The 60,948-nt window shown below is 43.5% G+C and overlaps 1 protein-coding gene across 1 annotated transcript; it reads left to right on the top strand.

Annotated features, from left to right (window-relative positions):
- Window positions 1–4,107: 4,107 nt before the first annotated feature.
- Window positions 4,108–41,433, top strand: fam135b (family with sequence similarity 135 member B). Its single transcript, XM_041955601.1, has 19 exons — window positions 4,108–4,184; window positions 9,365–9,444; window positions 19,108–19,247; window positions 22,230–22,300; window positions 23,724–23,897; window positions 24,876–25,002; window positions 28,049–28,208; window positions 28,998–29,047; window positions 29,866–30,021; window positions 31,074–31,147; window positions 31,235–31,389; window positions 32,144–34,139; window positions 34,914–35,080; window positions 35,403–35,494; window positions 35,619–35,716; window positions 36,654–36,805; window positions 36,931–37,041; window positions 37,609–37,722; window positions 41,228–41,433. Exons 1-19 carry the CDS (start codon window positions 4,108–4,110, stop codon window positions 41,431–41,433), a joined length of 4,200 nt encoding a protein of 1,399 aa, XP_041811535.1.
- Window positions 41,434–60,948: the final 19,515 nt, after the last annotated feature.

Genomic DNA, 60,948 nt, shown 5'->3' with positions numbered 1-60,948 from the left:
TAGTTTCTTAAGAGTCTCTGAAATGTTTTAATGATTTGGATTTGGATTCAGTTCTATTTTCTGCAAGATTTATTATAACTGGAGATGTTATTTCAAGGAAGCTTCTTGAGAAATCTTTGCTTCTGTCTGCTGTCCTGTCCAGAAAAAAAATCCTGGACAATTATTAGGACGTGATCAGTAAAGTACAGACATGCAATGTAAAGTGTTACCACTTTTTTATTTCCCAGCGTGAAGGACTAAATTCTGTTTCAAAGGCCTGTAAAATCCTGGTGGGAAAATACTGGATCCTGGTTGAAATAATCTAAAAATAGGCCTACTTGAGGTTCTGTTTGTAAGACGCTGGATAAGGATGAGTCTGCCAATATTCCGTATTTTCGTTTTCTCTCAACAAATCCACTGAAAAGACCAAAACCAACCAAGAATTTATCCCACTAACAAGCTATGTCTGAGTAGCCCCCGGCCTTAAAAAAGAACAAGACATGTGGGATTCATTTTTAAAATAAAATATTTGCTTTAGTAGGCAAGAATTAGCTGAAGGCTGAGTGTCACAGGCAGGCCTTTGAAGTCTGGAAATCTGGAGACAAACAAACAGATCGCTAGTTCTGGTCTTTTAATGGGATTTGTTGACAATTGGAAAGTAAGAGTAACCCCTCGTCGCCCTTTGAAGGCACTGCCTTATGCTACAGCTGAGGAGCTGTGTCATCATCATCATCATCATCACGGTCGTCATTGTCATGGTCATCAAAGGAAACACAGTGTTTCCTACGTGGATGAATGACAGCTGTACGCCTTTGAAGTTCTCGGCGTGGGTCTGTGCCTCGCTGATTTGATTAACTTATTGATGAATTTTCAGCAGAGGCTGATGATCCCTGTGTGTGGCCTGTGTGCTCCGGCCATGTACCGCTTGTTTTGGTAGAAGAGGAAGCATGTTGAGTCCCCGGACTGTGAGCCTCCAGTTAATCAAGCACACTGTGTTCATTCCCTCCCTGACTGCCTACCTAACTCATTTCTGGAGAAGTGAGCAGCTCCTTCTCTTGAATCTCTTGACAGCAGATAACAGATAACTAGGACATCAGCTTGAATTCGGGAAGCAGTGGAGCAGCTTCGGTCGGCTTAATCGGCGCTGAGGAAAACGCAGGCCGTGCGTACTGTAGTGTCTCACAGTCTCGCACCGAACGACCCATAATTGGCTCATGACATTGTGTCGGCCGCCGTCATCCGTGGTCATCCTGACACACACAAGGCTGAGTGTGCCAAAGTGACATGACGTGCACAGTCAGCAAGAAGAGGCCAAACCATTGCGTCGGTTCTTGCCTCTTTAGGCCATTTGCAGCTCTAATGCGCTGCATTAGAAGAGGTTGGTCTGTTTCTCTGGACTGTCCACTGTACGGCTGGTTTTTATGGTTATATGCTTTAACATGGACACAGCCTCATTTTATTCTCCTCTAGACTGCAGGTTTTGGAAGGCAGAAGGTGAGGTTTTATTCGAGATTTACTGGCCCTTCTTTCTCTCCACTTGGCAAGATTCTTATAATACATCTTATCAGCATAAGTGAGGTGGAGAAGGTTTCCCTGCCAACCGAAAAAACACCTTAGACTCACTCTGTTTGCAGTAATGAAAGTCTGGTGTTGGGAAAGGACACTGGGATAGATTTCTCTGCTCATAGGAGGTGACAAATAAAAAAGGACTCTTGGCATCATGAGCACAATTTTTACATAACGGGGAGCAAATCCTTAAAAAATTAGGTGTGGTTTAATGTCTATTTAGCATTGTAGACTGCAACTGAACAGAACCGCTTCTCTGAACAGCAGTGTGCATGGGAGTATAGCGAGAGGGGTACTTGGCTTTTAGGGATTTTTGGAGGATGGCGTATCTTTTTAGCTAAAGCGGTGGTAGTATGATAGTATCTTAGCAGTTAGCATTGGCATCTAGCAGTTAACATTAACAGTATAGGTGAATCTAGCTGTATTGTCTTCTTCTGTTCTTCTTAGCAGTTAGCATTTAGCATTAGCACTAGCATTAGCTAAATGGTAGTATTGGAACTGCATTGTCTTCTTCTGTTCTTCTTAGCAGTTAGCAGTTAGCGGTTAGCATTAGCTAAATGGTAGCATCGGTACTGGCCACTACCTGGAGCATCTTGTAAACAGGCCTGGGTCAGTTGAACGTGGCAGTGCTGTTTGGATTGTGTAGGAGCAGTGTAAACTGGCACTGGGGGGGGTGACTCCTCTTTTTGAGCACAAGTATCTTGTGTTTAAATTAACTTAGGCTTCCCAAAGCCAAACACACAACAGCGAAAGTGTAGGAAATAGATTAAACACTGTTTATCTACTCTAACGTCAGACATAATTGTAGCATACCTACCTCATGGCCTACAGGAGAAACCAAGCGCTACTTCCAAGACCAGGGGGCTCAGGTTATGTCAAAAAACCCTGTTCACTGTAGTCAACCACTGTGTGTCCTGTGTAGTTTTACCCCAGTGGCCAATTCTTGATGTGATCAGATTTTTGAGGCTTTATCTCTCCTGATTAGGCCAGACACTCCAGCAACTTCAGCAATGTTATCCAAGGTAGCATTAAGTTTGCCAAACATGTCGGTCAGTATTCATCCGCAGACTTTCCTCCTCTAAAGTTAAAGGAGGTTGTACGTTAAGCAGTTGCAATAGAACAAAGTAAGGCTGCTGACTTTTTGCTTTGGACATCTTCAGTTTTTTAGCACAATATCACATGTAGCCATCAACCATAATAAAGACTTCCCTCAGCTGAAAATATGAAAAAGTTGGACGTGTTTTCAACCAATTAATGGAGCTCATGTTAGCTTAATTAGCTTGTTAGCGACAGCTGATCAAATCTGCCAGCAACAGCTGTCATTACTTTACTGCTGAATGAGTTAAAATGGTAAATGTAAACCTTTATCACTATGAACTGCGTGTGCCATGCAAGCACTGATAGCTTGACAGGCATGGCAACAGCAGCAAGTGGAGCTGGGATAGCAAACAGTCAACTGCTAATAAATCAACATAAAGTTCAAGGCTGTCACTGTTTGCAGGCCATGGTAGGAAGATCGGTGGTATTCACAGGATAAATGCAAGCTGGAGTTAACTGAAATTAACAGGAACTTTTTGCATGGTCCCACAGTACCCCAGTGTCTACGCTCTGGAGTGATAAAACTAGCCTGTCGAGATAAATCTTCACCGCTTAAAGAAAGTGGACCGAAACAGTATTATGCTTTTAAGCCAGCTAAGCTAAGGACCGGTCGTAATGCACAAGTGAAGCTGCACTTCATGAAGGTGTTTCACAGCAGCGACTCTGTTGCTGTTGTTACATTTACGGGAACACTAACCAAATACTGCACACATGCAAAGATTATATTCCAGAGCAGTTAATGAGAGGTTATGTGATACACTTCACTGTAAACACTGTCAGTGTGTCGTCTGCGTTCGGTTGGTGGCAGCTCAGTTTTTACTGAGCTCAGCTTCTGCAGCACTTCCTCTGAGGGCTGCAGAGTATAAAGTCCATGTCGGTGTGTTCCTCTAATGGTTTCAGAAACTGAGGATTTAAAGTTAGATGCTTGTTAGATTTTTGGACGTACTGGGGGAACACTGAGCTTTAATTGCTGCAAATGGGAAACACTCCTCGTATGGGTATAACTGAGCTTCAGTGAGTCTGGGATGTGTTGATCACAGGTTCATCTAGAGACTTCAATGGTCTGATGCATTTAGACACACTGGGTATTTCCTTGTGTTTGTCTCAATGAACTGAGTCTATGACTTGGGCCCTGAAGATAATAGCCAGTTTACTCATTGCAATATGCCATAAAACACGGAGTTCAACCTAATCTTAAGGGCTAGTATGAACTGAATGCGGACATTTCAGCAGTTTATTTTGGATGTAGGTAACTGTATATGTTCAGACCACAATGTCTGTTTTGGACTGTATGATTAACATCACATCAGCAAAAAACAAATAAGTGTGAGCTGGTTTTAGAAATGTCACAATTTGTCTTCATCCTTCACTTCGGATTCACTGAGTCGTCCTATTATTATCTGTCTGATATGTCGTATTTACTGGGTGTCTTCTCTTTTGACAGGTGATGAGTGGGATTATATCATGTCTGAAGTACAGGGAACACTGGAGTTTTCTGTAGAGCTGCACAAGTTTCACAATGTGGATCTCTTTCAAAGGGGGTAAGCAGTTTTTCTCTGAAGGTCCAGAGTCATGATATTTGTGTATATTGACTGGCCTCACAGCTGGCACCTCTGCAAACTCACAGAGCATATTCAGGGTGATTGCTGCTTTTGTGTTCTTTTGACTTTTTCTGCAAAAATGTACTTCAATTGAATATGAACTGAATTTAAAACTTAAATTTGTAAGCTACACGACATAGTTCAGTAGAAATAATTTCAAACAGACTGTTTATTGTATGAGAATTCAGTTTCTTGTATTCAGCATTTCAGTATGAGCATGGCAACATACCCCTGCATTTCAGATCACCTTTGCCAATTGCTAATTGCAAGTTAAAGACAAATTACTTCGACCTTTGCACGAAATACATCATCCCCTCTTTAAAACATTGTTAATGTGGTTAATACCTGTGTGTGCACTGCGATATGAAAATGTTGAAACAGATGGGTGAATACTAATGAGGATGTGACTCATCCTGGAATGCTAAAAGTACAATTTAATTTATCGGGTAAATTAAAGCGATGTAGCCCTCCACCTCCTTCCCTTCTGCTGGACAAAGATTACGCAGTAAGACTGCCTCCGAAAACATCCCATGAACAGCTCCAGTCTTGGATGTTGACAGACGTTTTTGAGCCAGAACCAAACAGTACCAAACTCTTCATACATATTTATTTTTGCCATAAAAATTTGTAGATATTATGATTTTTTTTGCTGATTTATCATCTGTTACATGTCCATCCTGGGAGAGGGTTCCCTCTTTCTGCTGTTTCTTCCTTTTGTTCCAGTGATAAAGGGTGTTCTGGGGGAGTTTTTCCTTATCAGAATCGATGCTCTAAGAACAGAGGGTGTCATATGTTGTACCGATTGTGAAGCCCCTTGAGGTAAATTGTGATTTGTGATTCTGGGCTCCATAAAATTAATTTGATTTGACTTCACTCCCCATAATCCCCTCAAAGTGCATGTCAGGACATCTTGTGGTCCAATGAAGCGGTTTGCAATCAGCATAGGGTGAATGCGCCTGTCACCAGCATTCAGAGCAGCAGATTAACTTGCCCTAAAAAGCAAAACACAGTAGCTGCCTATGTAGTCAAAACTGAGCCAGTGTCATGATGCACAAAAAGCAAAGCAAGGGAGCTTTATGAAGCTAAAGAGATGTAAGATAGACATGGTTAGCCATAGTTAAAGATAAAGTTAAATACTGATTAAAAAAAAATATTTGTATAAACTCTGATCTTAACTCTGATCTCAGTTAAGACAGACAAAGACAAAGACAAAGCTAGCAGATAGCTGCTAACTCTGCTTTTCATCTCTAGTGGAGTCAGTGTGAGTTAAGTTCCTGTTCAAGCACATCTTCAAATATATTTATTTTTAAGTTGACATATAATTTTTTTCAAGATAAATATAAAACTATATATAAACTATGAACCGTAGACAATCAGAATATTTTTCTAAGCTATCTATATTTCAAATGGACAGCAAAAGGGACACATGCTGTTCGTGGATACTGTCTGCTCTGTGTTTTTTCTGAACATAACCTGAACATTAAAGGCAGAGTGTAGCATCTGCATTTTTTGTTCATTATGTCTATGGCCATTATGTTTTTGGGTAAAATCATCAACCACCAAAACTGGGGTCATTCCAACTTTTCCTTTGTGCTTTAGTTGGGAAGTATGGTTACACAGTACACAGAGACGTACAGTATGTTACAACACAGAAACAACACATTCAGATATAATGGGCAGTAAAAGGGATAATAAGGATTGTAGAGAGTTAAAATCAAAACTTAAAATGTTGCAGATGCGGTTTCCATTATATTCTATTACATGAAAAATGGCCATGTTTATGCAATGAAGCGTCTGCGGGAAGATTAAAACCTCTCATCTGGTCGGCCTCCGGCCCGCTGAAACAGCAGCTTTATCAAAATGATTTTCTCTCTCTAAATGGGATGGGCTAAAGCTTTATCATAGTAATCCCTTCAGCTGAGTGCACTAATATGTTTGTTTTTACCGGTTGCCATGTTGCTTCAGACAGCAGCAGAGATCTGATGTGAACACGAGAGAATGGCGTCCCCGTTTAAAGATGACATTCTGGGGAATAGGAGTAGTTTTTGTCGCCGGGACCTGTGCATCTCACCACACAGCAATATGATAGCTGAAATCAATACAGATCCCTGTACCAGACGGCTGCACACTGTGTACACTGATTGCATTAAAAATACAGATTAAATCTGATTTAATTTGTGAACAAGGCGATAAACATGACACTTGAAGTTTTCACTAACGGAGGCAAAGTTACAGTCTCAAATTGCTTCAGACACTCAAATTAAGGCCCAGCTGCATTTTCTTAATGTCAGTTAATCTGGTTTAATTGTGCAAACACAATATAAACTGTGCTGTTGTCCTCCAGCATCTACATACCAATACATAGGTTAGATGTGTGTTTTTTAGTCTCTCACACCTGATAGTTTTTTTTTTTTTTTTTTATTTGAAAGGGACAATACAAATTAATGAACATCAGTATGTGCGTACATGTGTCAATGTGTCGGAGTTAGCATGCCTGCTAATTTACATCCATAATCCCTTGGCAGGTAATAGACAGACAGACACATAGGAGATAGACAAGAAATGAAAAGAAGGAATATAATAAAAACAGTTAACAAGAGTTCACATTAAAATACCCATTCATACATAGACATAAAGTGCAGTGTGAATTCTATAAAGTGCCGGGTATAAAGTGCCAGTTGTTAAAGTGCAAATGGATGGATAGTTAAATAGATCCACGTGTGGTGGCCCACACCTGCCGCTTAGAGTGGACCAAGACATCAGATACTTAGCAGCAGATGAAAAGTCCCATTCACAAATTAATACTAAGCTGCAGATGAAAAATTACATTCACAAATTAAGTACACAAAGATAATACATCATAGTGCAGTACAGTGCAGTGCATGCATACATACATATATGTAGGCATGCACTGCACAACAACAATAACAACAACAAAGTATGTGCAAAGTATGGCGGACAGTCACAGAGCACGGTACATACGTATATGTATTGCGCTCTGCGAGAGGTCCACCTACCCATGATTACAGTGTTGGTTTGTTTTGAGCCAGTTTTTGCGGTGGGCCTTAAAGGTGCTGTAGGTGGGGCATTCTCTTATTGTACATGGTATGTTGTTCCAGATGTTACTGCCCTTAACCGAAATAACAGATTGTCCAAAAGTCATGTGTCTGTAAGGTACTACTATACCCTGGAATTGGCTCTGGTGGTTCTGCCTCTGCTAACTTTAGGTTATATATATTCTTTTAATGGGGGAGGTGCAAGTCCATTGAGTGTTTTGTAAATGATGCAGGCATACTTTAAAACTTTCAAGTTTTCAAAACTCAAGAGTACTTCTCAAGGATATGGCAGTGGTGGTGAGAGATTGGTTTTCTGTCAAAGAATTTTAGGGCCCTTTTATATAATAATTCTATTGGTTTAATTGTAGTTATTCCAGTAAGAGACCAGTTTGTAAAACAATATTCAATGTGGGAAAAAATCATAGCATGCATAAACATTCTGGCCGCGTTGACTGTCAGCGATGGCCTAATCTGCTTGAAGTTAAGCAGATAGTTAAAATAAATAGTAATGTAGTTGAGTGAAAATCAAACATTAAGTCTATGAAAGGCTGCTGGTGTACAGTTTCTGACCAGTTACTGGCCACCGAGTTGACCAATCCATTCCATAAACATCCCTTATTTATTTACCGACCTTCAAAACCTTCTCTGTGCTCTTCTCTGTCAAGCCTCCATCTTTCGGAGCGCTGCCACTAACAAACTGATGCGATGACAGTGTTCGCAGCCAAGCCTTGGTCTCTCCGGCTGCCAACGTGTCCCCGGAGAGCTGAGATGTGCCTTCACACAAAACTGCATTGACTTGAACTGTCAAAGTGACCTTTTCAAAGGCGTGTTTTCCATTGCTGCATATAGTCTGGAATGTCATGCAAACAATCCTTGTATAAGTCAGTAAGACTGTTCCATTCGGTTTTCCATTTTATACGTCTGCTGATGTGTGAATCAAATTAAAGCTGTAATAAACTAATTTCCCTACTGAGATCAATACATTTTCATCTTACCTTCAATGTTTGCTAACACTGTGGAACTGCAGCACCAGTGCTCATCTGATGCCATGTACAGTATACTTTACAGCCTTTGAATAGAGGTGCGTGTCTTCTTCATTATTAATAACCATTTGGCCATTATCCTTTAATAATTTAGCTGCATTTGTACAGTTCATGGCTGATTTTGTTTAACATGACATTGTTAACTTCTCATCCATGTCATGAAGAGCACTTCAGAAACGTAAAAGCTGCACTTGTCAATATTTTTAGATAAAATGTGGCCTGTCGATACTCCATCTTGGCACATTACCGCAACGGTCAAACAAAGGGTGGCAACAAGGCCACACAGCCACAAATATGATCTAGGTCATGTCAACAGTGCGAGTACCCAAAGTACTTTAATATTACACTTCAGCTGACCTTATGTCATGTAGGGATGAAGGTAGTCGAAGGCGATTACGGGTTAAATAGTGTGTTTTTTTGGGAACTGTGACATGATGATTAAATCAGATCTTTTTGCTTCCTTTTTTTAGCCTTATTTTACAAACATTTAACAGGGCTTTTTCAATTAGCCACGGAAATATCAGCTTTCTGTCTCGGCCAAAGAATCTTGAAAACATCTGTGCAAGTCTCCCTCTCAGCCAGCAGATTGTGTTTTTTGCAAAGTCATTTGTCCTTCTGTTGCGCCACGGGAAGAACCGCTTCAAACATTCAACACAAAAAAACACATCATAGCACAGCTGTTTTACATGAACGCCACGGATTCGTCCCACTGGCTCAAATAAAGTTCTGATAGTTGTCAGAGAGGAATGCCTGCCCACACAAGTGAATCAGCAAAAGTGAAAGAAGGTGAAATAGCTGTCGAGCAGCAGTGTAAATACCCTGATTATAAAAAACTGGATCCAAGCAGCATTTTCCCTTCCCTCTCTTTTACCTTGGTATTAAGCAGGAGAGAATAGATAACAGTGATTGCATGAAAGTGATGTATTTTCTTCATATCTCCAGGCCCTCCAGACATAAGAGTATGCCAGTTTATTTAGCGCAATTTCAAACGTGACTGTGATGTCCGTGTCCTCTCGCTCAGGTTCTACCAGGTACGAGCAGGGCTGAAGGTCTCGCCTCGGGTGCCCCACAGGCTGATAGCGACAACACAAGACAATACAGGTAAGGAGGAGCGATGTTCGCATCCGCACACACCTACTGTTTAGACACGTCATTGACAGTTGTCTCACAACACTGTCCTCATCTGCAGACAAGCTCCAAATTTTCTGTATAATCAATAGTTTGTTTTTGCCCTTTTGCTGAATGAACGCCAGGATGTGTGGAGGGTGGATGGATAAAGGATGGATGTTGGGACAATGAACAAAGACATACAGTATAAAAGCTCCCCCAACTATCCAACAGGAGCAAGACACCCACACTGAAAGTTTGTCTGTAGCCATTTTTTGTCTCTGTGTTCATTTTGTGTCTCTTTGACTCGCTTTACATGCATTAAAATGCATTTCGGATGATCAGATAGTGCCTGACCACATGACAGGTGTATATGCACCCAAGACACATTGAGGACGGATTGTTATCTGGTGGGCCAAACCACCTCCTGAGGTGGTCTGGGACACATTGTGACTGCACAATTTACACAAACTTTACACAAGTGTAAATGCAATTGCGTTTTCAGGCCTCATGCAACAACTACGTGGGCGGAAGTGAAACCTGTCGCCGGGTACCAAATGGTCACCCTCTTTTCTAGCTGTATGGCTAAATGCAAGTGCAAGTGTCCTCTGTATAACACTGGTCACTGTCTTCTGCAACTGTTTATCGCCCAGTCTTCATCAAGGTCCTCACTATCCCCTCCCACCAGTCATGACTGCATTCTGAATCCAGGTCGTCCTCTGGACACTGTTGGCACTGGCCACAGCTGAAATAAAGCAGCATAAAACAGCATTCTCCTCTGCTTTCGTCTTTGGCATTGCAGTTGTCGAAGACAGCTTCTTACCTCACTTCAAAAAGCAATCAAAAGTCAATACAAAAGCACAGTTTCACATCTTTTTTCGCTGTTGTTGTTTTTGGACCCGTGCAAACACGAGGAGGATGAAAGAAGGAAGTACAAGAACAGGATAAGGCTACACAGAGCGATCGGGTCTCAGTGTGGACAGTGGAGACACATATTAATAGCAGGTGTAAATGTAATCAGGTTAAATCCTATCTAGACACAATCTGGATACGAGACACGTTTTAATGCAAGGTGTAAATGGGGTCTTTTTGTCATTTTGTGTCTCTTTGTGGTTGTTTTTTGTTTCTCTGTGGCCTTTTTTTGGTCATTTTGTGTCTCTTTTGGTTATTTCACGTCTCTTTGTGGTTGCTTTGCATTGCTTTGTGGTCGTTTGATTGACTTGTCTGCAAGTATTGTTAACTGTCACTTCAGACGGAGATTCTGGCTCAGGGACCCCCGGACCGCTTGGGCCCCTGGGCATGTGCCCGAAAGGCCCGTTCAGTCATCCATCCATGTACATGTAAAAAAAACAGACAAAAACAAGAAGGCTAACATCTCACAGACAATACACTGTACATGAGCTGCAGCAGTTTGAATATATTTACATTTGAGCAGATAAAATTGTCCAGTACTGTTAACTCTGACTGGCCAACCGTTAAATTTTACACCATTAAACTGTCATCATGGAACTAAAACACTGACAAATGATGATATTAGCTTGATGTTGTAGTTTAGATCATGTTTGAACAGCTTGTGCTCCATATCTCGCTTGTCCCTGGGAATCGAATTACACATGTTGTGTTGTTCATGCTTGTCTTTGAAGTCTGCGTTGAAACGGTGATCTGTCAGTGTTTGGTGTTAAAGTACATGTAGCGCTCTTATCCTGCGCCTTTCCTGGAACTACTGAGCAGAATTTTACAGTATCATGTGGATGTGAAATGAGGACTTTTCTCTCCTTCTCTGGATTGAAGTCATCTCACAGAGTCATTTCTTCATGTCTCGGCTGTCTCGGCTTTCTGACATCTGTGGATTCAAAAGAGCTTCAATTAGAGACATGACTAAGGCTTTTCTTAAAATAACGCAATCCACAAATGCCAGAGGAAAGCGACCGTGCTTTTCAACATCTGCTTATTGAGATGTTGTGGATTTGCAAATCCACAAATCTTTATAAATCTTTTAGTTTTAATTGTGGATAACTGTCAGAGAATAGAAATAACCAACTGGCTTTTTAACACAGTAAGAATGGCGTTTTCTGGTTTCTTGCCATTGTCCCAGCTGTAGAGGTCTGCGTCAGAGAATGGGAGTGGTGTCTGGGAATTTTATGGCTCTACTTTGGCTCAGTGATTTAAGGTATTTGGCTGACTTTGGGTTTAACACTGACTGACGCACTGTGCAGAAAATCTTGTCTCTCTAATATCTTCTGAAACCAAACGGTGATGCGATGATTGAAATGGTTTAGAATGGAAATCAGTTCCAGTTTCATTGTCTTGATGAGTATTGGGCTTTCAGTTTTCTGCTGTGTGTCAAGATATTTACTATGTGTGAAACAAACTCTATTGGGATTCCTGTGCATAGGGGAAAAATGTTGCTTTTGTCTAATAATGGAAGAGGCCCCGCTCCCTCTGCAGATATAAAGAGCTCATTCAAAGGTAGTGAAAATACACTGATTCTAAGTTTTAGTTGATTATACACTAATGAAAACATAATTATGAATATAATATATATTTCATTTCCACTGATAGATGCCTGTAAATCCTACACACTGGACCTTTAAATCAGTGCAGCACAGAGCACGATGGAACAGCTAATCCTAAAATGCCTTACTTCATAGAATTGTGACAAATTTTCATCAAAGCAGTGTTTCTTTATTTGGATACCATAGATAGCCAGCAGAGAAACATGCAATCAGCTAGGTAAATTCAGGTAAGACAGCGCTGTTCTACATCTTCTAATTCAATTACTTGCAGATGGTTTCTATCCGAAAAAATCCTCACGTCTTGTCCTCTTTTGTATTCATAGGTTGTGACACAGTGTTTCTGAATCAACCCAAGCGTTAAAATCTGAATCTCTGGCATTGCAGGAAGGAGTTTCACTGGCAATACTGATTCGCAATAAGCATGGCTATTTTTAGCTCGTCAAGACTGGAGCACTGTGTGTGCGTGTGTGTGCGTGGTTTCATCTCGCTGTGCTTGTGAGGACAGTGCAGCCCACTGTTCTTATGAGGACATTTCTGAGTGTGAGGACATTCAGGTCCTGAATATGATTTCAGGGTCATATTCAGGTTGTATGAATGGTTGTATGCAATGGTTAAGGTAAAGGCCACCAGGAAGATAATGTTAAATGTTCTCGCAGTTATAGCCCAACCAGTGTGTGTGTGTGTGTGTGTGTGTGTGCGTGTGGTTACAAGGATGCGGCTAATAGTGAAGGCATTGTGTTTCAGTCAAAGCTGTGATTCATGTCACTTGGAGCGTTTTCTCCAGAAACACAGGAACACCAGCAGGGGAGAGCACTTCCTATACCTCATTAGTTCATGGCCAGAATGGAGTAGATTTAAATCCAAATGGTAAAAATAGCAGTTCAGTAGTCTTGCTCTTCATAGTCTATTTTTAGAGTGCTAAATCCAGGAGGTGCAGTTTTACATGATGTCAGGTGAGGATAAGAAGATAGAGCGCAGTCCAGATGGAGGAGGCTTCAGTAAAACATGATGTACTAATATAGCCAATTTTATTAGTACTTGCTCATTCTTACAGTTATATAAATTATATAACCAAGATTGTTATGAAACCAGTGGTCACATGACTGCAGTACATGAAAGGCGTCGCTGGTAGTTCCCTTAGCTCTATCGAGCATTTTCGGGTCACCTCATTGTTTTGATTGTTTGGCTCATAGCTACTTGTAGTGCTTCACACTCACTGGTGGCATCAGCTTTGGTTTCAGAAGACAGATTATTAAGTAAGCATAGCTGGTGAACATAATGGAGCGTCCAGCTGCTAAAGAGCCATATATTTCCCTCATGAGTAGGTGGAGACCAAAACAGAGCTGACAGGAAAGTAAATATTGGACTAATCAGGTGTACAGCAATATGACTCCCAGTCAGTGGCGTGCACAGACTTTTTGAAGGGCAGGGGCGGAAAGGAAAAAAAGGGCACATATAGCGTGTCCTCGCCACTGAACAGGGCACTTTAGCATGCGTTTTGGCTCCCAGGGGGCACTTTAGCACGCGTTTTGGCATCCAAGAGGGCACTTTAGCATGCGTTTTGGCTCCCAGGGGACACTTTAGCACGCATTTTGGCTCCCAAGAGGGCACTTTAGCACGCGTTTTGGCGTCCAAGAGGGCACTTTAGCATGCGTTTTGGCTCCCAGGGGACACTTTAGCATGCGTTTTGGCTCCCAAGAGGGCACTTTAGCACACGTTTTGGAGTCCAAGAGGGCACTTTAGAGCGCGTTTTGGCATCCAAGAGGGCACTTTAGCATGCGTTTTGGCTCCCAGGGGACACTTTAGCACGCGTTTTGGCTCCCAAGAGGGCACTTTAGCACGCGTTTTGGAGTCCAAGAGGGCACTTTAGAGTGCGTTTTGGCTCCCAGGGGACACTTTAGCGCGTGTTTTGGCTCCCAAGAGTGCACTTTAGCAAGCGTTTTGGAGAGGCCCCCCCCCGTGCACGCCACTGCTCCCAGTGAATGATAATGTTGCACCGTGTCTGCCCTTAGTGCAAATAGAAACTGTTTACTACAAAGTTCACCGTATCAACCTAATAATAATATTTCAATGGCGAGCTGGCTGCTTGTTTCTGCTGCCCCCAAATTGCCCAAAAAAAAAACAGTTAATGCAGGTCCATCTATGTGTTGAGTTACTATATCTTTTGTCCAATCCATTCATAAACACTTTGTGGTTTTCTCCAAAGCATTTCACCTATATATGATTCACTGACTGCAGTCCTATACCAAGTAATAGCATAAGTGGAAATGAGGAATACTGCAGCAGTGTACATTATAGTGAAGATCATATACATATTGTAATTGGAAGGCTGCAGCCCTCCCCTCCCCTTTGCAGCTCCTTCCACAAGGTCATGCATTAAGCCTGTACACCTCCAGGCTGAATCCTAAGCATAAATGCACCAGCCAGTGCCCAGGGAGAGGGAATACATTCATCATACAAAGACACAGGGAATAATCCCGTACTGTGTTCTGTGGCAAAGTGTATGCTTGACATTTCAATTGTCTGTGCCCTTCAGACAAATGAATTTTGCGTGAAGGATCACGCCACACACTCAACTGAAGTATTTAATGACTGTGATTCATGCACAATAGCATGGCGATTTTCAAGTCAGACTTTTAACTGGGAGAATCGGCTCGCTGCACGGACTAAGATGCTCCCTCATATTAGTATCATGAAGAGAAATTCTGCATTTTGTGTGACAGGCACACATGCAGCACACTCTCACACACGGCAGATGTAGAGCACCAGAGGCTGTAAGCAGATTATTTCCAGCACAGACTCACTCTGGCTAAAGCTTAAGGGCATTTCAGCGGGTTTTAATGTGCAGGATGTGATAACTCCCCGACACCTGTGAGAACTGCACTCCACCGAAATGTACAAACTGGACGGGTTTGGAGTATTTCTGTTAAAACAGAAGTTAGATCGAAATCATTGTTAACATGAGTGGGAGCACTAAAATGTGTTCTAATCACAACAAGCACGTGGAAATAATATTAACAATTGCAAATATTTCCACAGTGTTGGCATACTGTGGTATCAGGTAGACAGGGTCAACTTTTTTGTACATTGTATGTTACTTTAATTGACATTAATGGAAAACCATTTCTGCCAGGAAAAGAAAAAACATCTAGTTCTGTCACAATGTTGACTTTAAAAATCAAAATTGGTAGCGAAGAGCCAATTATTGACCTATCTCATTCATCTGACTTATTGTCAAATGTACGCATTTGCACTGTTGTTAATTATAAGATTTATCACTATCTAAGAGTGCTAAGTCAAGGACATTTGGTCTTGCTTAAAATTCATGAAAGGCAGCAGGTATCTGTTCCATCTGTTGTCTCTAACTAGAATGATGTTGCACACTGTCCACCCACAGCTATGCATGGCAGATCCACTGGATAAATTTAACCCGCACCAGACTTTTTCAGAATAATCACAGAAACCTACAACTTTTGGACTATTTTACAGTTTATGCTGCAAATTTTCAGGCGTGTTGGAGACAGACTCATTGAAAGCAGTTCACACAAACTCCTAGAACAAAGGAACGTAGCAAATTAATGTTATCTACATTATATCATGATGTCACATTAAACATTCTTCAATGGTTTAAACATTGTAAGCATGAGTGACTTGATTTAAAAACACTATAGGGATTTTGCTACGAAACCCCATAGGCAGTAAAATAAGTGGATGTAGCTTCCACATTCTTTCTAATGTCCAACAGGTTGAAAAAGAAGTCTGATTGTCTGGAAGCTTATGAGAAAATGACCCTCCTTTAATGCGGTTTATTACCACAGTAAACATTTTCCTGAGGAAATGGTCACTTCTGGCTCCAATAAACTAACATTGCGACGGCTGTAATGGCAGAATCCAGGCTTCAAAGCAGCAACCCACAAACCAGTGGGTGAAGTCACGTTGGTTACGTCCACTATTCATTATACAGTGCTATGGCACACAGCCTTACTTGGTCTGGTATGACCAGTCACAGAACACAGAACCTCTGTTACGATGGCTCTTTAATTCTAACATGGAAAAACATGTTGTAATTTTAGAGAACAAAACATTAGGTATACTGGAATAGACATTCAAGGAAATTCAATGCAACATAAACTACAGTCTCAGTCTCTAAGATTTCAGATAGTAGAACTCACAGTATGTCTGTTGTATTGGATTCCATTACCTTGTACAGGTGCTGCTTCCTTTTTTTTTGCTTTCCAATGCTTTCCTATCAAAGGCAAAGAAGAGATCTCAGCAAAGCAGGTCTTATCAGGGTCTCGTCACTTCTACAACCCTGTTTCCAAAAAAGTTGGGACGCTGAGTAAAATGTAGCTAAAATCAGAATGCAAACAAACTGTGTTTACCAGCAACAGTCTTACAAAGTGTTCCTGAGCTCATGTAGGAATGTCCTTTATACAGTCGTGTCTTCAAAATTCAGCAAATATGCATATATTTCCAAAAATCATTGATGTAAAACATTAAATATATTGTCTTTGTACTATTTACAATCAAGCTTATTAGCAAATTGTCACCTTCTGTTTTATTAATGTCTTACGCAGTGTCCCAGCGCTTTGGGTATTGGGGTTGTACTCCCTTGGTGCAAATGTAATGCTTATTCAGTCCTGTAAATCAAACCGGCATTCAAAGGAAGCGCAGTATGTGTGCGTGTGTGAAAGTAGCTACAGTTCATTGATTTAGTGACTTTGGCCACACTGGAGGGCCACCCAGCGCAGCAGAGAGGGCATGGAAGCACCTGGGGGGGGTCGTGAGTCCTTCACGGGTCAGCCACACAGAGACAATCATTTATGCTAATTCTTGCGCACAGTTTGGACTCTCTGATCCACCTAACTTGGGTAGAAACCCAAACAAGCACAAGGAGACATGTTCGACATGAGCAAAAAAATCAAAGTCACGTTGGTCTGGCTGTGAGGCGACAGTGCTGACACAGAGATACAACTCCTTCCACATACAGCACACCCCCAGAGGGATTACTCTGTCTCTGTCACACATCCGCCAAGTCTTTGACAACAGTCATGCTCCCACACATCTGTCATCCTGGCTGGGGCTGCTTGATGCTGCAAGTAGTGACAGCATTATCAGGAGGAGGCCTGCGGAGAGGGGGAGAGTAAGAATGAGGCAGAAAAGAGCACAACCCCAGCAGGGGATTTCAAAGACCTCTCCCGGCTCGCAGCTGGACAGCGGCTCTGCCTCAGTGGCTGCAGCCCTGCCAGGGAGGATGTGCCAGTGGCAAAGAGTAAACAGTCATCATATCGCACACAGGAGTGCTGGAACATGGGAGACGGTGACAATCCAAACACCGGGGGTCCCGTTTATCAATCACAGGAACACACAGTTGTCTGCATAACTTTTGTGCATAAAATCCAATTCATCGATTTCTTCCTGTGCTTGAAAATGTTCTGTCTTGTCCTTTCGTGCTGCATCGCTGAGCACTTGATCGGGAGGCTGAGAGAGTGAGATCCAGAGCATCTGTTAGGGTAGTGTAATTATTATGAACATTTGGGCCGGGTCACACCAGAAAGTGCTACGAACAAACAAATCCGCATGTCTTTGCACAGTATTTTTGGTACTGGTTGTCTGGTTGTAACTCTACTTGTATACAGTCACAGCAGCTCCCACAGGTTCTCCGTATTTTCTCTCTTAAAGTTAACGAAAAAATTACTGAAGGGGGGACAATCAGTTAGCAAACTCGTTAGCTCAATAGCTGAGCTTGGTTGCAACCAAGATATGCTGCAGGAAAATAATTAGAACCAGCGTATTCAAAAGACGTATCCTATCGATTCCAGTCTCATAACTCTCTGTAAACTCTTTTGTGGAGCCTTTTATACTCTTTACAGAGCAGATGAAATAAAAGAGTGGTGTGACACAAAGCTAATACGCCACAATAGCTTCCTCAATGTTGAATTCCACTCAAAGCTCAGCACTGTCATGGCGGCTTGCTGTCATTCAGTGTTCCAGTTCGCAGGTCAGAGTTCACTTAAGTTGAACTCCACATTTAACATTTGTGTGGATTGACTATGAGCAAATTCCTCAAGGTGATTATAGGAATGCCTGAAAATTGCTGTGGATTTTTGACCTTTTTAATGCTGCTGTGAGCAGGCCTTTAAAGATGATCGATACCATTTCATGTCGGTATGCTGGATAGCCTGTGAAGCTGCAGCCAGCAGTTTAGCTTTGCCTAAAGGCTGGAAACAGAATGAGCAGCTACCGGCACTAATGTTCAGTGATTGTCATGTTATATTTTGCTTATCTTATTATTTAATCCTTGCAAAAACAGAAATAAATAATACTGAAGTTGCAGTTTTATGTACCAGACTATTCCTTTGCGGGGCACACTGACTTCATAACTCCTCTTAAAACTATGACTTTTTCACTAAGGGGTTCTGCATGGATTAAACAAACACAAAACAGTATGTTAATTAGTGAGCTTTAGAAGTGCTGATAGGCAGAGTAGTTATGAGTTAGAGTTAGTTTCGTAAATTAGCCTGTATGTGCACAAGCAGATTGACTTTCATGTTCACACAGGCAGCTCTTATGCAGACGTTTTTAGCTTGTTCTATGCATGGTGCTATGGTGTTTAGATGGTTCACTAAGTGCTCTTAACTGTGCAGGACATTAGCCCAATTTCATCAGGTGCCTGCTGAATTGGAAAATTGGGAGAATAGAGAGCTAGAAGCCAACCTGAGAATGTAGAGGCATTTAACACGAGTTAGAGGAGGCGTGAGCTGCTGCTGTAAGTAATACACATTGTCAAACCTGGACACACGTTCACAAATCTTAGCACATGTTTCTACATCTGAATATACACACTCAGATCCCTCAGCAATCCCAGTAAACATTTGCAAATGTCAGGTCAGGCATTCACAAGACTCATTGTGCATTTCCTAATCTGTGTACATATTCACAAGTCTGAGCACATACTGCAAGTATCAGGTCAAGCATTTGCCAATGAGAGGCCTAATTTAATTTCTGTACATTCCTGAGACGACCCCATGTTTAATGAATGAAACATGCATGTGTTGTTTTGTAGTATAAAAGCTGTGCATGCTGTGACACAGTGAATCAGTGATACTGTCATGGTGCATGTGTCTGTGTCGCACACCAGGAGAATGCAGCTTCACCTCTGCAGGGGTCTACGACGGCACCGTGTTCAGCCGGATATTTCAGATCCTTTACAGAAATGAGGAGATTACGGTGAATGACTGTATGATCTTCAAAGTCCACCTGCTATTGGACGGAGAAAGGGTGAGTCATGCTGGTGACATTTTCTGTACACACACACAAACACACACACTTCCCGCTGAAGCAGAGAGAACAGGGGATGCCATTTGGCTGCTTGCATATTATCAGCAGCCTGGCTCTGAAATGCATGACAGATGATTGCAGCGAAAGCAGCTGTATAATAGTTAAATTAAATGTCTGTTAATCAATGCATTTTATCATGCACTGTTGCCTCCCACACAAGTTTCTGGTCCCCTCTCCTGCCACCTGACACAAACAATACTCCCTTTTCATAGAAGAGCTTTAAGCCACTTCATTAACGCAGAGCTCTAACATAACTGTGTAATGAAGAAGTCATATTATCATGCTGAATAATGGAATAGTAGCACTGCTCTGTCATTTGTCAAGTGGCTTGAAATGTTCGTGAGCGGACAGTTTTGTTGAATAGATTCTACCGCTGCTCAATCTGCCGCCATACATTTAGCAGGCTTTCAGACCTGCAACGGAAATGACGAACATAGTTTATATTAGGCCTATTCTCTTCTATTGTCTCCCTTTTTACACATGTAGCTGCAGCAAGTGTTGGGTTCTCAGTGCTGCTCTGAGCACTTCAACCTCAGAGTGCTATTTCCTTGACTGATTTGAATTTTTGGCATGAAAAATCGAAAAAAAAAACAAAATCATGTTGCAGGAATGTGTTTTATTCCCTTTTTCCAATATTTAATCATCTTGCGGCCCCTCAGATTTATCTTTAAGCCTCTGGAGGACCTTCAGAGTCTGACCCTCACACTGAGAACTATCGATTGTTGTGCTTCACAAACGCAGCGCAGCCCCTCCCTCGGCAAAGTGCAGAAACTGTAGCAAACACGGGCATAGGCCGTTTGATAATGAGCTGGTGAGCTCTTAACAAGCCTGAAACAGACTTAACCAGAGATATCAGTGTTCGACATGGTGATGAAAGGATTGCATGGAATTTAGGCCCCCGAGGCAAAATAGTGCCTGGTGCTCCAAACGGGCTAAAACTGGCCCTAGCAACCAAAAATAAGTTCAGCTCATTTTCAGCAACAGGGTGGAAGAGTAACTCTGTCCTAGCCATCGTAGAAATGGAAACAGACTGATGATTATTGAGCTCCACAAGTTGCCTCTTGGAATTAATGTGCTTTAATTTACAGGCAAATGTAAATCGCCTGTTCCCCAGACTGCCCATGTTCAGCTGAAATGACTAGGCGAGTAAACCTGCCAGACAGTTATTGATGTACTGTCCTTTACCGTTTCACCGTGGGCGCGACCCTGAAAATCCACTCTGCCTGTTTTTGTTGTCGGGAGCCACCGGAGCTCAAATTGATCAGCAGCGACAGCGATGAGACAGGCCCGAGGCTGGGGTGTGGGGGGATTTAAGATGGCCCTGCTCAAAACTAATCGTCCATTTGATAGCCATAGCTCACACGCTGACATTACCCCGCGCCACAGCTGCTCTCTGACATGTGTCTACAGCGTAGACGCCTGGATTACTGCGCGAGGGTCTCAGCGTCAGTCAGAATGTGGATATTCTGCTTCACACGACTCTGGATGAGTCCTAATTTTAGAAGATTTCATTAAATTTAGACATTCGCGTGGAGGTGTGGAGACAGAGGAGCTTAAGGCATATCAAATTTCAGCCGCAAGCTCTCCCACAGGCTCCTCACTCATTAACCTTCCAGAGGTTATCTGCCGCTCACAGCTACAGATAGCGCAGGTAAAAATAGCCCCTTATTTCCCATGTGCACCCACATGTATGTTTAATCAATCAGGACGTCAATACTGGACAGAACTGCACAGATCTGTATGTTAACTGTACAATGTGTGTGTGTACGTTTTGGACAAATATAAGGAGAAAGGGGAGAAGAAGTGTGTCTAAGCTGCATCTTAATTAGCAACACTGCACCTCAATCTTCAAACGACTCCACTCGTGGCACCGCCTTTGTAGTTTGTTCACACCTTTTGTTTTTCCAGCTTGTTTTTCATATTTAAATGGGTGCTTTGCATTTCCGTAAGGTGTCTCACACTTTGAACATGAGAGCAGTTCAGTTCTTTTCAACGTACATCAGATTAAAAGAAGTGCAGGAGCACAGTTTGTAGAGCACACAGAGAACATACACATCATTAAAGGGAACTTTGAACTGACGGCATCAGCATTGCAAACAGGATCCGTGCCATTAATATTCATCTAGATCCAGTCATATATGCTGAAAATGTCCACTATACCCTTGCTGGTCGCTGTTTCTCTTCATGGATTCAGTACGTCATGTTTGATATACAGACAGACGAGTATCAGGTTGAAGGAAAATCCTGAATAAATGAGTTTAGATGTTTCTTACAGGCTACAAAGCCCTATCTGTCCACACTGGGCTTTAAAAAATATGGGAAATTCACCCACTGGCCCATCCGTCCCATCACCCTTACTACTGTCCACATACCCCTTACATTTAGACAAGGCTAATGTTTTACATACTGCCACCTGCTGTATCGGAGGGGAATGTAATAAACACATCAAACAGGCGGTTATGACTCCTGTCGATGTTGCGGCCAACCTATTTTTTTCTCTCTTTCTTTTAGAAACATTAGGTTTAAAATCGAATTGGGGAAATGCTTAAAAGGGAGGACAGCAGGAGAGAAGAGTGAAATAAGGAGAATCCCGGGAAAAGCGGGAGGACAGATCTGGTACAAAGGGTCACTGAATGCTGCTGCTGCACTGCAATTTCCCAGCTTGGGATAAATAACGTATCTATCTATCGATCTATTGTTTGATGACTCTAAAAATGACGTGAATGATGCTATGGTCCTCGCAGCTGCAATACCAGATCTCAACCCAATCGAGCACCTGTGGGAAGCTTTGGAGTGACCTGTTTGATACGCCGTCGCCACCAAATGACTACAAAACTGCAAACATTACGTGACAGTCCATATCAAGAAACTGAGGAGAGAGATTAATGGCCATGCATTAACTCCTGTACCAATGTTTTGCAGGTGGAGGAAGCCTTGAGTGAAGTGGACTTTCAGTTGAAGCTGGATCTTCATTTCACAGACAATGAGCAACAGTAGGTTTTCGAGCAGTTTGGAAATGTGTGTGTGTGTGTGTTTATGTGTCTGTGTTTGAGAGAGAGAATGCTAGACTTTCCCCTTGTGCAGCGTTTATGCAAGAGTGAGATTCACACTAGGCATGAATAAGGGCTATTATGTCCTTTGGCTCACAGCCATCTCTTTAAGCACCTGATCATAACAGTTTTGCCAGCGAAACATGATTGCTGTGATTTTTCTGTTTGCTTGGGACAACTAGAGGAAGAAATGGGTAGTTTGCATTAGCGTGCATGACAAAAGGTACCATTTTTGTTGGGTCAGTGCTCATGTGATCAGCCAGCAGCTGCACATTAGTGAAGACTAGTTTGTGTTGTGTTGCTGTCATACCTGTGTGATTATAGTACTTGTCAGTGCTACGCAGGCTGACTGTATGTCACAGCATGGCATGCTATGGCTTCTTTTACTCAGAGCCTGTATGACTGCAGCATATCCCCTAGGTCCCCTTTACAATTTCCAGTCAAGATGCAGACTAGAGCTGAAAGATGTGCAAAAAGAAATCAGATTTTTATATTAGATACTGCGATTGTGATATCAGTCACGGTTTTAGTCAGAGTGGTAATTTTTGCATTTCATTTTCACTGAATAAAACAGTAGCACGATGATGATGTGATTTTTGATGTCTCTGCCAAACAAAGATGATCCCTTCTGTCTGGAGGGTATGATTTATAGGCCGGGGCATCTCTGCAGCACCGCAGCGCCTCATTTATACTGATATGTTGTGACACTTTTTACCTTTAGAAAAAAATTTTGATATTGCCTTGGCCCTGTTGCGAGTTTGATAATACTTCCATTAATTGTGCAGCCCTAATCCAAACCTTTCTCTCTCTCTGTGACTCTTTCATCGCTGCAAGAACAATATCCATGTCGTTAATGCTGATATTAGATGGTGCCCTGGTGGAGTGCACGCCATGTTTTAATGCTGAGTCCTTACTGCAGTGGCCCGGGTTTCCGGGATTCCAAACTGTTTTCCCTTCTCTCTCTCCCTCTGTCTCCCTCTGACTTTCCTGTCTCTCTCCAGCTGTCGCTGCCATAATAAAGCAAAAATGCAAAAAGGCTAGAAAAAAATAATGATGTTAGATTATGAGTGAGCATGAGTCTGCATTCTCAGACATCTTTTCAAAAGTCTGGCAAAAGGCGTTGATATTTGTCAGTCTACCGGCGCCTCCTTAAATAAAGAGCTGCTGCTTTTGGTACCAAGATACAGACTCTCCAATCACAAATATTCTTTTTTACATTGTGCACTAAAATTGCTTAATTTGTGTTTAATTAATCGGCGGTCTCTGCAGTTTTGCATCAACACTACTTTTATTTGTATTTATCAATTGCTGTCTTTCTAACAATTAGTTGTTTGTTGTTTATCGTCTTTCTTCTTTCACTCCTCAGGCTGGCAGAGATAGCGACTGTCCCGCTGATCAGCAGTCGGACCCTCAGCCTCCACTTCCACCCGCGGAGAGGCCTCCACCACCACGTCCCTGTCATGTTCGACTACTTCCACCTGTCCGTCATTTCTGTCTCCATACATGCTTCACTGGTTGCCTTACATCAGCCACTGATCAGGTAGCGTTACGAGGGGCTTTGCAAGCATTTGCATTTGACCGACCTTGAATGCGCACAAGGCACTGATGCTTCTCTGATATGATCACAAGTGAGTTTGTGCAAAGCTAACGTTGCTAAAGCTTGGGTGAAAGTGCATTGTAATTCTTAACGTTCCCAGCTGACTCGCTTTAAAATGGGAATCATGTAAAAGAGTCAAATAAACTTGATGCATGATATTGTGCTCAAAGCTTCGGCTGCTTAGCGGGCATACCTGTTAGTAAAACAGTATATTTTCACATCTAATGTTACAAGATAAAAGGCAAATTTAAAATTGGGACTAACTGATGTGCTGACCAAATGTAACCCGATCTTGGGTAGTGTTAGCCCTAGCAGCTAATGTTAGCCTAAAAACTAGCAGCATCCATGACCAGCTTCCTCGCGTTGGATGTGCTAGGGAAAGTTTTTTGATTGTTTGTTTGTTGTTTGTTGTATTTTTGGTTTGGGACAGACTAAAAAAGATCCCACTCTTTAAAAGCCGAATGTCACTCTAACTCCAAAGCCTGGCAGGCCTGCAGTGCCTACCTACAGCCGCTGAGCTCTGATTGGACGATGCTGTTCAGGGAAAGGGTTTAGTGAGTAGGGAATAAGTATTTCTTGCAGTTGATTGAATTGTTGAACTGTTTACACCGGAGAGATTTTGAGCTTTTGAGTGAAAACTGTAATTGCAGTCGCATCCAGGATATCAAGAACAGAAGTGAAGAGAATGGATCGCTGGCAGCCTGTGTGTGTCGGCAGCCACAATTAAGAGTGTAAACACTTATCTGATGAATTCAGCTGTCAATATCATAAACTGGGTGTTTAGCCATGCATTACATAGATTACTGCAGCACTCGATTGATTGGAATAGTAGCAGCTCCCGTCTCTCAGCTTATCTGTCCTCCTTCGCGCACATACACACTCACTCTGTCGCTGCATGTGTCCTCCCTGTTCTCTCTGCAGCTTTGCACGTACGGGGAAGGGCTCCTGGCTGGGGAAGGGCTCGCCGGAGAGCGCCGGCGACCCATCTGCCATGTCTGTGGAGAACCTTGTGTTCGGGGCGGGCTACTGCAAGCCTGTCATCTCCGAGGTAAGTTCACCTTCCTGCGTTCAAACGGAAAGCCGCGGGCGGCGAAAGCCCATTTTGCAGCTCGAACAGCTCAAAATGAGCCGAGCCGTTCCCGTTCAGCCCGCTGTTCCCTTTTTGTAAGCAAGCAGATAAATGCCAAGTGATGACGTCAGCGTGATCTCAGTTTGGGGACAGAGGCCGATGGATTTGGTTGTGATTTGTTTTGGCATGTCATCCAGAAGCAACAGGATTCAGCCCGAGAGCTGAGCACAGAGTAATTCCAATCTGGATTACTGATCCTAGACCTGTCTGTCCCTCAGAATCGGTCATTTGTTTGGACTCCATGGAGTCTTTGGGCTTAAAGACCAGAGGCCAACACAGAGATTATTACTTTGCTGCACCATGGCTTTTCATAATATCTGATTAACCCACCTGCCCAGGCATGTAGGCTCCGGGCTTAGCATCTGGAAGTGATAGCAGCTCTCCCTGGAAATGATGGTGTAGTGTTGTCACCTCCCTCTCATGCCTCTGTGCTCATTTACACTACAGTTAAGATGCACAGTTGCGTGATGACAGAAATGATAATCCAATGAGTTTGATCATAATTATTTATCCTGATTATATGTGTTTTACTTGACAGGAATTAAATTATTTCATTACCCTTTAATCATCAGTTTCAGTGCAGTATTTCTCAAGTGGCAGCAGCTGGAAAATCTTGTCACTCTTATTGTTAATACATAAACAAATAGCTTTATCAATTTGCAAAGCTGCAAGTCAAACGTGACACATAGTCTGATCTTGTTTGCACTCAGTATGTACAGTATCCACCCACAATGCAATGCAACAATGCACAATCATTTCCTGCTAGTATAAGAAGCCAAAGTATGTTGATTTTTTTTAATACTAACTGCTAAAGCAGCATACAATGACGAACAGTATGTAGTACTCATCATTTAGTACAATTAATTTGATCCCATTTCCAGTGCCAACAGATTATACTCAAAACCTGCTTAGCAGTTATATGTAGCATGGCCTTGGGACACAGCAATGACACCCTTTTTTTAAATTAAACCTCAAAAATTGATTTCCCACAGCTAACAGAGTCAATGATTTTTGATGTAGCCATTGTCTTCAATCAAAATCATCTCTTATCTATAGTTTTCCTTTGTTTCAGCTAATTATTCTAACTTGTATTCAGCTGTAAAACTGCTGGTTCCATTTTTTCCGTCCTATAACATGCATCTCTCCGGTCCTTGCGGACGTCGCAGTCTACACTGTAAATGTTAATGAGCGCCCTGGTTGCCCCCCACCCTCCTCCTCCTGGTTTTTACTCCCACCCCTGGCTGGGCACTTTAATAAGCTCTGCGTTTAGCCAAGCAGGGGGGTTTCGTTTGATCGTGGTAATGAGTTCTGCTCACAAGCGCCACGTACCACATAGCTGCAGGTGAAATCTGCACAGAACGCCGCCTCCTCCTTCACCTTTATTAATTTAGAGCTTTTCACCCGCGGCTACACAAGGTTTTTCGCACTTTCCCCCTTAACAACATGGCATTTCTTCTGAGTGTTCACATGTTTTAGATTTCCATTGATATCAGCTGTTGCATCTCAAAAGGAAGAAAAAGTTCCCTCTGTGGTATAAAAGGATATTAAGGGAGGAAAATGATGCTGTTTGAAGTGAGATACCTGGCACTCTTTGGTCTTTTCGGTGGAAATAAAACATAGCTCTGGAGACAACAACTCAAGAATCATGTCAAATGTAATATATCTTCCTTACCAGCAGAAAACATCTGTATCAGCAGCAGTGATTGGACGCTTAGCTGCCACTACACACTGCGATTAAGCTGCACGAACAACAGCAAACAACTGCTCTCATGGCAGGTGACTTTGAACTTGGGCGCATCCCAGGCATTGTCAGCTCAGAGAGAATCTATGGTTTTTGGATAATGACTAGTTCATACTGAAAAATAGCTATTTTTCTCTGCCCTCCGCTCGCAGGCTGATCCAGGCAGGCCTCTATAAAGGCGAAAAAGAATTATGAAAGTAAACATACAGATGTTCCTTCCTGGTTCAGGTAAACTGCACTGCTGCAATTACAGAGCGCACGCAGGTATGATGATAGGGCTGGAGACTTCGCTAGCTTGGGGCAAATTACAGTACATCCCCAGATACTCAGGCATCACATGCCTTTCAAAGCTCCGAGCCCCACTGGCGCTACCAAAACATCCCAGCCATGGGAAGAACTCGCTGGGAAGCAGCCTGTTTCAGGTCAGGGACCAGCGGACGAGTGCAGGCACTGGTCACATTCAAGGCTCCCCGTCTCCGTGTTATTATGACGGCTGATGTGTGCAATGATAGTTGTTTGGGTCGAGGGCTGATAGCTCCTCAGGAAGATGAATGAGAGACAAGCTCACAGCGTCAAAGCTGTGGTGATTTGTCTCTGTTACACTAAACACATATTGTACTATGCACTGATAAAATACTGGTAATATTTCTACTGCATTGTTAGAGAGCCATCTACTGGAAACATGGTCCTTATTACAGCTTATATTTAGCTAACAGTCAAAGGCTGGGGAGATGGGACTTCTTTTTTCAGGAAACGTCACCTCCTCATCACGCTGCTTGCTTCCTTTAGCTTTGCAGCTCACTTGGTGTTGTTGGCGTGTTTCATTGCATGACGATACATTTTATATACGCTATTTTTTGTTTCTCCTAATCATCAAACCCCAGAAAAATGTCGATGCCTCGGATTCTGGGTCAACTTCTCATACTTGTGAAGTTTTAAAGGTCATAACAGGGATGTGTTACATCCTCCTTACGCCTCATGGTCTGCTTTTACGGCTCACAGCAAGCTGTGTTTAGGGGCCATTTGACTCCAACGTCGTATTTTATCTCCCGAGGAATTATCTTTCCTACTTTTAACGCAAGTTCAGTGACAAGCCTGTACAACTGTTGCAGTGGCGGCCATAAAGTTCAAGTCCATGTCCGTTATTAAGGCAGGCCATTTTCTGAGAGGTGGCTACTGACCTACATAGCAGCTGACATTTCCTCTGTGTCTCCTTCTCTGCAGGGAAGCTTTTATGTGCCCAGTGAAAACTGCCTGCAGAGAGCTCATACGTGGCACCGAAGGCTCTGTCGCCTCCTGTCGGTCGCACACAGAGGCCTGCACTCCTACTACACTGCACTGAGGAAGGAAATCCCACAGCTCCAGCAGACCTCGCTAGACTCAGGTGAGCATATGCAAAACTCTGTATTCAAAATTCTATTTTTGGCCCTTATAAATATATAGAACAACATCTTCAAAGTAACGATGAGATGATGGAATTAAAATGTGTGAAATCGTCTTATTGGAGAAGTAAGTAACACCCCTTTTGTTTTTTCTTTATGTCCACATAGATTAACCCAGGCCATGATCAGTAGCAGTGGTGGTTTACTTAAGTGAAAGTACCAATTCAAGAATGTTAAAATACTAAAAGTAGAAGTACTCATTATGCACACTGACCCCTTTCAGCATATTATTACAAAATATGTAACATTGCGTTATTACTTCTGACACATTAAGCAACATTTACAGTTTGGGAGGTTTCATCTGTAGCAGTGCATCATATTTTATACAGTACATGTACAAGTTGTAAGCGCCAGAAAATGGAAATACTGTGAGAAGTACAAGTACCTCAATATTGTACTGAACTTGAGTGAATGCAGTGACTTACTTTTCACCACTGGTTAATATTAGACAGGTAGATTTTGTGGCATTTAATGATGAATTTCATTTATTCAGTTTTGTCCATAATCACCCTTTTATAGTTTTAGTCCTCAGTATTTTACAGATTTGTTTTTACTGAAGATTTTAATTAATGTTAATTTTAATAATTAATCTCATGTTCGGACCTAATTAGTGTTGATGGGGTAAATGACTTTCTGTCAGTGAATATGTAGTTACCCTGTCTTATCACTTGGACACACAGTGTAATGAAATCCTTTGCATCAAGCTCTGCAAATAACGTTTCTTTCCACAGAGGTGCTGCCTGTGGAGGAAACTCTGAATCAGCTCACAATAGAGTTACAGGTTGGTTCATTCAACAAACTACACATTGTCAAAGACAAGTTTCTGTTGTATTGTGATGAACACTTGTTTAATAGCTTTTCTGATTATGATTCTAACATTATTGTCCACATTGTTATGTCGTCTCTGTTATTGTGCCTTTCCATGTTGATGTCACTGTGGTGTATTTGTTCCCATTTGAATGTATATGCAGAGTCCTTTGCACCAATGATAATTACTGTAATGGCTTAATCTAGATGCATGTGGCTAAAAAATATATATTTTTTGTTGCCGTACTAACCAACAGAAGAGGAATTCAGATTAATTAAAACAATGAATGCTGGGGAAGGAACTATTTCTTTTTACAAGACTGTAAGAAAGTAGAATTTAGCTTAGATAATGATAATGAGCCATTAGCTTCAGGGGATGGATGCTATTACAATATTTTCTTTGGTGACTGAAAAATTTTTTTTGGTCATTAAAAAAGTCTTAAAAAACAATTTGTTTTGGAAGTCATAAAGAGATGAATGGGATAATAAATAATCATGGCTTTCAAGTGTTAATACAAGTCTCTTAGCATGTTGCACGCTGTTATTAGCAGCCTTTCACACAGAGAACAGCATGAGTTGATTGATTGATGTGTTTAATATGAGTTTTCTCCAATGATCCAAAGTCAGGCAGACTGCAGACACCCCATTGTTGGTAGGTGTAAATATGTTAGCAGGGAAACCAAGAATCCTGTGATAGAATGCTACAGAAATGTATTTTGGGAGGACTGATGCATTCATACTGCTATTACAGGAAAATCTTTCTTTCTGACCCCCCCTCTCTGTCCCCATCAGCTGCAGGAAGGCCACGAGAAGGTGGCGGAGCAGATCAGCAGGGACGTGAGCCAGCTCTGCTCCCAGCTGGCTGCTCTGTGGAGCCGCTTCCTGGAGGCCGCTGTGCTCAACCCCCACATCCTGTCCTACCTGGCCCAGGAGCACCACACGCTCAGGGTGAGAAGCCACAGCCCGTCAAAGGCGTGCTTACACAACAAAGCTCCGACGTCGACATTCGCAGTGTGTTTCTCTGAGCCGCCGTTCAGATAGCCTCCCTGTTAGAGCGCAGTGATGGTGATTTGTGCTGATATGTTTAAATTTAGCCGTTTCCGTCCCCGGCACCCACACTAAAATACAAAAATGCTACAGAACAATCACAATGGTTTCATAACAGCTGACATTTTAGCTCTGTAAGCAGCTCCTTAAGGCACATTGTGACCAGTTTTCTTAAAGGTTTTCGAAGCTATTGAATAAAATCTTCTCACTCCACACTGAAATGATCTCGGGGCATATATGTAAAGTAAAAATAGCAGTTAAGCTAGTTGCTATGACAAAGACACCTCCATATTGGACCAGGACATGGGTTTCATATGAATTTTGAGTCAAAGGTCAGAGTTATGGCTTTGAAGAAGGGAAGTGATCTGTGAGTGCTACAAAGGGAATTAGCGAAATGATAAGATGCCATTCTACACCCCAGTCACTTAAACCCAGCTGAGCAAGATAATATCATTTCCAGCGCAATTTCTGTCTAATCACTGGGCTGTTTAATATGAATATGAGCTTCACAGTGGAGTAGCTCTCAAGGCTCTCTTATAAGGCACTGTTTCGTCTCAGTTGTCTGAAAATAATGAACATGTTTGCTTTGGCATTAGATTACCCTGAGGGGATACTGTCATGCCTCCACCCACCAGTGGAGTTAGGATTTCAATTAACACTTATTGTGTAATTATTGTGGGGTGAAGATATACCAGAAATAGTGTTCCTGGTGATTTGACTGTCACAGTGGCTGGCGCTCAAGGATGATGCTTTCCTAATCGGAGCTGGAGAAGGAGAAAGCTTTTGGGGCGAGCATGTGTCACAGACTGGAAGAAGTGATTTGAATCTGCTTTTGCGGATGTGTGACTCGATGCAGCTGACTGTTTTCATCATCTTGTGTTGCGATGAGATTAAAGATGAGACTGAGGCTCCGCCGAGGTGAAAATTGTTTTGTCTATTTCTGGAAACACCAGGTCAGGAGGTTTTCAGAGGCGTACTTCTTCACCGAACACCCCAAAGAGATATCTCTGACTTTTCAGGAGGAACTGTAAGTGACAGCCCTCTCAGAAGAAGAACAATTAATTCTGTGAATGGTGAGAACGGGAGGGTTTATGATCTTGTTGTGCTGTTTCAGAATCAACAGACATGGCCAGATAGCTGCAGAAGTGCGGAGCTCAGACTACCTGACCAAGATGCCTCCTTTACCTGTCGAGTGCCTGGACATTGATGGAGACTGGAACAGCCTGCCCATCATCTTTGAAGACAGATATGTGGAGTGTCCACAAACAGGTAAGACAAAAGGTGGCACAATAGAAGACAGACGACTCTTTCTTAATGCTTAACATAAGACAAACATGTCTGCTCATACTTACAGGCATATATTTCCTATGCTCTGCAGAAATTGATAGCTGCTGACTTAGCTTCTGAGCTACTCTGCAGCTGAAACACTACACACTCACCCGTTACAGGAACCTCAAAGCACATATACAGTACACTGTTATTATAGCACAAGCTTGATGGGACGGAAGAGCTAAATGTGGTACTTTCCTTCAAAAAGTATGTATTTGTTATTCATTCTGTTGTCCATTCAGTTTACCACTTTAATATGCAGTGAAATCGAGGGTTTTGAAAGGACAGTTTTCAAGTTCAATTTCATATGTGAAGTCTTACATTTGTGCTCTGTGCAGTTTTCAGGGGCTGTCTTCAGTGTCTAGCATAGTTTACTTCAAATAGTATTCTCTTTGCCACTTTATATGCACAATAGCAATGATGCTGCTAAAGTAAAACTCAGATTGACCGATATGATGTGCATTGTTTTTGGAAATATGACTTCTGATATACAGTCACTAGAAGTCTGTGATTCAGCTTTTTCCCCATGGTGTAATAACATCAGAGACACTGTTTCAAATCTGTGCCTAACTGTCGTGATAGTATCAAAGCATATAAGAACGTGTTATTATTTACTTATTTACTCCTAATGACTGATTTTTGCTTTTCAAGACCAAAGGTTGACTCTACAGCTCCACTGTTTTTGTCTTTCCAGAGTGGGTATCACATGTGCCAATCACTGATGGGCAGACCAACTCAGATCCTGCCATCACTCCTCCCACTGGGATTTTTGAAAGCGTCCAGGGAGCCAGATCACCAGCAATACCCCTGGATCCCCTGGATAGTGATGACTGTATGGACCTGCCCACATATGTCTCGCTCATAGCAGAGCAGAGTAAGACCAGCGCCAACATCAGAAGTACCCACAACCTCATTCGGACTGAGGACGGCGCCGGACCCTCTCTAGCAGAGGCAGTAAACTTGAAGGCACCAGTGGAAAAGCAATGCCAGGTTGAAGAGAACTGCAATTCTGGTTTGACGCACATCACAGTTGAGCCTTGTGATGTGGATCCAGATAGAGGAGTAGAAGTCCCGGTTCTTTCCTCCAACCACAATTCCCTCATTTCCTCTAATAAGAGCAGTGATGGGTCCCCTGCTCATCATGTAACAGAAAGTACCATCCAACTTCATGATGCCACAAACGACAGCAATGTAAGTGAAAACAATGAGGAGGAATCTGATATTGCCATGCCATTAAATCACTCCATGGATGATGAGAGTGAGGATGTCCCTCTCATCAGCCTACCCACTGCCTATGCGCATCCAGGTATGCCTTCCTTTCCCGGTGATCTCAGAAAAGAGATGACTCACCGCGGAGGTCTGGCCGGCTCCAAGATCATGAAGCGCTCGTCCTCTGTTATTTCCGACTCAGGTATTGAGAGTGAGCCCAGCTCGGTGGCCTGGCCCTTAGAAGCTGCACTGCGAGGCCGACCTCCTCTGGACTTCTCCAGCGAACGGGAGATTCCCCAGCAGATAGTGTGTCGCCACCCGGTCCACCGCAGCTCTCTGGAGGGTCTGCAGATGGAGAGCAACGGCAGCCTTCCAAGTGCAGGCATACAGGCCTCGCTCACCTCTATTAGCTCTCTGCCCTACGAGGAGGACCAGCAGCAGAGGCAGCTCAGCAAACTGACCAAGTCCGTCTCTGCACCGCAGATTAGTAGCCCTGAAGACACTGAGGAGGACCATGTGTTGCTCAACCAGGAAACAGACACTAAGAGCTCAGTGCAGCACCAGGATTCATTCAAGATCAACTGCTCTTCATTGAACAGCAACCTGGATTCTGAGCAGTCTGAATCGTCTCAATTAGATCCGAGTTTAACAACAAATCTTGGCCATATTCTCAAGGATAATACAAACTCTGAAAAGTCAAACTTTCCACAGTACCTGTCAGAGACATGCAGAACCAAGTCAGTGTTAAGTGGCTTGTCTGAAGTCTTGCTTTTACAAGAGTCTGTCGAAAGCCCTCATGTGAAGGAAAGCTCTGTTATTGGCAGCCAGGGGGAGAATGTGAACCATCAAACACACATCAGTGGAGTAAGCGCCTCAGTGGACGATGTGCATCTCGTTGAAATGGAAGCGGCGCCCTGCAGCTGTGGAAGCAAACCATGTGTGTATAAAAGCGCAGCGGATCAGGAGAGAATTAACACCGGAGATGAGTGCCAAAGTTTCCATCAGGCCGAACGGCTTACTGCTGAAGACCAGGAGCGTCTGGATCCCTCCCAAACACCTGTAGAGCCTTCAGGGCTTCAACACTCCAGTGACCTGCCCAACAATGCCACCACCACACAGAGGCCGAGCGACCTTGCAGGGCTGATAGTCAATGATGTCACATCACCTGTTGACCTCAACGGCATATCAGCCAGCGAGAAAGACCCTTTAGACTGCCAGACTAAGTCCTCTAAGATCCCCAACTCAGGGCTGGCCTTCGTGAATAAGAAGATGGTGGAGGTGGTGAATATGTCTGTGTCCTGTGCGCCGACCTGCCTGCCCTTTTCTTCCGTTCTGAGAGACTCTCCGTCCATCGGTGGAATGTCCGCTCGCCAGGCTACCTCACCTATCACCCATCAGCCGCTGGGCTCCTTCGGTATCATCTCCTCGTCTTCGCTCAATCTCCTGAACATGGATGACGAGACCAATGAACGGATGCTGAAGTGAGTTCATGTTTTAGCCAAACTTAAGCCAAAGGCAGGTGAGAATAGCGCCTGTCTGACTTGTGAGTCAGTAAATAACGTTTCAGAACATACAGGCCCTCTTGCAAGGAAAACTTTGTAGGAGTGAGATTATAATCCACACCAACTACAGGAAACAAGGCCAAAACACAAGGTTTTATGGGTGTGCGGAGACGGCTCTTGACATCTGGTGCAAGAAGCTGGCAGTTCCTCGTACTTGGAAAGCCTAGCATAACAAACTGAAGTGAGGGCAAATTTGAAGCGAGGAAGTCAAGACGAGGTGAAATGCCTCCTGAGTGCATTAAATCACATCAAAGAGTGCAGACAAATCCATCACGATTAGCTGAGAGTACAAGAACTGAAATCGGATTTGTTTTGACTTCTCCGCTGCTGAAATCTGTAACCTGGCAGGATGACAGCGTAATGAAACTTAGAGAAGCTACTTGTAGGTCTGTGGGACTTCTGTATGAGCCTCGGTTGGCTTGGAAGTGGGCAGTGTGAACTAAGATTAATCAAATGCAAAAATGCGTGGCAGGTTTTCCATTACATTTCGGAACAAAGAGAAGAAAACTGTAGGTGTGATTCACCTCTGAGAGATGTACTTTTGGTGTTATAACTTATTTTTTGAAAACAAAATCTGAGATCAGCATTTTATCGCTGTGTACGTAGCTAAGATTGTGCATTATTTGCTTGTCTTCGCACATTATTGGAAAGTTCTTTTTCTCTTTATTGCTAACATTTTTTTTTCCAAAAAAGTTTCTACAAAGCCAAAGAGGAGCTGTTCAAAGAGCTGAGCTTTCAGGCCAGCTTGTACAGCGACCTTCCTCTCCTGGCATCAGATCTGCCCTACTTCCCCCCCGAGGAGGACGATGAGGAGTTTGATGACGGCATACACCTTGTTGTGTGTGTCCACGGGCTTGATGGTGAGTCCGCATGCAGCTGAATATTCTGGTTCACTGCGGACAAATCACCACTGCCAGAGTGTAATAGTTATTAAATTGACACGGCATGACACTGTACATCTTTTTTTTTAAATCTTTATTATTATAAAAATATTATTAGCATTGTAAATGTAATAAAGTCTCTGAGAGTACGTTCTACAAAATTAAAATCTCACTTTGCACTATGTAGTCTGTGAATACTAATTCGTTAAAACAGATTCCAGGTGTCTCTTAAATGATTAATGGGCAGTCTTCATAAGAGCTGAGCCAGAAGCTGCGTGTGTAATTTCCTCTTTGCTTCCAGGAAACAGCGCAGACCTTCGGCTGGTGAAGACTTTTATTGAGTTAGGGCTGCCAGGATCCAGGCTGGACTTCCTCATGTCTGAGAGGAACCAGGTACATTTGCAGATGAAGGCGACGGGACCGAATTGATAACCTGTACAGTCGCATTTTCTGAGAGTGCTTTAAGGCAATTTGCAGAGCGCTGACTGCTGTGCTTTTCTTTGCCGTTTCCCTGCAGACCGACACGTTTGCAGATTTCGACACCATGACAGACAGGTTGCTGGATGAGATCATTCAGCATATCCAGCTCTACAACCTCACCATCGGCAGGATAAGGTCAGACACTCAGCTTTAATACTGTGCAACGTACACATTAACAGCTCTACTTGTGATTGATTTGGCAGAAATCAGAACAAGGGCAATCATCAACTTGTGCAGCATTTGCTTTGGTCAGTAGATGGCAGCAGAGACTGAACATTGCTTCTAGGACTCGGCATGAGCGCCTGAACTTAAGAGAATCACTGTTTCCTGATATTACATACACTGCACAAACTCGGAGTGGATAAGTGGCACAAAATGGATGAAAGGCTCTTGTCATACAGTGCCAATAAGTTTCTGACTTTCACTTCATAGAGTAACCTCTTTTATTGCCTAGCTCCAATCAAATTAAGCTATTCATCTTCCTGCTTAATTGCCCTCAATGTGCCAATTTATTTTTTTTCTCTGAGTTTATACCCAAGTTAGTTATCTTTCTTTATTGCGGCGTATTCTCTAGAGAGTGCGTATCAAAGACAAAAAGCAGTGGACTGCCACAATAGCATCTGGTTCTTTCCACATTTCTTCTATATTTAGTTTGGTAGGAGACGGATGAGAAGGAGCAGACATGGCGTTGAGGGATTTTGGGTAGAGCTGTAACAGAACAGTAATTAAATTAAGTGACAGGCGTAGCTTCATGGATCTAGTGTTTCCCACTGCTGGGAAGATACTATTAATTTATATGGTATGTTCGCTGTGTCTGTATCATTAAGTTGTCATTGCCTTTGACATTGTTCAAACACTAAACAAGCTAATACATTTTCTGTGATTAACAATGTTGTAGCTAAAATCACCAAATAGGCTTCATTGGAACTCGTTCCTACTCACAGAAGAGTCTATAATAAGATATTGCAGAGTGTCGTACTGTAGGTCAACAGCGTTGGAGGCACTGTTTTTCCAGCCACCCACTCAAGTAGCAAGTTTATCTCTCTGAAAGTTGTTTGTCTTCGGCCAACAGCTTCATCGGCCACTCTCTGGGGAACATCATCATCCGCTCAGTGCTGACGAGGCCTCGCTTCCGCTGCTATCTGCCCAAGCTGCACACTTTCCTCTCGCTGTCAGGCCCACACTTGGGAACGCTGTACAACAACAGCACGTTGGTCAGCACAGGTGAGGCCACCGTTCGGCCGCAGGGAAAAACGCACAGTGCAGATGTGCCGCATTTTGATGTTTCGTGCTCCTCTGCAGCATCTGCTCGTCCATCTGAGAATATCACCTATATGTGTGTTGCGTAGGTCTGTGGTTAATGCAGAAGCTGAAGAAATCAGGATCCCTGCTGCAGCTCACCTTCAGAGATCACGCTGATCCACGGAAAACATTCCTTTATCATCTGAGTCAGAAACCAGGTACCAACTGAAAGCGGGCAAATTTGAAACAGAGACAGTATATTGACTGCCTCGCTGTTAAGACTATTATTTGAAAGACAGTCTATTCAAATATTCATGGAAATGTTGTCATCTTGTCTTTTTTGTCAAATTTCTGTATGTGTCAGCTCGCTAACACTCAAACCCCTGCCAGCAAACTGAGAAAGGCCTGTGAGAGGCCTCCCCACTGTGTGAGTGGAACAAAGCAGTCGTTTGTCACACAGGCTTGAAGAAGATAAGCCTGAAAACACTTTTTTACCCCTCCAGTGCCGTGGCAGGCTGACAAAATGATCCAAACCCTGTCATTGGAAACCCACCAGTGCGCTCTCTTAAAAGCGCACTGACAGGAGACTTGAGAAAAAAACGCAGTTTTATCGTATCAAGCCTGTCTTTGTACTTTGTGATTGTACTTTGCGTTTTACAACCAATTCACTCCTTTCCTCTGTCTTCCCCCCTCTCCACATCTCTCTCTCTCTCTCTCTCTCTCTCTCACACACACACACACACAGTCTGCAGCCTCATTTACTTGTTTGTTTTGTGTCCTTTTAGGGCTGCAGTTCTTCAAGAACGTGGTGTTGGTGGCGTCTCCACAGGACCGTTATGTTCCTTTCCACTCGGCTAGAATAGAGATGTGCAAAACTGCTCTTAAAGACAGGACCACAGGTCAGGAGTGCATGTGTTAGTGCTGTATTCAATGCTCTTTTCTTCTCTTTTCAATATTTCAGAACAACAATTCCACTCTCCTCATAGCTGTGCGATTGATGAGCACCAATCCTATAGCAGCGCATCTGAAAGCATCACTGTGTGGAACTAATTGGGATCATTTAAAGTGACACTCATTCATCTTCCAAATTAAAAGTTCAATCATAAGTAATAAAACAGACCCTTGCCCAATTCCATGCACTCATTGGTTTTACTGCCACAGCCCTGTTTGGTCTGGTATGACAGGCGGTGGTGGCGAATGTTTGCTAATTTTAGCGAGCTCCTATGGTGTTCAATTAGTCCTAAAACCCACGCACATACAGTCAAAAGCAGGTGCGTGCATGTAATATAAGTGCACAGAATGGTATCTTGAGGAACAGCTCTGAGTTGGCTTGACTCGACTTGCATTGGCGGATGTAGCCTTCTTCGTTGCTGATGAAGAGGATATAACAGAAATCCCACTATTATTGCATGGGGATAGATGTGCTTAACACAGTCTGTGGGAGTAATTGGTGCCAGTGTCAGTAGAAATTTAAAAGTGTGATACTTCGTCCTGACTGATGACTTCACTTCATAGATCACTTAAATTGTGTGAGAAACATTTGTGTACTATTTATGGTTTGTTTTTTAATGAGTCAAAATAAAGATATAGAAATAAACAAGACAGAATTGCAGAGATACAATAAATAAATAAAAGCATCAGAATAAAACTAATGTCAAGTTAAGATAATACACTGCAGCAGCAGTGATGGCAAGGATGGCAAACCACCAAACAATGGTGAATAATAACTTATGCTAATCATTGTGTGTCTGTCTTCCCTGCCTGAATTGACTCTGACCTGCTGTGTTTTTAGATGTAGGCGATTGTTCCCATCGGTGTGAAACAGAATTCTTCTGCAGGCACTTTATTATATTGTAGGCTGTATGATATCTGCTGTGGAGGGCTTTAAGGGCCAATACAGAACACATAAATACATAAAGGATTATATAATGAAATCTTTAAACGAATAAATAAATAGATGTATAATTGTAGTCATTCATTTATTATTTATTCATACATTTATTTATCGATTTATTTATTTATTACACTGTCATTTATCCATAGTGTCACTTGCTGCAGTGAAATAAATAAATCTGTCAGCTTCATCCATCAAAAGTCAAAGGGCGGACTCCGCCCTGCGATTGGTGGTTGAACTTAAATCTTCTGCCTTTGCCTAAGCCAAGATGGCAGCACCACTGCAGATCTTAATGAAATCTCGCGTGCTACAATGGTAGATATGTTGGCTGTAGCTGAACAGATGGAGTCAAACGCCGACTCCTATGCTTTTTAGATCAGACTGAGTGCTTTGCTGAACGGATCGGAATGATGTCGGCCCTGAGTGACACAGAAATTAATGAAGCTGTATTCACGATCCTCACTGAGGTGGTGCAGCACTGAGGCTGCAGAGTGACGGAGGGCTGCGACGGCAACGCCGGTCGAAGCGCAGAGTTACATATCATAGCCAGGACCAGCAAAATAGCAGCAAGCTAATGTGTAACATCAGCTATCATAAAAGGCAAGCAAGCCAGGTTTACCTATGTATTAGTGCTGTCAGAGTCCACCCCCTGACTTTCGATTGATGATGTTGGCAGATTTTTTCATTTTGCTGCCGGGAAGCTCCACTATGAATGTGCAAATGTGTAAATCTATAAATAAATAAACACACAAATAAATGTTACATTTATATATTTAATGTCTCATTTAATTTTTGAATTTGTTCTATAATTATTTAGTCACTTATTTAAGCATTTACAATATTATTTATGTATTTAAATATTCAGTTTTGGCCCTTAAAACCCCCCATATTCTACAAAATGGACTGATTACAAATGGTCTGTCAGTATCAGTAGCACAGGGGAAAACTCCCAACGAGCCCTCAACTTCAACGATTGGCAACTTATTTCCCATCAAGCATTTTGCTTCTACACCTCATGGAGAGCAACTGTGGCGCCTAGCCCTCCCGACTGCACGCCTCTTTGTCCCGCAAGATTTGCGGCCTACGGCAGTCGAGCATCCGGCAAAAGTCATACAAGATTATTAACCATCATGCAGTGATCACTGGTGATCACCGGTGAAGACAATTGTGTAGGTCTACGTCGGTCTGGCTAATCTCAAACAAGCCTGTTGACTTTTGAGACTTTGGAGGCAGGGATGGAGTAGACAGCTTTGATTGGCTGTTTGGCTTGATCACTGATGCAGATGAAAACAGGCAGTTGTCTGAGAGAACAACCATTTGCATGCGGCCATCATGTCGGAGCAAGTAGCCTTTAAAATGAACATCTTTAGAGATTCCATTTTAATATTATTTGAAGGTACAGATTTAGGTAATTGTATTGCACTATAGGCCTAAAGCTAGCTAAATATTTGATTTTTCGAAAGCTAACATCACCTTGAAAATGTCTGAGACAGTGGATATTGAAAATAACCAATCAAAGGAGGGGAAACATCAGCTAGTGTCTATTCCATCCCCACCTCAAAAGTCTTAAAACTCAACTTAATGAGGGAGCGAATGTTGATCAGTTGCAAGCGCATAGAGATGGTCGAGCTGGTGCTCCTCACAGTCCTGTGCTCGCGGCACCCCATATGTGCATGGAGAGAAGATATGCTGCCTCACAAAGATGCTTTTCTGCTTGCAGATACTGTTCTGTGCGCTCCAATCACGTGCACGTGCCTGTTTTTTTTTGTGCAGGGGTTTTGAGACTAATTAAATGCCATGGGCTTCGGATAGATGTTGCTGTGTAACTGACATTAAGTCAGTCTGCTGACTCTGTAATCTGTCAAACAAAAGTAGTGGATCTTTGTTTCAGCATAAACCATTATCCTGTGATCCGCTGTTCAACAACAGTCAGCTCACTTTAAGTGTAGCAAACATGAGGCTTCTTAACTACAGCACTACATCATAACTGGATCTGTCCTTCTGAAAAAAATAAATAAATTCAGGGTTTCTTTAATTGTGTTGTCACATTAATGTGAAGGAACTGTGTTCAGTGTAGATTGGGCATGTCTGGCCAACGCCCAGTCCACTAAATAAGGAATCTGCACAGATACTGATCAGTGTATCATACCAGTGCATCACTAATAATTCATTTCATTACACTTTTGCTAGTTTACCTTACTGCTTTGTTTTAAATTATTCAGTGGATTCAACTGGATTGGGCATTTCTAAGAGATTATCCTCTTGATCAGCACACTTCAGCCAGTGTGACATGATGACCACATGTGAGCATGTGGTCATCATGTCCTTAAAGTAATATAAAGATCACTCATTAACACATTATATCTTGTTTAATGGGTGTACAAAGCACACATTTTGGTTACATGGGTGGTTATGTGCCAGACTACAGTATTTTTTTGGCTGGGATTTGAATTCAGAGATGTATCACGTGAATAGTAGGACTCACTGGAACTTTTTTTTTTGCACTGAAGGGCCTGTGTACACTGAGATGATCAACAACCTCCTGCAGCCACTCGTGGAGGCTAAAGAGTGTCGACTCATTCGCCAGAACGTGTTCCACGCTCTGCCCAACACGGCCAACACCCTGATCGGCCGCGCCGCCCACATCGCCGTCTTGGACTCCGAGCTTTTCCTGGAGAAGTTTTTCTTAGTGGCAGGGCTGAACTACTTCAAATAAAGGTGCTCACAGACAGAACCTGTTGGTGGCTGATTTGGAGGATGAGGTGTTTACCGTCACTTTGTACAGTATAATCAGTGTATATAATCCCTGGTACCCAAGAGGCAAGGCCTGTATATCCCATGTTGTAGGATTGTTAGCAGCTGTTATTAAAAGATCAGTGTATTGTGACTGTTTAAACTGCTGACTCAGAAGTCTGAGTTTGACGTGTAGCCATGCAAAACAAGACATCTATCACAGGATTGATTGTAGATGTTTTGTTGGCCTTATGAATAACCTCTCAGCCAGAACACTAACAGATGCTAATTGTGGTCGAAAGCATTTAACTACTTTCCCTTTAGAGTTGTTTTAGAGCCTGGATGATTGAATTCTTCTTTAAGGGTTACACCGATGATAGTCTTAAACTATCCTTAGAACCGAGGCAATAGATGCGCAGCATTTATCCCCTTAAATGTACATGAAGTATTTTGTTGTACAAAACCTGGATGTTCCTTTATACAAAAATGAATATATTGTTTAAATTATTTATTTTTTATCTGCTTATGTGTCTACAGTGTAAGTAGTCCATCTAAATGTGATCCCCTGTGTGTTGTTATCATATGAAAATCAGAGTGTTTATAAAGTACACAATCGAGGCAGTGTTACCCCATGTAGCCTATAATTCAGTATAGTGGATATTTGTTCTTTCATTCATTAACTCATGTTTAACTGTGCGTCAGTTCAACCTAACCCACTGACCATGAATAGCAAGTATAAAGGCGACAGCATAAGTGAGCAATGCAGTGTCTTGATACCAACTGGCTCTTCTGTGTTGGCCTTTACTTTTTAATTGTTTGCACTGATTGACTAAAGGCTTGATTGACTAGATTTACGAACTGATCATTTGCCAAGCCCTGCCCTCCAAAGTTACTGTTGCTGCACCCGTCAAGCTTTCCAGACTTGCATGCCACATACAGAATACAGTTTACTGTAATAACAGTAGCATATTCTCAGTAATTGTTGAAACAATGGCTCCTTGATTTGAATCAGAGGTAGACAGAAGCAAGCCTCTTATTTATGTCAGAACTGTCGGTGCCAGATGTTATCAGCTGTAGCTAGCTAGCTAATGCTAGCTTTCTCCAGCTGACTGCGCAACGTAACATAAAAATGTAAGATTCCATCCTGTTTTGCTGGTAAGCTAACATATGTATTTGTATTTTCAAGCAGAACGTTGTCACTTTAATGAAAAATGAGCCTTTGGATGAGGACTCATGAGCTTTGCAACTGTGGGCTAAAACCTTTGTTATGTTGCTCAGGTTGCTGGACTGTTAACTTTCGCCAAATCCCATAAAGAGCAGGACAGAGCTGCCTATGTTACCCTTAACTCTGAAAGCATTTACACAAAAGAGAAATGCTCCATTTATAACGCAGCCTGTAACCCACAAACTAACGCAAGCTGGTTAGTTAATGTTATTCCAGTAGGTAGTAAGCTAACTAGCCTGACATGCTAACATTTTTGTTACCTTAGTGCTGTAACACTTCGACGTTTAGAAATGCAAAGCGCGACAGGCCTGTTGTGCTTTGTCACTGTTGCTAAACTGGAAAATGGTCAATTCTTGTGATAAACTAACAGTATTAAAGCAAATCTAAAGCATTATAACGACCATTATAGCACAATTAAGCTACATAGCTTGATTCCATTTTGCTCTTTGAATCATGTGACAGGAAGACGTAGATTAAGATTGTCTACACAAGGATAGACTCCACAAGGCACTTTGAAATTCATTATTTATTTCAGTGGCATAAATCAGGCTGTCGTTGCTTCTGTTTTCTGGGATACTGAATGATTTTGCATCTTTTCTGGACCCACTGCCAAGATTCTCCCTCACACACTGTCATTTTGTACAAACCCAGTCCATTATGATGCATGATGATCGCAGGGAAGCCTCTGTCGTAGCGGACACCATCTCATGTTCTTGAGCGTGTACAATGCCATATTTTGATCATCTCATCGGCTAAATCAAACAAATGTAAATAAATGTATGCTCTTCTTTTTTTTTTTTTTTTACATTTTTCTTCACAACCTTTGCTGTCACAGTCGAGCGTGACGCGAGAGATGTCGTTTTCCAGCACGCTGGTGAGGACTGTTGCCTCATCGCCGCGCTGTCCATCAAATGATGTTTACATTCTGATATTAGAGAACTGTTATCATAGTGTTGCCACAGACGTCTCATATTCAGCAATGGTTGTGCATCTGCTGCATATGTAGTTATGTATATACAGAGAGCTATATTTAACCTTTGCACTGGTTTGCTGGCAAGTGCACTTTATTGACAACCTTGAATCAACCTCCACTAGCTTGGCAAAATCTAAACAGCTATTTTTCCCAGTGTTTTTTTTTTTTCTTTTCTTTTCGGTTTGTACATGCACTGCTTCTTTAGATCTAAAGGTCGCATCCTTGTTAAAACTCACCATGGTTGTCGGTCAGGTCCACTCAAGCATTGTGCCGTCTTCGGAGAGTACAAAAGGTGACATCGCAAAGTGCTCTTTTTTGTTTCCAAGCTGTTACTGTGGCGGTGCACGGTAAGCAGAGTGTCACCGTGATTGACTCTAATCAAATGGGCTCCTTTAGGGCGCAAAGATTGCTCTCAAAAAGCCACTAAGCAAAGCTGTGTAAGCAATCTGTAGGAGCTGCCATGCATCATGCATCATGCCCCCCCCCCAGCACACACAGACACAGACACACACATACTGTATATGGATGAGGCTTTAGCTTGTTTGCGTTTAGGACCATGTGTGTTTACTCAATGGGGTCAGTGGGAATCGACGGGGGGAAGTGTTTGTGGTATCGAGGTTGGCCTCTTCAAGGGCAAACACAGGTTTGAAAGTGTTTCATGAGACGGATGACTGTCCTCTAAAATGCGACATTTGAAGGTGGAGTGTGAGATCAGAAAGAGTTGTATTTACGTTACGCTGCACTCCTTTCGGGTTTTTCAGTTGTTTTTTCATGACTAAATATGTCCGTGCATTCATGCTGCTGTAATAAGTGTGAGTGAATTCAGAGGTGATCCATAAATCCAATAGATCCTTGCAAGTGCTGTCAACCTTCAAAACTAGCTGACTTGAACCTTTTTGTATTTGATTGCCCTTTACTGAGAGTCCTGTTCATGTGTAGAGTGTGTGTGTGTGTGTGTGTGTGTGTGTGTGTGGAGGGTGGAGGAGGATGTGTAATATGTGTGTATGTGATATCAGTCTGCTCGTTGCTGGAGCACCCCTCGTGTGTGTTTGAACTGAATGTAAAACAAATGTTTGACTTCACTGTGAGGATCATGTCTTCATTTCTCTCCGTCCTGTTCTTTTGCTGAATGTATAACATGTAAAGTACAGTAAAAACTACTTCATCTGTGCCAATACTACTCTAATATTTTTCTATGTTGCTGACTGTACTGTATGTATTCCTTAGTAGCTTGTGTCCTATGTAAAAATATAAATACAAATATATATATAGCATAGCATTATTATAACAGATATGTTACAATAAAAATGTTCCTTTTGCATTACTATTTTGTTGGCTTCCTTTTTGCTTCAAAACATTTTTTACTTGATTTCATTTTGTAATATTAGCCATCAGTTATGACATTAAGACAGACCCAGTGTCCATTGTAATAGACTGCTCTCAGGCAATGAAAAGGCACTCTTCTAGTAACTAGAGATTCCTCAACGGTCTTCCATGGCATCAAGTTAATATTCAAGGCAGTTTTTAATACTGAACTTTCAGGATATACAGCTGCAGAGGTTGGCCGTGTACATTGAAGATGCCTCCAAATGAAGTCGGTCACATTCTGAACTCGTATGAGTGTAATGTTATGTAAGAAAAATTAGGTGTTTGACCTGGTAGATGGCAGGTCTGACCTCAGTATATACCTAAATATGTTCTGTGGGTTGCAAAGGGACAAACTCTGAATAAAACTAACATTTTGTTATAGTTAAAACATAGATGTCACCACAACCTGTAACGGGATAATCTGTTAGCTGTTTAGGACTTTCAAAACATTCATCATTGTGGAGATGAAAAAATGCATGACAGAAGGGTAAGGAGAGAGACTAGGCTGGCATTAAACATCTTTAAGACCTCAGTTCAGTTGCATACATGACTTTTAATCAAACTATCAAGCTAACAGACAGTAAACATGGGTCAGGTGGGAGTGGGTGTAGGGATGCTGGTTGGTGTCTGAGCAGAATAACGTGGGGGAACACGTAGGTACCCGCTGCTCTGCTGGGTTAATCCTCCTCTGTGTGAAACAGATTTTAAACTAATCCCACACTTTAGCATATTCTCTAAAAACCGTAATTTTAAGTGAAACCATAAGTGAACAGTGAATTTATCGCCCACTTTGACAAAAGTAAACGTTCAGGTCCACTCACCGGCTTCTTCTGCAGATATCGCTGCAGCGCTTCCAGTTCAGATGTGTCCATTTATGCTTATTATAGCTGTCAGAACATGCAGTTTCAAAAATTCTAGTGCATTATCAGTTGCAATATTTCCCAACTTACTTGCTTTAGACAAACTGAGGGTTTGTTTTTCACCTGTTTGATCACCTGATTGTGTTACCCTATTGGATTCAGTTGGAAGGCTTTATGCATCAGTGTAGCAGCATGGAGATGAGATATCATCATAATCAATGAGATTTATGGCCAGAAAATACAGAAATAGAACTCAGAAAGAAACAGAACTGTCCTTTGTTTGGCTTTGGCCTTTGTTTTGACCGATTCCTACTAAAGACATCTCTAAAAACGCCTCACAAGTATATACTTTCAGAAGGTAAGACAGGTACTGTAGGTTTGAGTAAATGTTACTAAAACAGGAGTAAACTGTGCATTTGCTGTGCATTCAGTCACACATTAATACACATTTAGTGGTCTAGTGAGTGCTGGACAGTGTACTGTATGTGGGATCTGCTCAAAATACACCGCAGCGCCCGTGTTCATCTAAATAATGGAACGTGTCAGTCAGTGCAACAGTGTGGCCCATTGATGTGTTTTTAATAGGTTTTCGGACAACAATGGAGCTCTGTGGCACAGAGGGATGAGATACATCAGGCTGTGGAAACACAGGCACTGTTTGTTAGCAGGATCAATGCGTGGTTGATTTGGTCTTTTCATGAGAAAATATCAAATTAAATGAAAGAGATCAAATTATTCAAAATAAGGCATGCTAGCATCCATTCAAACCAACAAAAATAAAAACAAACTGCTGTATGTTGTGTTGTAATATCTTTTACAGCCAGCCAGTGTATCTTGTTAGTCAATTATACACCAGATACTGTACATATTACCTGAACTTTATCGGATCTATCATCAATCTGACTGTCTGACTGCCTAATTTTTCCTCTACGACCACTACAGACCCGCAGTGCTGTACGTGCAGAGCATGCCGGTCTCACCCAGGCTGTCACCATGTCAGCGCCAGTGTCCCTGAGTGGTGCTTGTGCTGTGTTGCAGATATGTGGCTGTTTCCTGCCTCCCCGAGCCACGCGGTCCACAGAGGCAGATTTGTCACGGCCTTTAACTTCTGTCTGTGTATATTCTATTAACGAGCCCTGTTGTGGGACAACAATGACTCGCCATTTGTATTGTCCGTCGGTGACACGCGCAGTAAACGAATCATAGCAGCAATCCCCCGCTGACGCCCCATTTCAACTGCATCAATTTATGACTTCCAGGTTTGGGATACCCCGGAGCTATAAATCCAGGCCACAACAATCCATACTCAATTTGATTTCAGGGTGTTCTTTCTCATTCCACCGTCCATTTGTCACTGCATGTTGAACTCATGATCCAACTGAGGCTAGTTGGAGTCCCTCTACTTGCTTTTTCACCCTTTTTCTTCCCCTCCCCGAAATCAATAGAGCTCATTTTTCCAGGCCGACCCTAAAGACATCACGCCGTCGCCGAAAACTGATGAGAGACCTGCGCTCGCACATTGTAATGCATTTCATTTGCTGCAAGTTAACGGCAATTGGTTGGTCACATTCACTTAGCATCAAGTGCAATGAAATCACAGCAAATAAAAGCAGCGCGCTTGTTTACAGCTCGGCTCTCACACAAACACATCCCCTCGGAGACCTATCTTATTCTGCATGTGTCGCTCCTCCCTTGCCATAAAGTGGAGGAAAAATGATTTTGTCATTAAATCCATCACTCGCAGTTGATTGAAGCGGTGTTCATTCCATTGTTTGCCTTGTGAAGGAGGGAAACCATTAGTCCCAGAGTGATACTTTGGGCAGGCGTCGTCAATAAGCAAGCCGCCAGTGGGAGTAATTATTGCTGCATGAAACTGTCGGTGCTGGAAGGTAATAAGATCTCACATGGTCTCATTATCTCCCATGACACTGATGAGCAGGATTTCACACCTAACTACCGGGAAGATAAAGCAGCACACATACCACAGAACTGGACTTTCAGTGTCGCTTTGAACAATGTCCCTCTATCTTGATGTGTTTTAATCTGGAGAGTGAAAGTCGCTACAAGGGAAGTCGCATGGCTACAGATCTTTCTGCACAATCACGTTTGCACAGTTTGCTTGGAGAATTTTTGTTGATGTTCCAGCTAAGAGCACCTTGGCACAAAGTGCATGCTTTCAAAGCAGCATGTCCTCATAGCTAAATGAGGTCAACTATTAACGACTCCATAATGACACGTGTGACCGCTGGAGAGCGACAGGCGTACAGGACCTTTGCCATACGGGACCTTCGTTGTACAGGACCTTCGTCGTCGTGGTTAGGTTTAGTTTAGTTTAAAACTACTTAGCTAGGTTCAGGAAAACATTATGGCTTAGTTTGAAATAGCTACTTTCATGATGTGCACATAACATAACTTAATTTATGAAATAAATTATATAAGTTAAAAACTCAGGGGGGGGAAAGTCCTGTGTTTGTTTGAGCTGTCCATCCACTCTACCTTCCTCCACATGAGGACTTTTTTGCTCTTCACACTACGTCACGTGACTTCCTCCATTTCTCCTGTCATAATTACTATAGCCACTAGAGGTCGTAGCCACTCAATAAACGTAAATATGGGTTGTAATAACCTTGCACAGACGAACTTTATGACCATTTTCTGGTGAGGACGGGCTGTCTATTATTATGACGAGCAGACAGTGAGGACTCCATTTTATCCTTTTACAAAGTGGCCATTATGGGGGTGGATCAGTAACTGATTCTTGGTTTTCTAAACTCACGTTCCTGTATTGTGTCTTGTCTTTGTAATATCACACTATATTTCAAAGCAACTGTTGACTGAAACTGAAAACTTGAAGCTGCAATTGTGAGTGAAATTATGAGTGCCTGTCCTTTTTATCGATTACTCCAAAATACTGCACAATAAAAGAAAAAAAAATCCCTCTCATTCAAACCTTTTTCCCAAGATGTGGCTTTTTCCTCTTAATCCAAAAATGCCAGCCAGAAATGACATATCTACGTTCTCAATTTGAACACCATCGACCAAAATGTAATAATACTGATAAGCCCTGATAATGTGAGCACGGCGATGTTAATCAGGTGTAACTGTCAACTGTCAACCCAATGGTGGCGCTAGAGGAAAAATCAGCAGATTGCCAAAGTCATTAGGATTCAATACATCCAATAGCTGTTGGGATGTTTTAGTTGTCTGGAGCGACAGACGGATCTTCATCACTTGTGCTGCGCAAATAGTACAGCTGAAAAGAATGCTCAAAACCAGCAACACAGTGACATGTAGTCTACATTGGACCAAACCCAAATAACACTGGGTCCTACACTTCCCATAATGCATCTAGATACTGTTTTTTTCATTGTACACTCACTCACTGATAAATATCAATACTGAGATTACTCCGGTGACATCACAATGGTTATTTTCTCAGGCTTGAAATGAAGCATCAGAAGACGTTTGCGCACAGGCTGACTCGTGTCTACTGACACATGACCAATAAACTGACATGCTAAATACCCGTGTGATGAAGAGTATTCTAAAAGCAGTTGGACTTTAAAGATCTTCTATGTTTACTTAAAAACATGCTGGCACTTTAGATTTACCTACCAGCACTCTACCTGCTCTGTCGGCCAGACAGTCATGCTGTTGAAATCGTTTTGGCGGAGCTAAAACCTTGCGTGTCCTTACTTTAGCTGTCAGCTGTGTGTTGCTGTTCATGCAGCACGCCTCCAGCCTGTTATGGAGTTGAGGGCGCCCATCTCCTCGCTGATGGGTTGAGATCCTCTCAGACGAAAGTCCACGTCTACTCCACAATTAGTGTCGAGCATCCATCAGGAAATCCATCAGCGCTGTTTTCAAAGAGAAGTAAAATTTCAAAAGGGGCTCTAATTGCCTTGGATTTTTTCAGAAAATGAAAGAGAGGTCATGTCGTCTATCAATCATTTGTTGTAGTTTTTCCTTTAAAATTGGGGTCAGACAGACAGAATTCCTTGTGGATGGGCAAGCAACAGGCCTAGATGGTGGCACCTTTCATATATTTCAGTTCACATTTATACTTCAAAAGCTATATTCAGGCATAAATATTCCCCTAACTTCCATTACCTCTCCCATTCCTTCACTTGGCATGGCCATTTTCTGTTATGAGGGGTCTCTCCTGCAGATGGTGCTACCACTCTCTGTTCTTGCCTGTTATGTCACACAGGCTGCAGTTATTAAAAGGTTCAGCAATGAAGCCATTTTGTCAGTAATATGAGTTTGTCTGTAATGTGAGCCAAAAGAAAATGCACAATGCCCTTTAAATTGTGATAGATTGTCTTATTACATTGTGTTTAGCTAGATCCTGTTTTTGCACTTTTAGAGCTGGATTGATGAGCTGCAGAGCAATGTGTGTGTATGTTTGTGTGTGTGTGTGCGTGTGTGCGTGTGTGCGTGTGCATGTGTGTGTGCTGAAAGTGGGCTTACAGGTATCTCTATCTGCTGCCAGAGAGCTGATGTAAGCCTATAGGTCAGACACATCTCTAATGAGCAGAGCAGTGTGAGAGACCCGGTACAGTGCAGAGCTATGGGCAACAATATTGATCCAGAGACATTTAACATTTACTGTAGCATCCGTGCTGGCAATAAAGTGTCAAGATGCCTCCTCTCCCCAGTAAGTGGTTAGAGGCAAAGGAAAAAACTTCGGATTAACAAAAGTGAGAATAAAAGGCCACAAAAACATAAAATCCATTCATCTTAGCGGCAGGAAGCCGGTGAGAGTCTGTTAATCGAACTTTTCATTTCACCTTTCCTCAAGGTGACCAACCTTTTCTGGCGCTGGATAATAGCAAGTCCACTCCCAAAAGTGATTCTGACAATACCCACCAATTTTGCAGCATTGCTGGTGAACACACCTCACCAGTCACATCCATATCATTTCTCAGCTGTGGTGGGATGTAACCGTAGAGGTCAGTGAGTCCCGAAACCAGATATATCTGTGGGAGTCGACAGGCCATCAAGACAGAGGGGGAGAGGTGCTAAGAGGAAAAGGAAATGGAAAAAGGAAATGGTTAATATTATGTTGCACAGCGCAGCTTTAAAGAGATAACTCAACATTTTGGGAAATATGCTTTTTTGCTTTCTCTCTCTTTTCTCACCTCTAAAGCTCACTAAGGAACATGTGGTGCTTATTCTTTTCACGTGAATATAAAAAGAAATGTGAATATGACAAATCGTGGTTGTAGGTGGATTTTTTTTTGATGCAAATCAATGGGGTGCAGTGACTGTGTGTAGTGAGAGCCTCGTTGTCACAGTGAGGTTTCGTGCTCACGCTGAACCTGCTCAAACACGCCCTGTAACCGGCGCCACGGCCATAGATGCTGCGTAGAATCCCTGGACAGGTGGGCGCTGTTCTTAGCTCCGCCACACAACTTTTGCATGTCAGTTTATGCTTAAAATTATTATGTTTGTTTTAAAATAAATGCTAATCAGTCAGCTTTAAAGCATCATCGGTTCAAGTACAAAGCTGGCGTTGGGCTGTTTAGCCTCGTCTAGCATGCAGACTGGAGGAGGAGGGAAACCAATAACAACCAGTGTGGCTCTTTACAAAGTAAAAAAAAAAAAAAACGCACACATGCTAATGTCTTCTTCTCATTATTGTGGCTGTTCTGACTACGGGTCATGCTAATTTTGCAATTAAGTTAGCATGACATAGTTATTATTTGATATGATTTATGTTGGAAAGCACATAAGGCTTGCACCGCTTGCCCGAGTATGACCTTTATACTTTCAAGGCATTGATGTGTTTTTTTGCTTTGGAAACAAGCAGAAATAGCAAAGCTGGCTCTGCACAGCCTGCTATCTACAGTTAACCACACCCCAACTCCACCTTTGTGCCCAATACACACCTTGATAGCAGTCACTCTTGGAGAGAAAGCAAATAATTTCAGCTTCCCAAAACGTTGAACGACTGTTTTAAGGAACACATCTCAGTTTTATTTTTGCTTCAAATGCCTTTTTGGTGACAAGAATTTAATGCAGAATTTTTATCCCTCCTATCATCCGTGTAATATGTAGATTCTATAATGACAATGTCATCAGAACATGACCTTCACATTTACCCATTATAGCTTGCTGCATTGTTAATGATGTGTTGTTTCCTTCACAGCACAGCTACTGTATCTCCCTCAAAGCCTTAGGGACACAGAACAAGTGGCAGCATGTGAGCCTTGAGGGAATTTCACAGCTTGTTTTGTTAATTGGTATAAAAAATGTAAACAGTGACATATATAATATTCATTTTGTCCTTAAAAATAGCTGCAGGTTCTCTGAAATCGCTGGAATGAAGAAGGATGCACGTAAATCACGAGTTTTGCTAATGCTGAGGAAGTGAAAATGGATTCTCTGACAAGGATTCAGGATGGTGGAGATTCAGCGTCTTACCAAAAACTGCCGGATGGAAAAGATAAAGGCAGATCTGGCATGGGGGCTTTAAAAGTATGAAGTAATCTCCCTGTAATCCTAAAAGATCCCAGCATGCAAAGAAATGGTAATCCCATGTAATGATAGATGATCCTTACAAAGGTCCACTCTCTCATGCAAAAGAAGAGCTGTGAAAGAAAGGTGAAAGAGGATATACTGTGCTGGAAGAAATATCCATATGGACTTTATGTCTGGACTCTCAAGTAAGTCATCATGACTTTCGCCCTTCAACAAAATGTGCTGCATTGGCAAAACCACAAACATGCTGAGCGAGAGATATTGTGTCTTGATATGTTCTGAATCCATTTCATTTTTAACGACAGATTAACCTTGATCCCGCATATCTCGGGATTATCCACTCAGTGACAAGTGCATATGGTGTGCTTTTCTGAAATGCATCCAAATCCAACATCACAGCCACATGTATTCGTGCACGTTCATTTTTTCCCCCCCATCAGGATCTGCCTCCTGATCTGGAGCAGTGCTAGGACTCTCGGGAATCAACGACGCCATCTTTAGATGTCAGGGGCTGCTGTGATCCGCCTCCGAACATCACACAGCCTCGGCGAGGCAGAATCAGACGCTTCCCTCGCACGACATTTGTCCTCCAGATGCATTTCTGTTTACTTGTGTTTCTCGCTGCAGTCTCAGCCTGTTTCTTCTCCGGCGACGTGGAAGCTGCAAAGGTGAACGCTCCTTTAACTCCCCTCATGTGGAGCTGCAGCAGTCCTGCAGTTCTCCAGCCCTGCAGGCCAGCCTCAGGCTACAGACACTGATGGAGGGATAACGTTGGAAGTAAAAACTGAAATGAGGATATAAGTTGAAAAATTGATAACTAAACAACAACATAGGCGAGTGTTTTATATTAGATCCTTTGGGAGAGTTCATTATGCAGAGATTTCCAGGACAGGAGACTGCAAAGTTCGGATTAAACGTCATAGCACCAACTCTGCCTGTTTTCCTTCTATTTTATATTTCACACAGTGAAGATGACAAAGGGTTGAAAGAGACAACAGATCTAATGTTGATGAGTCCAGCTTTTCTAGACACAGTTGTTGCCCACTGCTCTGTAACAGAGTTTGCTTTTCGCTGAGCTTTTGATTTGTTGCTGCCTGGGATTAGAGAAGGAACTAAACTTGACACCAGACGTTCTTTTGAATAAAAGCACAAATGCGCAACATCTCGGTCGGTGTGGATGGGCTCAGCAGGTCTGAGATTAAAGAGTGGGTTTTTGTGTAATATTTATTTAGACAAGTGAATATGAATGAATCTGGCTCTAAAAGAGATCAACAAAAACAGATAGGATAACTAAGATAACTGCGACTGTGTCACATGTTAGAAAGGATTTCTGGCACAACTGATTTCTGGCAGGTGTCTCATACAGATGCCACACAGCACCGTGATGCGACGTTTTTATTTTCCGACCTGGGAATAAGAACGGGCTGGAAGGGACCTTCAGCATGGTAACTCAATAAAATGACATATAAATATGACTTAAAATAATAGTTTGTCATGGGAAATGCGCTTAATCACTTAATGTTAGAAGAGAAGACTGACACTAGTCTCACATTTGTCTGTTCAGAATGAATCTGATGCCAGGAGACACTTTCACCTCCACTGATATAATATTGACATTACCAAATTAAATGTATCTTATATCTAGAAAACAAAGCATGTCAAAAAATGCATATGGAATTATTACAAATGGTTTTCCAAATGGATTTAAATGAATTTTCCATGAGATGATATTGAATAAAAGGAAAATGTGAATGTGAGTGGGCATGATATTATCAAATGCTTTCGTCTGCTCTTGTGGCCATCGCTGACAGTTTGTCTTTCCAGTCTTCACTGTGATTTAGGATGATCAGTGACGTGATGCGTGACCATACATAAAACAACGTGTAGAAAGCAAAATATCGGCATCTACATTCCTTCGTTTTTTTTTTTTTTCCTAGATGCTTTTTTTCCCCCCACCTCCGTTTGACACAGGGGCTTCCACAGAGACACGTGGGGGATGGGTGGATTGAGATGGATGGAGGGACAGATGGGGGAGGATGGGCGTAATAGCTGCCTGGGTTTCTGTAGCCGTGCCAAGGTGGTCGTGTCTGCAGGACCTCTCAATAAGACACGGCACACAAATTTGCTCACCTTTGTCCAAGCGCTCCCCCAATAATCGCTGGATGTTTTGCTGTACATATGTATGCAGGTAAATAATTAAGCATCAAAGTCTAATTCAAAGTTAATTATCAGATTAGTAGATGAAGGTCAACCTCAAAAGACTTCACTTGCCTTTCATTTCATTAAGACAGAAGAAGAGGAGCAACTGGGATCCATCAATTCTAAACATGCAGCCCCCCCTGCTAATACAGTTAATTGGCAATTTGATTAAATTTCAGAATTGAATTGAGAAGTTGGCTATTCATCCTTTTACTGTGACGGCGGGTGCAGGGAGAGACCCAGGAGCGGAAACGGAGAAGGTTAACAAAAGTTTTATTTTCACAAGAAAGGCAATAACTCAAACAGTCGCTGGCAGCGTGAGGTCCAAACAAACACAAACTCAGAGAGGTCCAGAGGGTGCTGGGCTGTGTGGGCATGGGAGGCACTGGAACGAAAAGAGAAGAGACAAACGATTACTCCAAAAAGGTTTAACGAGATATCAACAAGTACTTTACCACAAGAGACTTGAGACCAACTGATACCACGGTACGTGGAAGTATACTCTGGCGTCGAGGAGCGTCTCCGCAGAGGTTAAATAGGCGTCCTAATTTCAGGAAGTGAACTCAGGTGTGCCCAATCACTCCTCGACGCATCGGGGGGGGAAGGGAGCCTCAGGAAAACAAAACGTAAAGTTACAGCCAACACAACAGAACACAGGAAGTGGACCTTCAAATTAACAGCACAGACAATACCAACCACCACAGTACCCCCCCCTCAACGAACGCCTCCAGGCGTTCTACCCGGCTTGTCCGGGTGAGCGGCATAAAAGTCCCGAAGGAGAGAGTCATCCAGAATGAGCCCCCTGGAGACCCAGGAACGCTCTTCCGGGCCGTAACCCTCCCAATCCACCAAGAACTGGAAACCACGACCGCGTGGACGGACATCCAATATCCGTGACACAGTGTAGGCGGGGTGACCGTCAATGAGGCGGGGGGGAGGCGGGGCGGCGGACGGCGGGCTGAGCTCGCTGGAACGCACCGGCTTCAACAGAGAAACATGGAAGGTGGGGTGGACCTTCATAGAGTCTGGTAGTTTGAGCCTGACAGCAGACGGGTTAATGACCTTCAACACCTCGAATGGGCCGACAAAACGGGGAGAGAGCTTACGTGACTCGACATCCAACGGAAGATCCCGTGACGACAACCACACCTGCTGACCCGGTCGGTACTCGGGGGCGGAGACGCGGTGAGCATCGGCCAGCCGTCTGTTCCTCTCCGTGGAGCGAGTGAGAGCAGCTTTGGCCGACTGCCATACCTCCTTAATCCTCCGGAGGTGCTCCTTCACAGAGGGGACGGACACCGCAGTCTCCTGCTCGGGAAACAAGGGGGGTTGATAACCCAGACAGCACTGAAACGGTGACATACCTGTGGCCGAACAGGAGAGGGAGTTGTGGGCATATTCAATCCAAGGCAGGTGAGTACTCCAAGAGACGGGATGATGAGCAGCCACGCAGCGAAGAGCGGACTCCAGATGTTGGTTTGCTCGCTCTGTCTGGCCGTTACTCTGGGGATGGTAACCAGAGGACAGACTCGCCGTGGCCCCCACCGCCTTACAGAACTCCTGCCACACCTGGGAAGCGAACTGTGGACCCCGGTCAGAAACCACGTCGAGGGGAATACCGTGAAGCTTGAACACATGAGACACGAGTAGACTAGCAGTCTCGAGGGCAGAAGGCAGTTTAGGCAGGGGAACATAATGCACAGACTTGGAAAAGCGATCGACAATAGTTAGAATGACAGTGTTACCTTCAGATGGAGGAAGACCAGTAACAAAGTCCACGGCGATGTGTGACCATGGGCGGCTTGGGACGGGCAAGGGGTGCAGTAACCCCGCAGGGGGATGATGAGAAGCTTTTCCCCTGGCACAGACAGAGCAAGCGGCAATAAACGCACGGGTGTCACGGTACATCCTGGGCCACCAAAAACTCTGGCGGAGGAACTGAAGAGTGCGGTTGAAACCAGGGTGACAGGTAAGTCTAGAGGAGTGAGCCCACTGGAGGACTTGCGATCGGACAGAATCCGGGACAAACTTGCGACCGGGGGGACCGGAACCCGGGTCCGGTTGTTGCTTCTGCGCCTTGAGCACGAGGGATTCGATCTCCCATGTAGCCATCCCCACGATGCAAGCCGGCGGGAGGATGACATCCTGATGTTCCGAGTCCAAGGGAGGAGCAAAGAGACGGGACAGGGCGTCGGGCTTAGTGTTACGGGAACCGGGGCGATAGGAGAGGGTGAAGTTGAACCGGCTCAAGAACAGAGCCCATCTGGCCTGGCGGGGATTCAGCCTCTTAGCGGTGCGTAAGTAGGCGAGGTTCTTATGATCAGTCCAGATCAAAAAGGGAACCGTAGCACCCTCCAGCCAGTGCCTCCATTCTTGAAGAGCCCAAACCACAGCCAGCAACTCTCGATTCCCGACGTCATAGTTCCGCTCGGCCTGGGATAAGCGGCGAGAGAAGAAAGCACAGGGATGAAGTTTGTGAGTCTGAGGGTCTCTCTGGGAAAGGACGGCACCAGCACCGGAGTCGGACGCGTCCACCTCGACCACGAACTGATGGGCGGGATCGGGGTGTTTGAGCACTGGGGCGGAGGTGAACAGTGCCTTAAGCTGGGCGAAAGCCTGTTGGGAATCAGGAGACCACAGGAAGGGGATTTTAACAGAAGTAAGTCTAGTGAGGGGAAGAGCTACCTTACTGTAGTCACGGATGAATCTGCGGTAGAAGTTAGCGAAGCCGAGAAACCTCTGCAGCTCCTTCCGGGTGGTGGGGACGGGCCAATCCGTGACAGCTTGGATCTTGGCAGGATCGGGTCTTAGCTGACCCTTGGCGATGATGTAGCCTAGGAAGCTCACTGAGTCAGAATGAAATTCGCACTTCTCCGCTTTAACATACAGTTTATTCTCAAGAAGTCTCTGAAGCACTAGTCTGACATGCTGCCTATGTTCCTCTAAATCTCGAGAGAAAATCAATATGTCATCTAAATAAACGAAAACAAACCGATTTAACATGTCTCTGAGGACATCGTTAATGAGAGCCTGGAAGACTGCGGGGGCGTTAGTGAGACCAAAGGGCATGACAAGATATTCAAAATGACCTAACGGTGTGTTGAAAGCTGTCTTCCACTCATCACCCTCCTTTATCCGGACGAGGTGATAAGCGTTACGGAGATCTAGTTTGGAGAAGATGGTGGCGGAGCAGAGTGGTTCAAAGGAGGGGTCGATGAGAGGGAGAGAGTACCTGTTCTTAACGGTGATGTCGTTGAGTCCACGGAAATCGATGCAGGGGCGAAGGGAGGCATCCTTCTTTTTAACGAAAAAGAAGCCTGCCCCTAACGGAGAGGAGGAGGGGCGGATGAGTCCAGAGGCTAGGGAATCCTGTATGTATGTCTCCATGGCTTCCTTTTCGGGGCGTGACAGGTTATACAGGCGACTCGAAGGGAGAGGGGCACCAGGGAGGAGGTCTATGGAGCAATCGTAAGGGCGATGAGGAGGCAGGGACAGGGCCAACTCTTTACTGAACACCGGGGCTAGGTCATGGTACTCGGGAGGCACGGAGGTAAGGACAGGGGGCGTGGGAGGTGGTGGAGAAACACGTGAAGAAAAGGGGTTGGCCGAACGAAGACAGTGGGCATGACAGAATGGGCTCCAGGTGGTGATACTGGCAGTAGTCCAGTCTATCTGGGGGTTATGTTTAAGCAACCAGGGGAGGCCCAACACCAGGGGGATCTGAGGAGAAGGAATGACGAAGAATTGGATGTCTTCTCTATGATTCCCGGAAATTATGAGCGTGACAGGGAGCGTACGTTGAGTGACCTGAGCTATACGTCGGCCGTCTAAGGCGGTTACATTTCTGGGCACCGGGAGGGATTCAAGGGGGAGCTTAAGCTGGGTGGCTAGTTCGGTGTGGATGAAACTCTCGTCTGCCCCTGAGTCGATCAGAACTCTTATGGGAAGAGACTCACGACCCCAAAGCAGACAGGAGGGAACAGTAATGCGGGAGGGAGAGCTGATATTAGGGGATGTCTGACTCACCAGTGCGCTCTCCGTCACGGGTGAGCCTGCCCTTTTGGCGTCTGAGGGCAGTTAGCGAGATAATGACCTCCCTGGCCACAGTAGATACAGAGCCGCTGGTTGAAACGCCGCTGCCGCTCGCTAGGGTGGAGACGGGTCCGACCCAACTGCATGGGCTCCGAAGGGTGAGAGGAGGACGTGGAGGGAGCAGCGGAGTGGCCGGAGGATCCGCCACTGGCTGAAGGGGGAGCGAGGGAAGCTGGCTCGTGAACATGAGAGAGGCGAGTCTGGGCTTTCTCTCTCTGTCTTTCTCTCAAGCGGTTATCTATGCGTATGGCGAGGGAGATTAATGACTCTAAGGAATCGGGTTCATCTCTGGAAGCTAATTCGTCCTTTAACTCACTAGAAAGACTCCGTAAGAAAACACCTCGTAGCTCTAACTCCCCCCACCCGCTCTCTGAAGCTGCGATACGGAAGTCAATAGAGTAATCTGCCACTGATCTCGCTCCCTGCGCCAAGGAGAATAGGCGTTTAGCAGTTTCCTGCCCCTGTCGTGAATGATCAAAAATACGACTAAGTTCCCTCGAGAAACTGTCGAAAGACGAGAGAATGGGGGAGTGCTGTTCCCATAACGCTGTAGCCCACTGCGCTGCCCTGCCCCGTAACAAATTAACTGTATAAGCTATCTTAGCTCTATCAGAAGGATAACTAAGGGGTTGTTGATCAAATACTAGTGAACAGCGCAAGATAAACCCCCCAGCATTACCAACTTCACCTGAAAAGGGTTCGGGGGCCGGCACATACGGCTCACGCTGAGAGACAGACAGAGAGGTAGATTGGGCTGCAGCGGTTGCCGGTGGGGGTGGCGCTGGTGTGGGACTTGGGGAGGAAGGAGAGCCACGGGTGTCCGTGCGGCTGAGGTAAGCGGTGAGGTCACGGACTTGGACGCTGAGACCTTGTACTGCCTCCATTACTCCCCGCAGCATGTCCTCGTGCTGGCCGAGACGTAGTCCTTGATGGGCGAGCGCCGCTCGAAAGGGGTCCGAATCCGCTGGGTCCATGTTTTTGGCCAGAGTATTCTGTGACGGCGGGTGCAGGGAGAGACCCAGGAGCGGAAACGGAGAAGGTTAACAAAAGTTTTATTTTCACAAGAAAGGCAATAACTCAAACAGTCGCTGGCAGCGTGAGGTCCAAACAAACACAAACTCAGAGAGGTCCAGAGGGTGCTGGGCTGTGTGGGCATGGGAGGCACTGGAACGAAAAGAGAAGAGACAAACGATTACTCCAAAAAGGTTTAACGAGATATCAACAAGTACTTTACCACAAGAGACTTGAGACCAACTGATACCACGGTACGTGGAAGTATACTCTGGCGTCGAGGAGCGTCTCCGCAGAGGTTAAATAGGCGTCCTAATTTCAGGAAGTGAACTCAGGTGTGCCCAATCACTCCTCGACGCATCGGGGGGGGAAGGGAGCCTCAGGAAAACAAAACGTAAAGTTACAGCCAACACAACAGAACACAGGAAGTGGACCTTCAAATTAACAGCACAGACAATACCAACCACCACATTTACAGAGATATAGCTTTCTCTCTCTGACTAAGGGAGCAGTCTATTAATAAAAAGTAATATGATTCTGAGCTAATTTTTAAAGCTACTGAGCCGTTTAATCACTAGCAGATGTGGATTCTCTGTAAAGGTAGCCGAGACAAAAGATTTTATCAGGGATTACTTTTAAATGTCACCTCTGGCCGTCGGCATTTGATGTTGGTGTGGAACGGAAGAGTTTGCATTATTGGCAGACGCACTTGCGAGACGGATCGAACAGAGATCGGCTCAAATGCAGATGATTTAAAATGTGAAGCCGCAGTCCGCCTCAGTGGAAACATCCAACAGGGATTCTAATAAAGAGAGACGGATAGGCCGCTTTATGAATTTGAAAGGGGGGAAAAAATATGCAAACAGAGATCTGTGTTGTCCTCAGCGCAGTCTTCGTAGCACCCTGCAGAGCGAAGCAACCTGCAGAAATTGCTGGTGGTGGTGGAGGCGGAGCCCATGTTACGCACTCTTGGGTGGGATGTGAACAACACCCTTTGCGACCACTCTGTTTCATTATCGCATCGGCCACACTGTGCTGTTGACATGAGGTAACCTGGAGTCAGAAAACAGGAGAGCGCGGGAAGACAAAATGCAGTAAAAAAAAAAAAAAAAAGCACCCATGTGAGGTGAATTAATGAGGAGCAGGTGATGAAAGGGTTACAGGGAATTCATGAACACAGGAAGCCCGACAAAGAGCAGTCAGGAGTCGTTTTTAATTGAAAGGAGGCCTCATCTCATTTGGGCAGAAGCGGTGCCAGCAGCTTTGATGTCGGGGTATCTAACTGTC

Source organism: Chelmon rostratus, chromosome 16 (assembly GCF_017976325.1).
Source record: "Chelmon rostratus isolate fCheRos1 chromosome 16, fCheRos1.pri, whole genome shotgun sequence".
NCBI classification, from domain to species: domain Eukaryota; kingdom Metazoa; phylum Chordata; class Actinopteri; order Chaetodontiformes; family Chaetodontidae; genus Chelmon; species Chelmon rostratus.
The sequence above is the reverse complement of the archived record's forward strand: the minus strand, read 5'-3'. Positions and strand labels throughout refer to the sequence as shown.

What these genes read in the sequence shown, in the direction of transcription:
- fam135b (XM_041955601.1), top strand. Translation starts at nt 4,108, where the DNA reads ATGTCTGAAGTACAGGGAACACTGGAGTTTTCTGTAGAGCTGCACAAG. An exon ending in TGTGGAGTGTCCACAAACAG is followed by an intron (nt 31,390 to 32,143) that starts GTAAGACAAAAG and finishes TTGTCTTTCCAG; the next exon opens with AGTGGGTATCACATGTGCCA. An exon ending in CAGCACGTTGGTCAGCACAG is followed by an intron (nt 36,806 to 36,930) that starts GTGAGGCCACCG and finishes TGTGTTGCGTAG; the next exon opens with GTCTGTGGTTAATGCAGAAG.